The sequence below is a fragment of the Phocoena phocoena genome, chromosome X (assembly GCF_963924675.1).
Source record: "Phocoena phocoena chromosome X, mPhoPho1.1, whole genome shotgun sequence".
NCBI classification, from domain to species: Eukaryota; Metazoa; Chordata; class Mammalia; order Artiodactyla; family Phocoenidae; genus Phocoena; species Phocoena phocoena.
The window spans coordinates 113,415,012-113,487,100 of record NC_089240.1 but is presented as its reverse complement, the minus strand read 5'-3'; the positions used below and the strand labels follow the sequence as shown (position 1 = coordinate 113,487,100).

The window sequence follows — 72,089 nt, the reverse complement described above, 5'->3', positions numbered from 1 at the left end:
CCAGATCTCCAGCTCCATTTCCTGCCAGTGGATGGGGGTCACCCTGGTCATTAACTACTGCAGAATCCCACCTGATTTCAAACTCAAAAATTATTTTAAGAGACAGGAGGTAAAAGAAACGACATCTTCTACAAGCCCTAGAAACTCTACCTATTAAGTTTTCTTTTTTTTAAATGCAAACAGTTATGTTATGGAGACAAGAAGGAGAGCAGCAAGTGAGTTATGGATATTTTGGTATTAACAGCTTTAATGTTAACGCTTCAATTATACATATTGACTTTCCCTCCTTTCCTTTTTCAACAAAGCACTTCATGGCTTGGAAAACACATCTTGGTTTTAAACAAAGATAGCACCCCTTAGCAACCTTCAGTTTCCTGTTCCCTCCTCCTGTCTCTACCCAGCAAGATATTATTTGCCCCCAGGAGCGTTTTCCCTTTGCATAGCAAGATCCTAAAAGTGATGTCATTCGGAGCTGGCAGAGTTCTGTGCTTTTTACAGCACCTCCTTGGTGCTGGCCACTTTGGGGCTTTTTTTTTTAATTTTTTGATGTAAAAGGAGCGACCAACTGTCCAAATGCACTTCAGCCTCCCTGAATACAATTACATTTGATGTGTTGACATTATTCTATACTGGGTTTTTGTTTTTATTTCTTCTTTCTTTTGTATAATTAGGTAATAAGGCTCAAGGAAAGTGCTAGAAGTGTAAGGTTAGAAATTGATGATCATAATGGTTATGGTGAAAGCAAGTGACCAAATCTCATACACAGGAGATGGGCTTTCCGTCTCCATGCCCCTGTCATTACACTGTGCTCTCAGTTCGCACTGGTGCAAAGGACAGTCATGCTCACTTATAGGATGGGAACCGTGTAGGGCCAGCACGGTGTAGAGACTGAAGTCACCCTATGCCCCTTCACTGTGGCCTTCCTATGTGCAACGATCCAATCATTTCTGTCATCTGAGAGATTCTTTGATTTCATGGGCAAAAATCCAGGAACAATTAAGACAATAATAGTGCACACCCAACAAGAAAAACATGCCGTGTTTAAAGAAGAAATCCCAACAGCATTGAAGGCAGTGATTTTGTGTCTTTGAAAAGAGACTTGGAAATCAAAAGCAACAGCCATCAAGGACTTGCTAAGCTCCTCTTTGGCAGAAAGGAAAAATTTACTAATTCATTCTACTTTTTCCTGGTGAGATCATGGGGGTGGGAGAAGTTAAGATTTGACATTTTTTCCCAAAGTTCTAAGTTTTGCAAAGAACTATTTTTATCATAACTAATTTCATAAATTAAATAAAAATTACCAAAGGGCACTATCTTTTTTGTTTAATCGGACAGTAGGGCAAGTATTAGTCTATTATTACTGCTCACTACTAGCCTTTGCTTGAACCCTGAAAAAAAAAATCTTTTACAAATAACACAGCAGAAGCTGCATAACACAATTCCAGTTGTTTTCTTTCTGTTAAATCTGTAACTCTATCCTGATTTTATCTCTCTGAAGACCTCTGGATATTTACAACGTAAGGAAAGTCTTGTTTCCCTAACTCTAGGCCTTTGTGAAAAACATAATCATAAAAGACGTTTCTAGTTAAAATGAAAATGCTGAGTTCTAGAAATTTTGTTTACAATATAAAAAAGAATTTTCAATTCAACTCCTTTTCCTAGTATCTAGTTCCAAAGATTTATTCGAAATTGCTTTTCAGAAAACACTTTCCAAAAATTATTCCAAATACAGTACCTCGTTATGGGTAACTTCCTTGCGGAATATCTCCAGTCTAGGGCTAATGTATTTTTCTCAGCTGTGCCTTCAGAGCCTTCAAAGCTTTTGCTACACTCTCCTCCCACGGCTGACTATATTTCTTATCAAGGTAATTTCTGAATGTTCCATGGAGGAAAAAAATATGTGCTATTTTCCTGAAAATACACGCTTTGAAACAGAACTTCAGAAATGACAAAAACAGTGAATGGTGTCCACTTCATTTGGGGCTCCCCGGTTGCCCAGGGAGACGTTAGCTCCCTGGCACCAGGGCTGGTGGGCTGTGGCCCGGTTCTAATGCCAGGCTGAGTTTCTAAGCTCTTCTTAGGGCAATTGCTGTTTTGTCAGGTTGGGAAGGGCCTACTAAAAGGAGAAGCCATTTGCAGAATCAGGGTTTGCTTCAGAAGTCCTAAGAAAACCTAAGGAAATCCTTGAGACATCATATTTGAAAAATATTTGAAGACTGTTCACTTGAGTAAATACTTAGCCTGCCCGCCCTCACTTTCTGGGGCCTGTAGCCATATTACTCACCCTCAAAGCATTCATCAATATTCAACTGGCTCTCTAATTCGCTGATGTAGCAAAAAGAGTTTAATAAAGGAAGCTGTTGCATTTTTTTTCTTTAGAGGACGTGCCACAGACTCGACTTTTATCTTATAGTACTGGAATCTTCTGCCCTTCAGCTAATCCAGGGAGGGAAATGCACGCTTGCGCGCAGCTACATCAACCCAAGCAAATTTACCCACGAAGCCGAGCTTTAAAAGCCCAGAAAAGTCTTTCACCCCAAGGACACTGGAGCTTTATAAATGATCTATCTGAGGATTTAGAAGCTTGTTCAGTCACGTCTGACAGCCTGACAAACTTTCAGCCCTGTCCACGAAGCGTTTTGAAGACTTTCAGAGGGAAATTATCATTTAGAAGTAACTTTTTACCGCCCATGGAAGCCGTACAAGTCACTGCAGCCTTAAAACCTTTCCTGAAAATCAAATCTTGGTCTGTAAAATCTTTTTGGTTAATTTTTCAAAACAGTGTTGCAGCCCCTGGAAGACTCTACTCTCCCTCCCCCCACCTCTAAAAAAAAAAAAGAAAGAAGAAAAAAGAAAGGAAGAAAGAAAGAGGGAAGGAAAGAAAGAAAAGAAAGAAAGAAAGAGAAAACAGCCGCAGAGGCCAGCGACAGGCCGCGCAGCACTTGCAGTGCCTTGGGTCTGCGAGATCGCCCTTGCAAAGAAATTAAGTTTCCATCAGCGCTCCAGAAACATCACAGTGAAATGCATGCGAGAGTTAAGTAGCTCAAGAAACTCGAGCGCCGAGCACGGCGGAGTCCATGGTTTTCTTTATACTGATTTCGTGTGTGTGTTGCTATTTTCTTCCGGCACCTGATTTTTTTTTTCCAGTGCCGCGCGCGATTCCCCACCACCCCGCGCGCAGGGCGCAGGGGACAGGCCGCGACAGCCTCCCTCGGGGAGCGCGGGGAACCCGGGCGGCGGCGGCAACGCCAGGCGCGCGGCTCCGCTTCCCGCGGCCCGTTGGTTTCCTCACCCGTTAGCGGCGCGGGCGGCCCTGCAGCGCTGAGCGGAGCTAGTCGGAGTCGGACCCGGGGTGGCTGAGAGCCGCCCGCGGAGCCCCCTGGCCCGGCCGGCGCGCTCCGCAGCTCCTCCGCTTCGCTGTGCGCCTGGCAGCCCACCTGCCCCGAGACCCCCGGGGCCTCTTCGGGCCTGCGTCCCGTGCCCGGGGCGCTGGCCGCTGCCGGCCAGCGCTACCCATTGCCCTTCCCGTCCAGAACCCGCTCGGTCTGAGCCCTGCGTGCTCGCAGATTTGTCCCATCCGGGACAGGGAGAGAGAAGGAAGTCGCGCTCATTTTCTTAGACAGCTTTCAGGCGCTGTTTTTAAAAGGGGGGGGGTTCTCACAAAATTTTTATTATGAAATTTTGCAAATAGGAAAGTTGAAAGAACAGCACAACGAACGTCCGTTTACCCCCCACCTGGATGTAACAACACACTGCAACACTGCAACACTTGCTTCCTCTCTCTGGCACAATGTGTGCCTGTGTTAGCTGTATCGTTTGAAAACTGCAGCCTTGGTGACATTTCACCTCGCCACTCCAGCCTGCATCTTCTGAGAATAAGGGCATCCTCCTACTTACCTTCAATACCATTCTCACACCTAAGAAAACTGACTCTCCGTCCCTAACAGCCTGTAGCATTCCCAGTAAGGGCTCGTTTCCCTCCTGTTGCCCCGGTCAGTCTTACAATCAGTTTCCCTTCTTGGACTGGGACGTGTGCAGACAGTTGTTCCCTCCCTCCGGGCTCTGTCCCCCCAGCGGACGGCCTGCACGTACGGGGCCTGCCCCGGGGCCTCTCTCCCTGAGGTCTTGGCAGGGTGGAGAGGGCAGGGGAGTCCCGACGAGGCTGGCCTCAAACGCGTGGGAAGAGCGCTAAGCTCCTGCGGTCCGAGGCCCCGCTTTTCCTCCCCCAACCAAGTCAGGCACCCCCAGCAAGCACCGCGCCAGAGGCTTTGCGCAGCCACCTTGCTCCCTCCGGGCAGCTCAGAGGACACTGCGGGGGAACCGGTGGGCGCGGGGTGGCGTCCGTCCTACGCGTCTGGGTGCGCTCTGCGCTACCCTGTGCCCGTGGCTTTGCCATTTCCCATTTTCTCTTTTTTTCTCCCTGGACCCCCGCTCTTCAGCTCTGTACCGGCTATACTGGGCGCCCTGTGCCCTTTTCGGCCCTTCCCGCCTGCGGGCCAAGGTCGTGGCGTCGAGCGCCTGCACCCCCTCATCCCCCACCTCTCTCCCGTTCCCCCACTCCCCCGCTCCCCCACTCCCCCTTTCCCTCCCCCTTTCCGCCCCCGGGCCGGGAGCGGCGCGGGGAAGGAGGGGCGTGGGCACCACGTGGCCACGCCCCCAGAGCCGGCTTTTTCTAGAGCAGCTGCAGGAGGCTCTCCGCCGGCCGCCCAGCTCGCCTCCCCGGGTGCGCACGGCTCCGGCCCCGCGCTCCGCTCCGCTCCGCCTCCGCCACGCCGCTCCCCGAGCTTCGGCTGCAGCCAGCGCGGGAGCGCGCCCTCCGCGCCGCCACCCCGACCCCCGGCTCCCGGCTCCCGGCTCTCCGCGCCCGGCTTTCGGTCCCTGTGGCTCGGTGCCCGGCCCCTCACGCCCCGCGCCCTCGCCGTCCCCCAAGCCCCTGCTCTGCTCCCCGCCCGGGCCCCGCTCTCTCGCTGTCTGTTTCACCCCTCCGCACCCGCACATTCCTCCCTCTCTCTTTTGCTTGCTTGCTCGTTCGCTAGCTCTCAGACGCGGCGAAGCAGCTTCGCAGGGAAATCCCAGAAACCTTTGCAAAAAGCTGACAATGAAATTTAAGAAGTTCTTCGATTTCGGCGCCATTTTCGAGTGGATCGAGAGGTGACATGCGATTTTTTTAAAAAGGGACTTGTTGGCTGGCGTTTCTCCCTATAATAACGTTGGTTACGGCAGACTGAAAAAGAATCTGGTGACAATGCTGAAAAAGTTCTGTGTCGCTTTGGGGTTGTGAAGCACGTTTGGGGGTCGGGGTGTGGGCGAACAGACACATGAGTGCGGCCGGGAGAATTCTTAGGAAACGGGCTGAAAAAAGCTAACATGGAGGGGCGGGAAGAGAAAATCGAGTAAGGGGCAGTGACCGCCTGTCAGCCTCGCCAGGGTCGGGATCGACTGGTTTTGACAGACTGTAAATGGACTTTTTGTGGCTCTTAATTTGCAAGCAGTAAAATATGTCTTGGAAATAAATGTGTGATTAATTTTGCATTGTCTTTTCCCTATTAAAACTTTCAAGGTTATTTAGTTTTCCCTGTAGGAAACTTGACATTGGGAAAGTTGGCACGAATGCGCCGAGGGAAGGTACATCGTGTCTGTGGTGGGGGGGAGAAGGCATCTACAAAATTAAGACAAAACGTTGTAAAATATGAACAGAGGAAGAGGCGTATTCTTTGGCTCTTAAATGGTCTGGCCAAACAGTTCAGTTCGGAAGGAGGGGTGTGGGGCTATGGGCAACTCAAAAGTATCGATTCTTTGTCTATTGTATCAGCGACTGACTCTCTTCTGGAGTGACAAGACGCCTCTTTGTAATCTCTTTTCGTAAGTAAATTTCAATCTAAGGGGAAATCCATAAACTAGGAGAGCAAGGTGGCTTTTTAGGAATGTAAATCGTTGTACTGTCACTGGGAGAGAAAAAAAAGGGGTTAAGTGAAAAGTACAAGTGAATTCGATTCCAGTGAGTTTGCAGAGCAAGCTGGAAGGGACCTTCGCCTTTGACACCGTTGCTATTTCGAATGAACTTTTGTTTTTCTAAGTAGTCAATAAGGAAATGTTAAATTAGTGATGACTTTAACATCTGATGTGATGGTTCACATATTTGTGTGGAACATAAATATTTAGTTGGGAGAAGGTTGTGGAGTTTTAAAGTATAACTGTACGTTTGCTAAACATGTTTTTGTTTTTGTTTTTTTCTTTTTAAGGGCAACCAAGGACGTTTATCTCCATTAATACCAAAAGTCAAAGTTGTTTGTGAATAGCGTAGCCAAAACAAGATGAAATTTAGAGACACTTAAATGTATGTGCCAATTTAGGGAGCGGGGTTATTATTAATAAATTAGTTTACAGTGACACAAGTAGTGCATTTGGTAACACTGGATCTCAGTCTGGTGTTATGAATTTTGTACTTAGTCTCATTGAATACTCTGCACATTTTATTAACTAATAAACAGGACACAGCATCCATTATACTGGTTTTGAAAAACCGATGTAACTTTTAAATGAACCAAACACTTAGCAGACGTGGATACTTTGAGTGTCTAATACTTGTATTGAAACGTATTTTAACTTTCAAAACCATTAGAGTTTTGTACCGGTTTTGTTGTTTTAACTTTTAGGTTTGTGATTGAGGGTTACAGGGTAGTAGTTTCTTCTATGCTTAATTGACTGTTTCCTTTAAACAGTATGGGGGAGGATGCATGTAACTTATTACTAATGTGTGTCCATTTTAAAAAGGAAAAAGTGGTATCTAATGAGTTAATCATTAAGGAGTATGCACAGTGCCGGCCATTTCAGGACGTGAAAGAGTTTCTGTGGAACTGCTTGAGACAAGAAGGAGTGATTTGAGGTCAAGTATTGAAACTTTTTGATTTATGTTTTGATAGGTGACGTTGAAAGGTATAAAATATTTATAAATACGTTTGAGTAATCAGTTTCATGTGTAAACATCCAGATATTTCATCTCGGGACAGTTATCTCTCATTCTTTAATACCTTTAAAAAGAACTCAAAGCAGGGTGTTTGCTGTAATAATGAAACACTGGCGAGTTAAAGAGGACGTCTGATGCTTCTGTGGATGGATCTATATTTCCCAGCTATCATATATGTTAAAATTAGCTGAAGCTGCCAGAGACATTTTGGTGATCTTCTTTAAGTCAATAAATGAAAAGTTATTTTTTTTAGTGGGGACATTGAGTGAGACTTAGTCATAATATACATCAGGTAGAAGTTTCACTAAGACTTTGAAGCTGGTAAGAGTGATACAGATGTTGCCAAACTGCCTCAATTTATTTTCTTACTATTCTTACCTTCAGAGGTAAGATTCTTTCCCACCCTAATTCCTCTCTCTCAGCCCTTGACTTTTCACCGCTACACTTTTCCAAGATTCATCCTCTGGGGGGAAAAAAATTGAGAGTCACATTTTTCACTACACCTGCCGATCCTGGAAATCAAACGGCGAAGTTCTAAAAAGTACGTCGATTTGGACTGACATTTTGCTTTATTCCTCGCCATTGGACGGGGCGGGACCAGGCTTCCTTCCAGTCACCTTGTCTTTCTCCATCTGCAGGTACCCCAGAGCGATCCCCCTTCGTTGACTCCGAGGGGATGCAGCAGCAATTCATGTTTTGAAGTGCTTTAAACGGTTCAAAACGTGAGGCGCTGCTATACCCCCTCGCGAGGAAGTAGGAAGGTGGGGTTCTGCTGGACGTGCGCTCCCGCGGGGCGCCTGCTCCCCAGGCCAGCTCTGGAGCAGGTAGGTGGGCGGGGGCTTGCGTCTCTCTTCCTCTCCCCTCTGCCCCCTTTCCCCACCCACGAGGCCCCGCCAGAGTCCGGGGAGGGCGCAACTGCATGCCAGGGGCTGGGGGTGGTCGGGGCCGTGCTCAGGCTATGCGAGCCGAGGAGGGACGCGGCGCCCCGCACTCAGCCGTGCCCTAGCAGCGGGAACAGTACTGCAGTGGGCGATCGGTGCTCTGGAGTATTGTTTCTGCTGCCCGGGCAAGGCTGGGACTCCTGCACGGGCCCACCCACTAGGTAAGTCCTAGTCCAGCGCCCGCCGTGTCCGCCCCAGCAGCGAGACCCGGGAGAGGCGCGTTTTTCCTCCGTCCAACCTTTGCCCGCCTTTGAATGTGTAAATAGGTGTGAAAAAGATACTGCATTTCAGCACTCCTTTCCCTGCCCGGGTAAAATTTAAACGATAGGGAAAAAATTCCTAGTGATTAACTAGAATACCACCCACAGGACAAAAAACGAAGAAAGAATACCTTCAAGACCCAACAACTAAATGGCGGGGGGCGGTGGGGGGGGCGGTTATTGGAAAAGGAGTAGCGGGGACGCCGGAAGGTGACCCGCTGCAAGCAGTCCCCAGGCCGCTCTGCGGTTCCTGGTAAATGGCTCGCGTCCTGCATGTGGAAAGGACGTTGGAGTCCAGAAAAGGTGAACGTTTCTGGCCCCTTCTCGACACCCTCTCCACCCGTCTTCCTGTCTGTGTTGGGGGGAGCTTCTGTCGAGATCGGGCGAGGCCCGGGGCCTGGTCCGCCGGTGAATCCCAGGCGGCGTGGAGAGGCACTGACCTGCCCGATCTGAGGCCTGCAGGGAGCGCGAGGACCCGAGGGGGTGGCTGTGGAATGAGGCTCTGCGTTTCAAGCTGCTGCTTGCCCTATCTTGCCCTATCTCCCAAAATCTGGTCCCAGAATTCTACCCTGGAGGCGCCGCCCCAAGGCCACCTTGGTCGCCCGGGGGCCTCCCATAAGGGATTGCCCCGCTGGCAGGGCACTAGCTTGACAGCTCCTGAGAAAATGGCAGCACCTGAGCTGTCGACTCAGGGCCTCTTCCTGCCCCCCTGGACTCTGGACGCTATTGCTAATGACCTCGAAAGCCACCTCCATCTCTTCCTGGGGGCCCCGAGTCTACGCTAGGAGCTTCACAGCGAGCCTGGAAAAGAGAGGGCTCACTCTCTGGCTGACGTCGCACTTCACCTGTAAAAATCACTTTAGGATTTTGGTTTGATCCGGCGCACGGGCAGGTCAAGGACTATTGGCAAAGACAGAGGGAGGTGTGGAATCTTTCCCACGCTTTCCGTCATCCTGAAAGAAACCAAGCACACGAAAACCCCTCTTGTCTGGACGGGCTGCCCGGAACTGGGCTTCCCAGTGGGGCCCCCGGAGGAGGTCGGCTTTGGGGAGCCCGGGGTTCCAGGCAGCCCGGAGACGGGGCTCAGGCTCCCGCCGCCCCCACGCGCACTCTCCCAGACTCCCTTGCGCCACGGCGGACGCGGGCGGGTCGGGGCCCTTCCGGCCGCCGCGGACCCTCGGGCTCCCGGGGCGCCGCCACCCGGCTGCCTGGGGCCAGTCCGGCTCCGCGCGGCCGCCGCCGCCGCCGCCGCCCCGCCCCACCCCGGCCGCGATCCCCGGACCGGGAAGTCCGAGAGTTGGCTCCCGGCCGGCCCAGGGCCCCGCAGGCCAGCAATCCCGAGGCCTGAACGGCGAACAGGTTCCCGCACCCGCCTGGCTTAGTGCTTGGGGTCGGGGAGGCACCTCGAGGCTGACCCCCTGCCTCTCACCAGCTCCCTTTTCTCCCTTTCTCCCCCCTCGGGACGGGTCCCCTCGAGCCAGAAGGAAGCCCGGCAGCAGCCAGCGCCCACCCTCCGGGAGGACCACGCCCGCGCCCGCCGGCTGCCTCCAGCGGGACGCAGGTGAGAGACCGCGAGGGGCGGAGGGCGGGAGCCGCGACCCTGATTGGGGGCGTTGCCTTCCAGATGCGCTGTGGCGCTTTGCCCCGGGCCCCCAAGAGGTATCGAGATTGAGGGCGTCCACGGGGCCCTCAGACTGCGTGGTGCCCTTTTTCTGACTTAAAGCAGTCATCTTTCACCATTATTCACACGGTCGAAGTTGCAGTTTGCCTAGATTTTTCTCCAAGGAGAGAAATGTGAATAAAGCAATATTTTAGCCAAACATTTCCGTGTCAATTAAGAAGATGGCAATTCGTTCCAGACTATAAATTCTCTGTAACAACTCTCTAAGGTATTCGTTCAAATTGTTTTTCAGCATTGCTAAATGTGCATCATAATGTGTGGGAGACTTGTGTAAGATGAATCCATTTATAGTCGACGGATCAATTGATCCGATGTTACCACCTTCAAGGAGGCACCTTTCCATTGTCCTCATCTTTTCCCAGCACATGTTATTTGTTAGGAAGCTGTGTGCACACGGCATTGTATTAAGTTTATTAGACAGGCGTGGCCCATAAACTAGGAAAAGTTTAGTCAAGCTCTAAATTTAAAATTCCGCATTTCTGTAAGTTGTGGGACAAGATATATAGGTTCCTTTTATAAGCTAGAATTGATCATAATTTAAAAATATTTTAAGCACAGGGATATTTTTTGAAGGCATCCAGCATTTCCAGTTAGCAGTACTGACTTTTTTTTTTTTTCCCAGCAAAGGAACACTACTACATCAACACTCTTGGCCCGGATCTGGACACAGAAGACTCCTGTTTCAAGAAAATACAGTCATCTCTCAAATCCTGTAATTTATATGCATTCTAAACTCACTAGGTATTGAAAACCACCCAAGTGTCCCACACCATGGGGTAAAATATTATCAATCACTCAGTGTAATATTATACATCCTTTAAAAATGGTATTGGAAAATGGTTTATGATCAGTAAGTCAAAATAACTCTCTCCCACCGTTTCTTTCTCCCTGCTGCTCCCTGATACCCACGCTTCTTTGTTCCATTTGGCACGTAAACTTGTTTTTCCCGCCAAATGAGTCAGTCATGATGGGAACGTCAATTGATTTGAACAGATGTGTGTCAATGTTACTTGGGAAACTAGATGCCAATAACAGGGCCACAAAAAAAGGCAGTGGTTGCAACTCTGTAAAAATTTACACGTGCATACAGACAATGACTAAAGTGGAACCCCAAATAGGAAAACAGTTGGATACACTCCAGTGCTTGGAGATTGAATGATTGCATGCTGCTTTTGATTTTCACTAATACAAGTAACTGTCCAATTAAAAAAGACCTACTAAGGACTCTGCAGTGCAAATTATTTTGCTGATTGTTTTAAAAACACCATACCTATCAAATCATCAAGGCAGATGGGGCAGCAGGGGACTGGGTTTGTTCCCCCAATCCTGGACCATTATTAGGCTCAGGGCAACACTTGGAGAAAAGGTCATCCTACACAGGTGGGAGTTAACTTCTAGGCAGCTTTCCTGAGAGACGACACAAGATGAAAATAGAAAGAGGTCCAAAAAGCATTTTTTGGAAGATCAATGAAAGTTTATTAATAGGAATTAAAGACTAGAGTCGGGGCTCTATCCAAGTTGGCATAAATTTTTAGAGATCTATTTTCCCATCAGCCTACAGTGTAACTTATCCTCATTACCCTAAAACTTGATACATGCCTTTGTATTTAGAATAATTACATTACTCTTAAAGGAAAAACGATCTATGTACCAATTATAGCAAATGTGTATCTCCCTGCCACCCTACACCCCAGTCATTCTACCCGTTAGTTACTGCTCAATAAATGAACAAAGATCTGTTAGCTCTTTCATAATATCTTACCTGTCTGCAGCCTTTACCTCCCTCCCCCCCGCTCCAGGAGTGATCTCTTTGGCAAGTTCAAAAAGACGTAGACCCCTGTGGGGATTGTAAATTGAGCCATTAGGGAGGAGCCCTGAGCAGACTTCCATTTCTGGCATTGCTTGGCTTTGGAGCACTCTCCTTACACCAGTGAGCTCTAGAATCTGAGCAGCCATGGGAGTTTGGGCGGTGGCCCTGGCTTGGCCGATGCTATTAGTCTGGGAGCTGAGAACAGAGCAGTGTCCTGTAGTCTTGAAGACTTAGAAGCGTGATTCTCCCAAAGCAGCTCCCTCACCTGTCCCCTAACCCCACCCTGACCTGCTCGCCAGACTCGACTGTTGCCCCAAGACCAGACGTTTTAAAGTCCCGGCCACAAAACCGCAATAGTCAGAAACATAATAATCCCAAAATCTTGCCTTTCTTTTAGGGTGCGTTTACATGCTTTGCCAAATGCTTTCATATTTTCTTTTTGCAACAACCCTGAGAGATAAATAGGATAAGACGTCAAAAAAGCAATTGCCAACAAGAAAACGGGCTTCTGGAGGTTGAGGATTTGTCCTAGGCTAGTCTGGGGCCTCTTCCTCCAGACCTCGTGCTGTGCCGCTTCTGTCATTATCTGTTAATCAGAACCGAACACACAGTAGTGACTAGAGCAGGAAATGGAGTTGAATTTGTTTGGTTAGAAAAATTAGAGGTGAAACTCAGTCGTATTATGAGCTTTTGCCTACACCCTGGACACTTCCTGGGTGAGGCCCAAGGCTGGCCCCAGGATGACTGAATAGTGACAGTAAATAACGCAGCTGTATACACGTAGGTGTGCACAAACCAAGGAAAGTGTTAATTAAAATCATTTAAAATCTCTGACCGTATTTGATACTTTCTAAAGATTCAACCAAATTAGTCTTAAGGAAACAGACGGAATGTCCAACCATAGGGGTTAACTTAATTTAGTCATCACTCAATGGAACCTTTTTCATCAGCCATTACAAATAATAATTTTAAAGACTACGTCGAAACCTGGAAAACGCTTATGATACCATGTTTTACAAATCAGGGACATAAAATCATGTGGACACCACAGTTGACAAGCGGGTCTATATAGGAGCAGAAACTGGAAAGAACATCAAAGCAAACATACTTGTTGCTTAAGGTGGTGGGATTCGAGCTGAAGTTCTTTCTCTGCTTTTACAATGTGTCTTTCGTTATGCCATATTTTTTGTTACGTTGTCAAACATAATTCTCTGAAAAGTCTTTAGGGGTCACGGGCGATGCAGCAATTTTGGGTCAAGGATGCACAGACCTCAGACGTCTCGGGGATCATCATGTCACGAGATACCACTGTGCACTTGTGACAGATTGATAACTGAAAGGTCTGGGAGCCGCTCGTCTTCACAGCAATACAACTGGTAAGTATTACAAGACCCATGGATGAAAAGATCGAAAAGTGGGCCCTAAGCAAGGAAGAAAGAGGTTGCTGTCGCGGAAGGAGGGGGATGAGTTGTACTTTAATAGTTTAATGGGAGGGGGTCAGACTTTGTGTCTTTAACTGTCATTTAAGTTCTTTGTAATGAATTGAAATTCATTTAAGGCATAAGATTTTATACGCGTGCTAGAATGTTAAAGAATTTATGCTCAAGCACACAACTGGCAAAACATGAACCATAAACACTACAGACACAGGGTCATCCTTAATATGTTGAGTCGATATCATGGTCAAGAAAAGGCCTAAAAACTCCATGAACAAAAAGTCACAAAAAAATAATACATTAAAGATGCTCATTTCAGTATTTTTGGGTTTTTTTGGCCACGCCACACGGCTTGTGGGAATCTTAGTTCCCTGACCAGGGATCGAACCCGCGCCCCCTGCATTGGAAGTGTGGAGTCTTAACCACTCAACCACCAGAAAGTCACTCATTTAACTATTTTTAAGGGTAGAAATTAGAAACATCCTGATGACCAATAACAAAGATTGGGTAAATAAAATATGGTGTCTCTAACATGTGACAAGAGAATATGCTCTGGCTGACGCATTTAGTGATAAAAGAAATGAGCAGATGTTTTTGCACTCTTCCCATCCATGCAATCTGAGTATACAGGGAGCATTCTGCATGCAGTTTTGTTTCAACATACAGATAAAAGGCTGCGAGGAAATACGTCAAAACTTTAACAGTGGTTATCTCTGAGTTGTGGTATAAAAAGTGATCAAAGAAAGATGCTGAACTATTTTTGCGATGTGTTCCTAATATGTAATCTAAATGTATTGGGAACATTTTGCATTCATAGTTTTGTATCAATAATGTGGAAAGAAGCTAGGAGGACGGATACCAAAAGTCTATTAAAGAAAGATGCTAAACTATTTTTGCGATGTGTTCCTAATATGCAGTATACATATATTGGGAGCATTTTGCATGCATGGTTTTGTATCAATATACAGATAAAAAAGGCTGGTGGGAATAAACCAGAACTTGTATAATGGTTATGTGTGGGTTATGACATCATAAAGTGATAAAAGTAAGATACAAAATTATTTTTGCAATATGTTCCTGAATATGTAATATAAGTGTATTGGGAACATTTTGCATCCATAGTTTTGTATCAATATTTAGAGAAAAGCCTAGGAAGAAATATAGCAAAATTTAATAGTAGTTATGTTGGGGTTCTAGTATTATAGATGATATCTGTCTTTCTCTCTATACTTTTATGTATTTTCCAAGTAATACTTGTATAAACAACAAGATGCATTACTTTTATAGCGATAATAAAACTTATTTTATGTTTTTAAAGAGTTTGTACTTATTAAAAAAGAGAAAAAGCATGGTCCCCTGACCCAGGGATGGGGAAAGTCTTCCTATTTGGGTAGCAATGGGCCTAGAATACATTTTCCAACCTGTCTGGGCAAAACCTACACAGCTTTGGTCGGCTCCGTGGTGCAAATGTATGTTATCGTTTACTCTTGGCAAAGGAAAGAGAAAGTATAATTTAAAAATATAACCATGACAGAGGAATAATAGTACTATTGCTAAACAAACTGCTATCTCCTGTCTAATCAAAGTAACACTTTAAGAAGTGTAGAAAGCTGAAACAGGCTGCTTTTCCTCCAGGAGCAATTGAGGTCGCGGGACTTGGATTGCCGCCCAGGGCCTCAAGACACGTTGGCCAGTTTGGGACATGCCTGAGTCAGGAAAACACCTTACAGAAAGTCTAATTCCACTTAGCTAACTTTTTGCAGATGCAGATAAACCCCCTGCATTTCCCACAACTCGGCCGCACTCCATAGCAACCCTGGTGGTGGAAAACACATGTGCCGCTCGAATTCCAGCTTGCCCTGTTCCCTTAAGAGAGACAGGCATTTGGAGACACACCAAGCAGTTGCACTGATTAGAACAGAGACACTACCTCAGAAGAGGACTAGGGTCCCCCCCACCCCGATCCTTTTAGAAGCGCTCTGGGGAAGCTGTTTCCCCCCCCAAAGAATCATTCACACCCTGTAGCAAGTCCATATTATTAAACATAACTTTTGAAATATGTCCATCATATTCCTTAAAGCAGAAGCTGCAGTTGTGAGGCAAAAATAGACTTTGAGAACGTTCCTCCAGTTTCCTGGTGCCATGACCCTTTTCTGCTTAAGGACAAATAATCATACAACCAAACATGTCCTTTTGCAAAAATAGGCGTGCTCCTCTTTAATCTTTCATACGCATTTTTCTCTGCCGCATTCTAGCAGTCTGAGCACATTTTCGGGGTGCCTAGCTCTGGGCTACTTACTTGTGGGGAGAGGAGAAGACGGGAGAGAAGCAGGTGAAGATGATGCTGATCCAAAGCACCCTTGAACACACGAATCCTGTCCTCTGTCTGCTACTGGGTACAGAGCTGGGGCTTTGACCTTCTTCTGAGCCAGGGCAGACCATACAGAAAATCTGCTTTGCTTAGCTGAATTAACCAGCATCTTCCTTTCGCCTAGGCTAGACCAAGAGCACGGAATAGGGGAAGGGTGTGGGAGGGCCCCCTTCCTCAATGGAAGCCTTCCTGTCCAGCTGAGGGGGCGGGGAGGCGGAGAAGGCGAGAGACAGAGAGAGAACCCTTAACGTAAGCACTGACCATAAACTCATTTCATTTACCGGAGAAAAAAAGCTCCAGCCCAAAAGGGGCTGGGGGGCAGGGCAGGGGCCGGCGCAGAAGGAGCTGGGAGCTTCCCTTTGCTAACAGGGTCAGTGCAATCCCTCATTTTACAGAAGAGGAAACCGAGTTGCTGAGGGAGAGGAAATAACTTGTAGAGAGGTCGCGCAGAGAATTGGTGGCGACGTTAGAACTTGAACCTTCATCTTCAGGGCTCTTTCCACTGTAATACACCGCGTCTAAAGGACAGAGAGAGCGACCCAGGAAGCCGCTAGAAAGGATGTGGGGCTTGACGAGCACCTGCGAAGGTGGACGGGGCCAGAAGAGGCAGGCAAGGACATTCTAGGTAGGGGACAATGGCCGGCACAGGCAGGGATGGATGAGCTGTGCCAATACAGGGGTCAGGAGGTAGGTCTGGAGGAAATTGCTAAGGTCAAGTATAGCTTCTCAGTGTGGGCTATGCAGACCCTAGAGGAGATAAAACAGTGTCCCACAGAATACATATGGCACAACTTCCTAGAGGACAAATTTGATTCAGTAGTGGGTCATTTAAAGCACTGTTTTTCTAAGACAAGCACAGAGTCAAAGAGATAAAACTGAGATCTCAGAGTCATTTCAAGTTTGTTGCAGGCCCCTGTGGGCTGCCCCATGACTCCCACCCCAGTCTCATTAGGAGGATTTATGCACTTGTCTCTAGACCTTTGGCTGTTTGCTTTTCCTGCCAGTACGAGGGTCCTTGACTTCTGATAACAGCTGCCCTGCTCTCCCCAGCCAGTCACATGATTCTGGAAGAGCTGCCCATCACAGGAAACTGCTAGAGCCTCATGTCAGGCACATGGCCCAGGTCAGGCCAATCCCATAGTATCCCATGCCCTTTTCCACATGGATTACGCTCGCAAAAGCTCATGTGACCCCAGCCTAACCAATGAGAATACTTCTCTGATTCGGGGGCTGGGGGTTAATCCTGAAATAGTCTCTCTTGCAGTTTCTATGCTTGGGGCTGTATGGGGCTATGCCCTCACCCACCCTGGTCTTGCATGTCCATCACTGGGAGGAAGTCCATCTTCAGGAGGAGAGAATGCGAACAGCATGCACACAGAAACACTTAGAAACACAGGAGGAAGGGGGGGTCAGTGGGAGGGGAGGGAGGCAAATGACCTAACTTAAGTCCCTGATTCAAAGTCCAGAGCACGTATGGTCTGTTGCTTTTTTGTTAAGCAGGTTTCATTTGATTCATTCAACAAATACTTACTGAGAACCTTCTAGGTGCCAGGCACCATCCTAGGGTCTGGACATAGAGTGTTAAACAATGCTCTCGTGGAGTTTACATTCTAGATTGAGTTGTGCTTCTGTCGCTTGCAGCTGAAACAGTGCTGCCTGCCAGATCGTGGAAGAATGTACACGCTAAGGATAAGGACCAGAGAGAGAGAGAATCTACACTATAAACAAGGGAGTCTGAAACTTCTTGAGCGGAGAACTCACGTGATCTTTCACAGAAGTCTAAATCTGAGGCAGGCCAGGTTGGAAGTGGTGACCATGAAAAGGCTAGAATGGCTGGGACTTCAATCTGCTCCATTTCTGAAATACTCTCATGAAGAGGACGTCATGGTTCCTGGGATGAAACACTACTTAGAAGGAAAATAAAGTGCTTCTGGGAAGTGCTCCAGGCCCAGCTCTTCTGGCACTCCCACCGCTCCCCGCCCCCATTGCTTGTGTGCTTCAGCCTTCCCTGGGCCGCTCCATTTTCCATTTACGTGGGGTACAGATGCCACTGACCGGGACATGGTAGCTGAAGGGAAGGCCCATAGGAGCTCCCGTCTAGGCTGCCCTCTCCCTGCCCCAATGCACCCACCTAAGACCCATCCCAAGTGCTTCCTTCTCCAGAAGACTCCCTTGACCGCACCCACCCACGTAGAACCTCCTTTGACCTCCAGCCACTCTCATGTCCAGGCACTTTGCTCATAGTAGAGGTGGCTTTTTTTCGGGTGAGACTCCTGCAATTCAGTAGGAAGCTGCATGAGGACTCGCCTTCACCACCTCCCCTATGGAGACTAAACCTGTACCTGACACTGCAGAGGGGGTGCTCCACCCCAGCTGGTTGACGGGGCTGACTGTAGAGACAGCTCAGGGGTACGATGAGCAGAAGTCCTTTTCCTGGGACAGTCCTGTTTTGGCCTATTTTATTGCCATAATTATCAGCAGCGTCCTCTCACTTTCAAAAGTATCTCGTGATAAAACACATTGTCACCTACTCATCTGGAGAGTACTGAAGGGGATACTGTCACGGCCAAGTTGAAAGAGCTCCTGATATAAGATGAAAATATTTATAAAATCAAAACCACATTATATTGCAAATTATATTGCAAATCTGTGCTCTGTCACTTGGAACGGCACATGCTCCTTGCAGAGCTCTGGAGAGTCTTGCCTGCTTGGCTGCCATCTGGTTCCCACACTCGCTTGAACACATGAAGCATTAAAGCCATAGTTCAGCCTGTCACAAGATTCAGGTATTGCCTCCATTTACTTCATGCCATGGGTATGTAAAATAGCATTGTTACGCCTCACAAACACTGGAAAGGCTCCCGAGCTCAGTCCAGAACCACAAAGAGTTCAAAGGCAATCATGAACGCACGGGAAGTCCAGCAGATGGGGCAAACTGCTGCTTGATGATTTTTTTCAGCTCTTAGCTTGTGAAAGTCTGCCTCCCAGGGGCAGCCAGAAGAGAAGAAAACAGCCTCATCCCATCACCCTCGCATCTTTCTCTCTACCTCTGTCTCCCCAGAGTTATGGCATCATCCTGCCACTGCTCCAGTTGGGAAGTTCCATCTGCTTACCATACTCACGGTCTTCGGAGTGGAGTGCCTACGAGACAAGCATTTCTCCCTTTGGTGGATAAAAGAGGGCTACAAATTCTTTTTTTTTTTTTTGAAACGTTTTATTTTATATTGGAATATATTTGATTAACAGTGTTGTGTTAGTTTCCAACAAGGGCCACAAATTCTTTGACATTGCTCCCACTGGGATATGGGGTCTGTGTCCTCTCCCCTCAAATCTGGGCTGGCCTCAGTGCCTTGCTGCCCAGTGTGACAGAAGTGGCCTTGCAGCTTCCGCCTGGGTCTCTTGGAGTCTTGTACTTCCACATACAAGTCCAGCTGCTCTGAGGATGTGGTGCTGGAGAAACCATGTGAAGAGATGCCGTGGACTCCAGTAAGGAGAGAAAGAGATGCCCAGGCAGCCCCTAACTGTTCCAGCCCCCAGCAGTTTGGATCATTCCAGCTGAGTCCCTGGATATCACAAGTCATCCCTGCCAAATTGCAGGTTCCTGAGCAAAATCAATGATTGTTGTTGTCTTAAGACACTACGTTTTGGGGTGGTTTGTTATGTAGCAGTCCATCAGCAGGGTACTCCCTCTTGCCAGTATTGATTTATCACTTCTTGGAGCATAAGTCTGATGCGCTATTAAGCTCTAGAACCAAAAGTGAGGAAGGGGAAGGACCAAGGGGTGAAGGGGACCCTGTACCTCTGCACTCCTAGTTCCATAATGTGAGAGCAATACTGGGGGTAGGTGAGAGAATCGTTAGACAGTAAAGGGGATTTTTTAAAATTTAGTATTATGTGATTATTTTTAGTTTCCTTTTGTTATGGCAAGTGGAAACGGTTTTGTGTTTATCATAGTGAAATCAAATTATACTTAAAAAATAAATGTATGTCACACGCATTAGGATGACTACTATGGAAAAAAAAACAGAAAATAACAAGTGTTGGCAAGGACATGGAGAAATTGGAACACTTGTGCATTTCTTGTAAAATGGTATAGCAGCTGTAGAAAACCACATGGCAGTTCCTCAAAAAATTATACATAAAATTACCATGTGATCCGGCAATCCCATTCCTGCATATATACACGAAAGAATTGAAAGCAGAGATTCAAATAGATATGTATACACCAGTCAGTGTTCATAGCAGCATTATTCACAGTAGCCAAAAGGTGGAAATAACCCAAATATCCATCTACAGATGCATGGATAAAGAAAATGTGATATATCCATACAATGGAATATTATTCAGCCTTAAAAAGGAAGGAATTTCTGATACATGCTACAACATGGATGAACCTTGAAGACATTATGCTAAGTGAAATACGCCAGACACAAAAGGGCAAATATCGTATGATTCCATTTATGAGTTATATGCTTTTATGAGTAGTCAGACTCACAGAGACATTAATTCTGGTAGCTAGCTGCATTCTTCAAGGACCCGGCAGCAGAATGATCCACCGCTGAGTCATCCCAGTTTTATTGCCAGGGGCCCAGCAGCGGGGGAGCCCCTCTGGCTCAGCACCTCCCCAGAGGGTGCTTCCAGACCTCCAGTAAGAGACCAGACTCTTACAGGTCAGAAGAGTTAACCGCAGAGCGTAGGTACTGCTGGGACATCCTGCAGACATGCAGGGCTTCCCACCTTCCCCAAGGACGGGGGGCGCAGGCACACTCTCGGGCAACGACTCCGGAGGACCACCCCTCCCTGCGGCCTCGTGGGTGGACCCATGCGCGTTACCCGGACCTGGGTTGGGGCCGGAGTCTGGGGGAGAAAGGTCAGGCCTCCCGGCTCCCCCCAGGGCCAACCACCTCGACCCAAGGCTGACCAGCTACCGCCCAAGGGTCTTTAAATCTCCGCTCCGGATGCGCTTAGGTACTTGGACGGGGGATGCGCGACAGGGGAGCCGGGGAGCCGAGAGGTCTGTACGCGACCACCCTCGGGACACAAACCTCGGCATGGCACTGCCAACCTGTGAGCACGCATCCATGTGGAGGGGCAGCCTGGCACATGCGGGGCGTCTTGGTCCAAGTGGGTTGAGGAAGGCACCAATATGGGGGTGGGGGTGAATTCTAGAAGATCTGCTGTTGCTAACACGTGACACAGCTGAGGATGCGAGCTATTCGCCAAACCAAAATGGAAAGGATTAACCGAAAGTCTAAATGAATGAGAACTCCACCACCTTCGCCCCAACCTCCCTTCCCCACTGAGCGTCCAGAATCTGGCAACCTGGCTTATGACCCCAGGTAGGAGGTGGGATTTTACTCTACGTAGTAGACACCTCTGGTGCCTCTTGTCCCTTCTACCTAGGCCACCTTTGATTTCATCTGCACAAGTGCACCATTTTGTACAAGATCAGACTGACCTCATGCTGGCAGCGGCTGACCTTCAGGGAGCATTAGGTCTCTTTTTGCTTTCAGTTTCAAGGCCTTCTCTGATGCTGTATGTGCTATGGTCTGAATGTTTGTGTCTCCACCCCAGAAAATTTATATGTTGAAACCTAACCCTTAAGGTGATGGTATTAGGAGGCGGGGCCTGATTAGGTCAGGGTGGGAGGTGATTAGGTCCTGAGGGTGGAGCCGTCCTCAGGAATGGGAGTACTGCCCTCATGAAAGAGGCTAGCGAAAGATCCCTTGCCCCCTCTGCCAGCAGAGGACATAGTGAAAAGAGGCCAATGTATGACTCGGGAGGCAGGCGCCATGATCCTGCACTTCCCAGCCCCCAGACTGTGAGCGATGCATGTCCCTTGTTGATAAGCCCCTCAGTCTGTGGTATTTTGCTATAGCAGCCCCAGTGGACTAGGACACCGTAGGAGCCTACCAGGCTCACTTGTAAGAGCATCTTGTAATTGTGGTCAATTAACACCCCAGGGTTAATAAGACCCCAGGCTTAACCCTCACCTGACAGGGAGATGGGAGCTTGTGTTTAAAGGCTGTAACTTCCTGCTCCTCAGTGGTCAATTCTGGGAGGCCTCAAAGCTTCTAGGGAGGCCCTGGGTGGAATAAAACCCATGTTTCCCACAGGGGTGACCTCAATAACGCACGATTATATTGGCTTTTCCTCTTTCCCCGTGTCACTCTCTTAGCTCCCTCATTCCAACTTCCCAAGATCAACCCCCAAATAAATTACCTGCTCTCAAATCCTTTTCTCAGCCTCTACTTTTGAGGAAACGCAAATTAAGATACTCTCCATTTGGAGATGTCAGAATGAAATGTCTGTGTGCTGGTCCAATTTTCTTGAGTGAAGCCGGTGGACAGGCCCGACCTAGGCCACAGAGCTTCCAGTCAGCGTGTCAGCATCTCATCCCTAAATCTGGATCAGGGCCCAGCATCAGGGTCCAGAGCTGGGACGAGAGTGAGGCAAGGGAAGTGCCCACCCTCTCCAGCTGACCCTGCACTTGCATGGGCCTGAGACGTGAGCACCTCCCTAAATGTTGCCCCCTGGGTGTCCTATTTGCCTCCATGTAGTCCTGGCACTGGCCAAGACAGTAGTAAAAAGCCTTTAAGATTAAAACCAACAAATGGAAAAAAGAAACTCAAATAAAGGAAATAATGCATACAGCAGAAAAAAACTTTAAAAAATCCACAATATCCTCAGAGACATAATTTATGCATTCTTCAAGTAGAAAAAAAAGAGCAGTTAAAAAACAAGAAGAAGCTCTTGGAAATGAAAAGTTTAGGGCATCTCTCAGCGAGTAGAACAAAAAGGCAGAGTAGGAAAATAGGAAAGGAAAGAAAAAAAGAATATTAGAGGATTGTTCCAGGAGACAAATCATAGATGTTCTAGAAAGAGAGCCAGAAAAAAAAAAAGTGGAGAGGATATTATCAAAGAAATAATACATGGAAATGCCCAGAACTGAAGGACATGAATTTCCCGTTTAGCAGAATACACTGTGTGCCCAGCATAGTGAATGGAAAAAGCCCACATCAAGGCATGTCATCATGAAAATCTCAAACACAAAGATAAGAGAAGCTTCTAGGAACTTCCAGGAGAAAAAAATAGATTACATGCAAAGGATCAGGAAACAGAATGGCTTTAGATGTTTCAAGAGAAATACAGGCAGCTAGAATACAGGAAGCAATTCCTTCAGTATTCTGAAGGAAAATTAAGATCCAACCTAGAATTCTCTATCCAGCCAAAGCAATAGTTAAGCATCAGGATAGAATATAAACATTTTCAAACATGATGGGTCTCAACAAATTCCTTCCTTTCTCAGGAAGCTGCTGGAGGCTATAAGCCACCAAAATGGGGAAGAGAGACTTCAGCTTCTGCAAATGGCAGGCTAGGTCATTTGGGCCAACACTCCTGCTGAAGACATCAAAGAAGGTGGACAACATAATTTTAAAATATCCTTAAGCATGAAACACTTAACAAGACAGAAAGTAGAGAGCCAAGATCCAGGAGAAATGAGACCAGCTCTTTGGGTCATTTTGGCTCAAAGAGACTTTTTCAATCGGGAAGAAGAAGCCAAGAGACCGAGTGCTTCCAGTGGCCTCCCAGGGACAGGGAACAAAAGTCAGAGTCCAGCGTCAGCCCAAGACGAAGACTCTGGTAAATCATCGCCTGCCTTGGGCTGGTATCCTGAAAAGCTGTAGCCTAGGAGTAAGGATGACTTGGAAATAAACCAGCTGTCACATGCATTGCAGTCTGCCTTCCATTCATCCGAGTAACCCATCCCCACAAACCACACACCTTGAAATTGGATTAAGTGTATTCCAGATAGCTAGCAGTCCCAGGCTCCTAGGGAAAACAAATCTTCTTTAAAGGAATATAATAATATCCTAGGCTTCAAATTATGTCTTTAATTTAAAATCTAATGCCCAACACATAATCAAACACATAAAGATTCAAGACACTATGAGCAAGAACCAGTAGAAATGACAGCCAATAGAAAGCAGAAGAACTCCCAATACCAGAATTTTCAAGCTTGATTGTAAAACAGTGATGCACATTTTGTTCAAAGGGAAAACACCAAGCTTCACAATTGTGGCAGGAAACTGAAAACCATAAAACAAGGCACAGCAGATTTTTAAAAAAAAAAAGGAGGAGAAGGAGAAGGAGAAGAAGAAGAAGAAGAGGAAGGAGAAGAAGGAGAAGGAGAAGAGGAAGAAGAAGGAGGAGGGGGAGGAGGGGGAGGAGCAGGAGGAGGAGGGGGAGAAGGAGGAGGAGGAGGAAGCAGAGGAGGAGAAGGAGGAGGGGGAGGAGAAGCAGGAGGAAAAGGAGGAGCAGGAGGAGAAGGAGAAGAAGAAGAAGGAGGAGGAGGAGGAGGAGGAGGTGGAGGAGCAGGAGAAGGAGGAGGAGGAGGAGGAGGAGGAAGAGGAGGAGGAGGAGGAGGAGAAGGAGAAGGAGAAGGAGAAGGAGAAGAAGAAGAAGAAGAAGAAGAAGAAGAAGAAGAAGAAGATGATGATGATAAAGGGTCCATCAAATAGGGAATGTAACACAGAAGAGATACAAAGGAAATTCCCACAGCGATAGGAAAGGAGGATGCCAGGATGAAACCTGTACACTAGACCTTGAGAGCTACCTGTTTAGGTTGGAACAGGGGATGGAAGGCCTCAAGAGGGTTGTTTTCCAGGAGGAAAAATGTGGAGCCAGAAAACAACAACAAAAAAAGTGGAGCTGATAAGATTCTCTAATGTATTTCCCATATGAAAAATTGGGTTGAAAGTTGTACAGAGTTATTGGACATTGGGAATTCCCTGGAGGTTTGGTGGTTAGGACTCGGCGCTTTCACTGCTGAGGGCACGGGTTCGATTCCTGGTCGGGGAACTAAGACCCCACCATACGGGCGGTGCGGCCAAAGATAAAAAAGTTATTGAAGAGTATGAAAACAGCCAAGGATTTGAAGAAAGTCAAGGAGAGAGGGAGAGGGTGAGGAAGAGGGAGAGAGGAAGAGAGAGAGGGAGGAGGCAGAGGCAGTCGATAGAAAATACTTAAAATGTTAAAATCAGGAAAGAGCAGTGTAACCACAGGATTTAATTTGTAAGTCTAATCTCACATAACTTCTTCTTTGATCTATGGGTTATTTAGAAGTGCGGGAATTTTTCTAATATTTGGGAACTTCCTGCCTTCTCTTGGGTTAGTATTTCTTTGTGCTGATGTTACTTCCTCTATTTTCTTCTTAGCTTTACCTCTTTCTGTTAATTTTTAGCAGTTGCTCTAGGGTTAACAATATGCATCCTTAACTTAAAAGGTCTATTGAGAGTCATTATTGTCTCTCATCCTTCATGCCAAAAACATCAAACTTCCAACTTTCCCCTTCTCACCTTACGTGCCACACTTCACAAGTCTAATAACCTTACAACGCAATAATTCCATATACCTGCCCTCGTGTTCTTTGTGCAATGGTCATATCTTTCACTTCTACAACTCTTATAAACCCCAGCTCAGAGTTTCTACTATTTGTTTCTTTATAGAGTCATCTGTCTTTTAAGTAAATAAGAAGAAAGAATAGTCTTTATGCTTTACTCACTTACTTGCCATTTCCAGTGCTCTTCATACCTTCTTGTATATCCAGAAAACAATGATGCTATTTTGATTAATAAATTAATAACTGATTAATTTTTAAAATCCCACCACTGGGTATACAGTTCAAACAAAGACCATACTTTGGAAGTTTTAATCCATCTCAGTAGAACTGTGAAAGGACCTGCCTTAAGTCAGGGCCATCCAGAAACCACAGAGAAGGGAAAAAAAGCGATTTTGATTTGGAAACAGTTACTGTTTTAAAAATAAATAGCTGTTAAGATTACTAATAAAAGTCTGTGTAACAATTGTAATAAGAATTGCCATTTATTGACTACCTACCCCGTGTTGTTGGAAGTGGACCCTCAGTGGCAACTGAAGTTCAGAGAGGTTAAGAACCTTGCTCGGACTCCATGGGTACAGAGGAAGTGGAGGTGAGCACAATAGCCTGGAAATGTGTATGACACACAAAGCTAAGGAAAAAAATGTCATGGTCATTAGGATAAAATAATACTATGCACTTACGACTGTGTTTGGATATGTCCTAGTTTTCCCTAATTTCCACATTTTTTAAAATGAATTTTTATTGGTGTATAGTTGCTTTACAATGTTATTAGTTTCTGCTGTACAGCAAAGTGAATCAGTTATACGTATACATATATCCCCTCTTTTTGGATTTCCTTCCCATTTACATCACACAGCACATTAAGTAGAGTTAAGTAGAGCTCCCTGTGCTATACAGCAGGGGTCCCTAACTCTGGGGCCCCCGAGGACTGGCAGGAACGTGTCCTGTTAGAAACCGGGCCGCACAGCAGGAGGTGAGCGGCCCAGCAGGAGGTGGGCAGCGGGGGTGGGGGGGAGCGAGCGAAGCTTCATCTGTATTTGCAGCTGCTTCCCATCGCTCACATTACCGCCTGAGCTCCACCTCCCTTCAGCATTATGGCGAGTTGTATAATTATTTCATTATATATTGCAATGTAATAATAATAGAAATAAAGTGCGCAATAAATGTAATGTGCTTGCAGGGAGATCAGCTCGGTGCTTTGTGACCACCTAGAGGGGTGGGATTGGGAGGGTGGGAGGGAGACGCAAGAGGGAGGAGATGTGGGGATACATGTATATGTATAGCTGATTCACTTTGTTATAAAGCAGAAAGTAACACACCATTGTAAAGCAACTGTACTCCAATAAAGATGTTTAAAAAAATGTAATGTTCTTGAATCAGCCTGAAACCATTCCCCCCGCCCCCATCCCCGCCACCACCACCACCCCCGCCCTGTTCCATGGAAAAATTGTCTTCCACGAAACCGGTCCCTGGTGCCAAAAAGGTTGGGGACCACTGCTATACGGTATGTTCTCATTAGTTATCTATTTTATACATAGTATCAATAGTGTATATGTGTCAATCCCAATCTCCCAATTCCTCCCACCCCATCTCCCCTAATTTCCACATTTTAAAAAATCAGCATTAAAAACCAAAGGAGCACAGATTGAGGTTTTCTTCTTGATGTAATCAGAATGATTGAAAAATAACTGAAAAGAGGAAAAAAGTCACAGAGCATTAGCTTCGTTTAAAAATTATTTTCTTCTTCCTCTATTTTAGCTACAATAAAAATAGTTTCATTTTTCCTGATTATATACATTTAGATATATACATAAAAGTTCAAAAACCAAACAAACAACCTGATTTAAAAATGGGCAAAGGACTTGAATAGACATTTCTCCAAAGAAGATATACAAATAGCTAATAAGCAGATGAAAAGATGCTCAACATCACTAATCATTAGGGAAATGCAAATCAAAACCACAATGTGATGCTACTTCATACCCATGAGGATGGCCATTATCAAGAAAACAGACAATAGTAAGTGTTGGCAAGGATGTGGAAAGATTGGAACCCTTGTGCATTGTTGGTGGGAATGTAAAATGGTGGAGTCACTGTGTAAAGCAGTATGGCAGTTCTTCAAAAAAGTTAACAGAATATCCAGTAAACAGCAATTCCACTTCTGAATATATACCCAAAAGAACTGAAAGCAGACACAAACAGATATTTGTATACCCATGTTCATAGAATCCTTATTCACAATAGCCAAAATGTAAAAGCAAACCCAAGCGTACTAATTTGCTAGGGCTGCCATAACAAAATACTACAGACTGGGTAACTTAAATAACAGAAATTAATTTTCTCAGTTTTGGAGGCTGGAAGTCTAAGATCAAGCTGCCAACAGGGTTGGTTTCTCCTGAGACCTCTCTCCTTGGCTTATAGATGGCCGCCTTCTTGCTGTGTCCTCACATAGCCTTTTTGCATTCTTGGTAACTTGGACTAGGGCCCCATCCTTATGACTTTATTAACTTCATTACCACTTCCAAGCCCTATCTCAAATACAGTCACATTAGGGGTTATGGATTTTGGGGGGACACAATTCAGTCCATGGCACCAAATGTCCATCAATGGATAAACAAAAGGTTATATATACATGCAATGGAATATTATTCAGCCTTAAAAAGGAAATACCGACACATGCTACATGGATGAACCTTGCAGACATTATGCTAACAGAAATAAGCGAATCACAAAAGGACAAATACTGTACGATTCCACTTATATGAACTATCTAGAGGAGTCAAATTCATAGAGACAGAAAGTAAAATGCTGGCTGCCAGGGGCTGGGGGGAGGAGAGACTGGGGAATTATTGTTTAAGGGGTACAGAGTTTCAGTTTTGGAAGATGAAAAAGTTCTGGAGATGGATGTTGATGGTTGCACGACAATGTGATTGTGCTTCATGCCACTGAATTCTACACTTAAAAATGGTTATCATGGTACATTTTAGGTTGTGTATATATTACCACAATAAAAAAAAAGTGCAAGAACTTCCCTGAGGTAATAATCATTAAAACTTGGGGAACTCATCTTTTCATGCATCTTTCTCTACACTTATGTATATACATATTATGTGTTTTTTGTCCTTGTAGAAATCCTATTAAGTTCAAAATATTATCGTAAGAGATTTCAGATGTAAAGTATGGAGAATCATAATGCAGCTGCCCATGTACCCACCACTCAGTTTTAATAAATTTTAGTATTTTCCCATTCTTGCTTGAGACCTTTTATAAAATTCTTTTATCACGTAATATTCGGTACCTACAATACCCAATCTCAGAACTAGGTCCTGTGGGTACCTTTGAATCCACCTGTGTCCATCCCCATGTCATCCACCCATCCCCCTGCCTCTTCCTACCTGCATCTCCCCCCCACCACCCACCCCCAAGAAACACTTTCCTGACTTTTGTATTTGTTATTCCCTGCTTAAACAGCTTGTCACATATGTATACAGCTCTATTCTGGCCACCTCTTACTGCCTGAAAAACTATCTCAGAATTCAGTGACTTAAAGCAGCAAGCATTTAATTGTATCTCATGATTCTATGGGTCAGGAATTCAGGCAGGGTTCATCTAGGAGATTCTTTATTCCACAGAGCGGATGGGCTGGGCTGGAAGGTCCACATGGGCTCCGCGTAAGTTTGGAGCCTTGGTGGGGATGGATGGGTAGAAGGCTGGGTTCAGCTGGGACTGTTTACTGGAGTCTAGCCTCCTGAATGACTGACTCTGGGTAGTCAGACTTCTCCTAGGGTAGCTCAGGACTTTCAGTGTTCCAAGCAAGCCAAACAAAGCTATAAGACTTCTTATGACTTTGTGTAGAAGTCTGGAATGTCACTTCTGCTGTAGTCTACTGCTCAAGCAAGTCTCCAAGGCCAGCCCAGATTCAGGGGGAGGGGAATTTTCTCTGCCTCTTAATAGAAGGATTAGAAAAGAATTTTTGGCCATCTTTATTATATCACAACAGCCCCTAAACAGTACGTTTTTAGTATTTTTAATGCCAGATGGTGGCGGGGGCCCTGTACACGTGGAGCATTCCACAGCAAATGTCACCTTCTCAATTAGGCTTATCCTGATACCTTGTTTTACCTCCTTTCTTTTTTTTTGCCTTGATTTATTTTATTTATTTTTTATACAGCAGGTTCTTATTAGTTATCTATTTTGTACATATTAGTGTATATATGTCAATCCCAATCTCCCTTTTATTATGGAAATTTTCAAACGTATAAAAAGGTACAGTAGGATCATGAACTCCACACAGACCCATCATCCAGCTTCAGTGATTATGCGCTCATGGCCAATCTTGCTGCCACACCCCACCTATTTCCCCCGACTCCAATCAAGCCATTTCCATCCATGAATAACTGAGTATGTATTTCTAAAAGACAGGACTCTTTTTTAAACACATAACCACAATATATTATTCCATATTTTAAAAACCACAATTCCTTGATATCAATGTATATTCAAGTCTGTTCAAATTTCCAATTGTCTCATAAGTGTCATAAAATGTGTGTGTATTTTAAAGTTTGTTTACTTGAATTGGGATCCAAATAAGGTCCATACGTCACTATTGATTGATATATATATTTTTTTAACAGTCTTTTTTCTTTTTTCTTGGCCGCACTGCACAGCTTGTGGGATCTTAGTTCTCCTGAACCCAAGCCCTTGGCAGTGAAAGCACCGAGTCCTAACCACTTGACCACCAGGGAATCCCTGGTTGATATTTCTTTTTTTTTAAATAAATTTATTTATTTTGTTTATTTATTTTTGGCTGAATTGGGTCTTCGTTGCTGCGCGTGGGCTTTCTCTAGTTGTGGCGAGTGGGGGATACTCTTCGCTGCGGTGTGTGGGCTTCTCACTGCAGTGGCTTCTCTTGTTGCAGAGCACGGGCTCTAGACTCTCTAGTTGTGGTGTGCGGGCTCCGTAGTTGTGGCACACGGGCTTAGTTGCTCCGCGGCATGTGGGATCTCCCCGGACCAAGGATCGAACCCGTGTCCCCTGCGTTGGCAGGCAGATTCTTAACCACTGCGCCACCAGGGAAGTCTCCCTGATTAATATTTCTTTAAGTCTCTTTATCTATAGATTTCTCCTTCATGCCTTTTTTCCTTGCAACGTATTTGTTAAAGAAACCAGGTTGTTTATCCTGTAGACAAACAACTGATAGCATCTTAGACTGAATGAAACACAGGAATATTTTTGGCTTGTCAAACCTAGAAACTTTTCCACGTTCTCCAATTTTTCACTTAACAAGCACAATACTCCACTTTCTTGGCACTTGAGACCACAGAGGCTTTGGTTGCCTCCCCAGCACCAATTTCAGACTTCTTCCTGTTTTATTGAATCTTGACCTTGTTCAACATATTCCAAGGGAAATGAACTGTAATCTTAGCTCTAAAAGTGGGCTTGATTGGGCAAAAGGCAATCCCACCCCCAATTTCCAGTTACCGGTTAAGAAATGGGACATTTGAGCCCATTCTGGCTAGTGAGACTTGAGAGATTTTTCACAGCTTTTAAGAGAGTTGCACAGAAAGACTTTCTTGAGGAAGCCTGCACTCAGATGACTGTTGGCAGCCCCTCTCCTGACCACAAGAAGGCCCGGACTTAGGGTGAAGCTGGCACTACGGACAGCAGAGTAGACCAGTGGAAACCCCATGGGTTCTTGGCATCCTAGTGGAGCAGTGGATCAAACTGGTCAGGCCTGAGCTACCTCTGGACTTCCCAGTTATGTAGCCAATAAACCTTATTGTTTAAGCCAGTTTGATCTAGGCAATACGACTGGAAGCCTAGAACATGCTAACTGATACAAAAGCCATTAAGATGATTCCAGTCTGGCTTCCTCTCTGCTGCAACCAAAATAGACTACTCACCATTTCCCACACTCCCCTGCAATTTTTTTCCCTATGCCTCTACCCAAGTAGACCTTTTGTCTGAAACCTTTTCCCCCAGCCTTCTTTCCTCTGTATCTACCTGTCCAAACCTTTCTCATTCTCCCAAGTCCCATTTCAAATATTGCTTCTCCCTGAAGCTTCCCCCAGAATGCCCTCCTGCCTCCCCCTCCCCGTTCTGAGTTTCCTCTTTGAATTTCCTCGCATCAGGTGTGCCCCCTCCTCTAGCACTGAGTGAAGACTTGCCTTGCATTAGAATTGCTTGTATACTTGATCCCTCTCCCCTACTAGACTTTAAGCCCCTCAAGGGGGGGGGGGGGACAATTTGCATTCACCTCTATCCCCAAAGCACCTAGCACAGAGCCTGAGACACAGGAAGGCCCCATAATAATCTACACTAAGTCCCCTACATACGAACCTTCAAGTTGCAAACTTTCAAAGATGCGAACATGCATTCGCATGTCCAATCACGTAAGTTATTTCACATGTCTGGCGTACACTGTCACGCGCATGCATCCTCTACGAGTGGTTGTGATTTTGTGCACTTTACTGTACAGTACTGGATAGAGTACAGTGGTACAGTTTCAAGCCCAGGATGTCCGGAAGCAAGGATAAAAGCAGCGGTGGTGTAGCTGGTACTGCTAAGAGGCGCCAGCTGTTGTACTGAACTACTGTACTTTTCAAGGTACTGTAAGATTTAAAATGTTTTTTAAATTTTGTGTTTGTTTTTTATGTATTATTTGCATGAAAAGCATTATAAACCTATTACAGTACAGTACCATATAGCCGATTGTGATAGTTGGGTACCTAGGCTAACTGTGTTGGACTTGGGAACAAATTGGACTTACGAACGCGCTCTCGGAACAGAACTTATTCGTATGTAGGGGACTTACTGTACTGAGTTGAACAGCAACAATGCCGGATGTGGTTGCTCCTTTAACCTATGTGACCCCAGACAGTTGTTCTCTATGAAGGCTTAGTGACCTTTTAAAGAAATTGTTGTGTCTCCAAATTTATAAGTAACTTATGTAAACACGTTTTGAAAAGGGGGAGGGCAGATTCAACTGAAGGCAGCATCTTCCCCTAAGTTCCAACCAAAGGCCAGGTGGCCCCTTGTGGACCTTGTTTAACCACACCTGACCAACTAGAGCAAGGGTTGCAATCATTAACGGAATGTCTTCAGAAAGGCGACTTCGGAAGTGATGAGCTTCAGGAAGACCCACACTGAGGAGGGACCAGACAATTTTAAGAAAGAGGTGGTTTGGAGACCTCCCTGGTGGTCCAGTGATTAAGACTCCACGCTTCCAATGCAGGGGGTGAAGGTTCGATCCATGGTCAGGAAGGTAAGATCCCACAAGCTGTGTGGCAGGGAGGGAGGAGGGGAGGGAGGGAGGGAGAGGAGGGAGGGAGGGAGAGGAGGGAGGGAGGGAGGAAGGGAGGAGAGGGAGGGAGGGAGGAGAGGGAGGGAGGGAGGGAGGGAGGGAGGGAGGAAGGAAGGAAGGAAGGAAGGAAGGAAGGAAGGAAGGGGTGGTCTGGACACCAGCCCTGGTGTCAGACAGATCCCTGTTTCATACTGGTTATGTTCCAGATAAGTCGCCTTGGACAAGTTCCTTCCACTCTCTGGGGGCTCAGCTCCCTCATCTAAGAAAATGGGGGGAATAAGAGTACCTACTACCTCAGGGGGTTGTTGTGAACAGGAATGAAGCAATGCGTGAAAAGTGCCTACACGCAGTAAGCGCTCGGTAAACATGCAACTGCCATTAACAACAAGGAGGATGACCCTCACAGGGTGGGAGGGAAAAGCAGTGGAAAGTAGGGGTAGCGGGGACAGGACAGCAGGAATGAGGAGGGAACAATCTCTCTCTGAGCAGACTTTTTTGTATAGCTCTGACTCTCATTATGTTTCGCCATAATAAGTAATTACAACTAGGATGTGGGAGCCAGGGGCCTACATGAAATATAAACACTAACAAATGAATCAAATTGCTTTACAGGTGAATAACACCAAGTAATTTTGGAAAACGGCATTTTGATTGGCTACTGTAAGGCTTACGACAAAGATCTGTCCACAAATACTGGACCCCAGTTAATAAGTCTGTTACAGACATATGTAACTACTTTATGATACTAGTGAGGCAAGCCACACTCTCACCGCCAAAGAAAAAAAGTTTAAGAATAAGGAAAAGGGGAAGGCTAGGGGATTCCTGTGGTGGGGACGAGAATGGAGACAACAGAAACATACGGACGTCTCCACTCTCATCCATACCACAGGATTCATTCTAGCCCAGATACAGAAGTAGATATAGATGTGTGTGTACATGGGTTAGTATGCATGCTTATATTTCCTAGCTCTGTCCACTGGGAGGACCTAGAAGCAAAGATACCCCAACAGTCATAAGCACACCTAGCACTCAGATCTTTGTTTCTAACACCATCGTCCAATAAAGGGACCCTTGAAGTAATGGCTGATTCCAGAGCGGGGCAGGGAAAACCCAAGGTGAACCCGTAATGTCCTCTGGTGCCAGGAAATAGGAAAGTGCTTGAAAAGGGGTGGGGCTAATGGGAAGATGCATGGCAAATGTTCTGGGGGAAACGTGCAATATAAATGAACCTGAGATTTATGTTCAAAGCTCTCAAATACTGTCATAATGAAAGAAAAAAAAATGTTAGGAAAAGAAGTTCTACTGAAAAGCTACCAAGTTTGAAAGTCACTTCAGTCATGAATCATAACGGGGAAGCTCATTATGAAGTACACTCACGCTGTATGAAGAGAAAACTTGAAACTTAATTTGGCAGTTTTTATCGGTAATGCTTGAAGTTACAAATAATAATGAAAAAACAATTAAAAAATCATTACTCTTTCAAGTGAAGTATCTATAAAATTCACATTTAAAAATGGCAAAGAGCACACACAACCCTTCACGCCAGGAAGTTATTTTGTCTGAAGCTGCCCACAGGATCATAAAATAAGCCGGCAGAAAAACTTGAAGATCACATTAGAGGAACTCTGTAATCATCTTTGAAAATGCTTCCCAGTGCCAGAGGAAGTCAGTTTACATTCTTAAAGATCAGTTATGACCTCGAAAAAGCTCTTTAATGTACAAGTCATTTGGAATTATTACCTTCAATTAGCTTAATATTTTCCTCTATGCTACCGGTGTCTTAGTTTCCACATAAGAGGTGGGCGCCAAGGTTAAGTGCCAAAGAACTAAGAGCCAGGTTCTGGAATAAGATTGCCTGGGTTCGAATTCCTCATCTGCCACTTCTAGCTGTGTGATCCTGGGCAAATTATGCAACCTCTCCAGGCTTGCATTTCTTCATATGTAAAATTGGGATGATTAAAAAAATCCACTTCGCCTCATAGGGGTTATCATAAGGATTCAGAAGTGCTCAGTATGGTTCCATTGCATATGGTGATAATTCAATTAATGATTAATAATAAATAGGGTTTGGGGGCTTTTCGTTTGTTTTGTTCAACCTGAAAATAGGTCTTGCTTCTCATTCTAGGTAATTCAGATACAATTTTTAAATATTTTATTCGCTTTTTAACGTTCTGTCATTTATTCAACAAATACTTATCGAGCACTGTAATTTGCCAGGCATTCTTGTAGGTGTCTGGGATATAGCAGTGAACGAGACTGTCCCAGTCCTGCCCTCATGGAGCTGATGGTCTACTGGGGGGAGGCAGCTGATAAGTAGAGAAATAAAGGAAAAGCTCCATTTGGCAGGTGCTTGTCAGGGAACAGCTCTGCCATGGACGTCCCCACATAGGCCATGAGGACAAGGTCAACTGCAGTCTGCCCCAAGTCTCAGACGAACGCCCTGTGACCCTCCCAGGAACATGGTAAGCAGCCACGTGAGGAGCTGTCGGGAGGCCACTGGTCATCCACCTCCCGATCTTGCGGCGGCTGCCATGAGGCAGTTTCTGGTCCGCCTCCTTGGTTTTCAAAAGGCGTGGGACTTCCAACCTTGCCGCCCCACTGAGGGTACAGCTGCAGGCTATACAGTCACTTAGTTGGAGTATGGAGCCGACTCCTCCACGACAGGGCAATCCACCACTCGTGTCATCTGTCCTCCCTGTTTTGGTATCATCCTGCGGGACTGGGGATGCAACAAGTGGACGTAATGCTGATCTTGCCTACGCTGCTAAGTAATAAACTCTGCATCAGCCTTGGGCTTTGTTTCCTCTGCACCTGAATTGATGGCAGAGTTGCAAGTCCAACCTAGCAGCTGTGGCAGTAGTTGCCATTTAGGGACTGCCTGACCACCTGACAGAGCTAAGGACCACAAGGAAACTAAAACAGAGGTAATGTAATGGAGAGTGACTTTGAGGCTGTTAGGGAGAGCAGGGAAGTGTTCACCAAGGTGACACGTGAGCCAGACAGGCTGATCTGGGGGAACCGAGTGATAGGCGGAAGGAACACCACGTGTGAAGTGAACTGAGACAGGAGGCAGAGGATAAATGAAGTTAGACCAGCGGGCAGAGGCTAGTTTACACATGGGCTTGCAGGCCTGAGGACAGCTTGAGTTTTCAAGTGTTAAGGAGGCAAGTGATATACAGTTGACCCTTTAACAACACAGGGGTCAGGGGAGTAGTCCAAAATCTGTGTAGAACTTGTTAGTTCCAAGTGCGCAGATTCAACCCACGGCAGAGCATGTAGCGCTGTGGGTATTTATTGTAATATTCAATACATCTGTGTATAAGTGGCCCGCGCAGGTCAACATCACGTTATTCAAGGGTCAACTGTAATCCGATTCATATTTTTTTAAAGATCATCGTGCAAAGAAAGAAAGTAAAAACAACACACACACACACACACAAGAATGAAAAAAAGATGACCCAAACTGCAGCGCAGGGGCTGACCAAGAGGGGCGAGCGCGGAAGTAGGGGGCAGCGGCGTCCGAGCACTCTGGTGAAGGATGCTTGTGGTGCAGCCAGGGTGCTTGGAGCAGCGAGGTGGGGAAGAGTAGATTATCCACCCCTGTAGGAGTTTGGCTTTTACTCGGAAACTGGGAGCCACAAGAAGGATTTGAGCCCAAGAGTGACTCAACCTAATATTTTAATTAGGATCACTTAGGCTGCTGCGTTGAGAGACTGTGTGTGTGTCGGTCAGGGGGAAGGGGGACAAGAATGGAAGCTGCTATTGCCATAATCCAAGGAAGAAATGATGACCAATTTGTCCACGGCAGCCTTCCCTCCACGAATTCGGCAACTGAACCTCTGAGATTGTCTCTTCTGTGAAATGTGCTTACAATAGATAAAAATAATGTATACAAAGCACTGTAGCACAGCATCGGACACATGTTAAACCTATTAAATAGTAGGTATTATACTGGCTTTGCCAGTTTTATTCCTGAATCCTCTGCACCCACTTTCAGAACAGCTCCTAGCGGTTCTTGTACCTTTAAAAATGCAAATAAAACCTTATCACTCTCTACTTAAAAACCCTGAAGTTCCTTCCGTCTGTGGAATGCAGAAAATCCACCCTCCTGGTCACCGCCTACCAGGTAGGTGGTCCAGGGTCTGGCCCTGGCCTTCCTCTCCGGTCTCAGGGCCTGCCCCTTTCCTTGCTGGCCTTCCTTCTCTCCCTCCAACATCTCAGATGGCTTGTCACCATCTCAGTGCCTTTTGCATCTGCTGTTCCTACCATGAGAACTTTCTACTCCAATGCTTCATGCGGCTGGTTTCTCTCCCATTCAATCGCAGCTCAACCATGAGCTTCCCTGGCCTCCTTATCTAACATATGGCACCTACCCCTCATCCTCCAGTCCCCAGCACATTGCTGGTTTAGGTCCTTTACAACCTGCCACTATTGGAAATTATTTGGCTTACTGTCCCTTTCCCCAACTAGAATGAAATCTTCACGAAGTCAGGAACCTTGCCCATCTTCCCCAGCACCTAGCACAGAGCGGATGCTCAGTGTATTTCTAGGATCTCAAATGCAGGGAAGGACATTAATTGATTAACTTTCCAAGCTAAAGAATTAAGGCAGTAGCCCAGGTTATCTATAAATCTTTTATACATGGAATTAAAATGGGGACCTAACTATATTTACAGGTATAATACATACAATATTCTAAGCATTCACAAAATGGGAACATGTGAAGGGTTTGACACATGAATTTTCCAGGTTGCTAAGGTGTGCTTCTTCTTTAAGCATCAACATTCCCCTGGGTGGTAATACTCCTAAAACAGGGTCCACGTTGTCCTAGCTCCTAAAATCAAGCAAATGAAATTTCATTTTCCTTTCTTATGAACATCCCTATTGTAAGGGGTTGTAATGAAAGAGCAGCCCTGAGGGATTACTGGAGTGTGACATTTATGACCATTTGCGCCAATCCTCAATGACTACACGGCCCCAGAAGGCTACAGCTTTTTTCTTTTGAATACTTTTCCTCCACCTTGACAGACTGCTATCCTACAAATTACTGCTATTCCTGTCAGTATCTCCCCTCCCCTACCTTATAAACAGACTATATCTGATCTGTTGAAAATTGGTTAAAGAAATAAAATTGTTAGAACTGTATGCCCCAAAAGCAGGTTAAGTCAAGTCTGTCTGCACAATATTCTTAAAAGTGTGTGAGCTTCAGCAGGCCTTTCCTTCCTGGCTGTTACCTGGGTTTCTTGCTGGGTTTGTCAACCAGCTAAAACAGAACCACAAACTAAAGAGTCTGCACAAGTCAGAAGGGGAAATAGTTCAGCTTCTTCATGATATTGTACCAACAATCAGACCGATCTTGGTTTAATCCCTGACACTTACTAGCCATGCACCTATCTTCTCGAAACATTCATTTTTCTCAGCGGCGACTTAACGTTTATGGAGCACTTGCTAAGCCCCAGGCCGCTGTCGTGTTGCACCTGTACTCTCCCATATAATGAATCCTTACAGTAAGCCTGTGAAGGAGACAGCATTATCCCCATGAATCAGTTGAGAAAACAGGTTCCAAAGTTAAGTAACTCAATGTCACATAGCTAATAAGGAATGGTCAGGACAGTCTAACTCAGAACTCTTAGCTATTCGTTCATTCAACAACCATCATCTGAGCCGCTACCACCTTTGAGGCACTAGGTATACACCTCAGTGAACAAGACAGATAAAAATTCTTGCCCTCCTTTATTTTATACACAGTAGCTTGAACCTCTTCATCTCCTCCCCTTATCATGCCCCTCCTCCCCTCCCTCTATACTACAATGAAATGAAGCAAGTCTTGCCCTCCTTATATGGAGCGTACATTCTAGAGGACATGAAAAGAAGAGACAAACAGTGAGCAACAAATACAAATGTAAATTATACTGCATGTTATTAGATTATACCACTCAAAATTGCCAACTGCCAACTATTTTGACCTACAAAAATGGTAGTTTCATACGGTTCGACCTAAGAGAAGGCGGTAAGTGCAACTGAGAAGAGGGTGAGGAGGGTCCGCAGTCGGAGGCGGGGTGCAGTGGTGAGTAGGGTGGCCCGGGAGAGCCCAGTGAGGTGGCGTGCTGAAGAGAGGAAGCGGAGTTACCCTGGATGCTACACTCACACGGGGTAACGCCCACCTCAGCCTCAGAGGGCACCAAGATCAAATGAGATAACAAAAGGGAAAACTTTTTGTAAACTAGGAAGTTCTAGGACTACAGCAAATTATTATTTAGTATCATTTAAAGTTCCCTGTTTTGCTGCTGGGAATTACAGCAGACTCTGTAAGGCATAAATATAGCTGGATGGCCTGCAAGGTTACTAGTTCATACCTTACCTGGAGCAGAGAAGCAATGAAGAGTTTTGGCTTAAAACTTTTCTGCCTGCTCCCAGAAAACAAAAGGTTTTGTTGTTGTTCTTTAGTCGATAGAGTATTCTCTACCCAAAGAAGGTAACAGTGTATGTCTGAAAAACTGCTGAACTGCAGGTGAGGTTGCGATGGAAGCAATTTAACAGAATTCCAAGAGAGAGCCATGTTATTTTAGCATCAGAAAATGTAATAAACTATATACCATGTGTCTAAAATCTGAGGTCTCTGAAGTAGGTAAGAATCTCACTAGCTCCACCAACCCATTCTACCAGATAATCATTATTTGCTCTGCTGGGTAAAGATTACAATTAAACTAGCTACTGAAATTTAACAGACAAGGAAAAGGTAACCAATAGAAAACTACACTAGGTTAATTTGTAGAGAAATAACAGGTATGCATAGTTTCTTTTAAAGAGACAGCCTTTATTTTAAGAATTTTTACATTGAAGACTTCAAAAAGTGGTAGGTTTTTAGAACGTATTGACCTGTATTTAAAAGGAACTGTTGACAAAGATTCTCCAGAAATAATCTGAACAAGCGGGAAAATACAGTTAATACTACTGAAACCTACTAAAATAACTCCAGGACATATGGTTTATCCGACATAACAATACCTCTAAATGCTGTCACTGACATGAAACTGACTGCTTCTTTCCTAAACACACAGCGGTATAATTAATATTCAATCACTTCTGTTCTTTCCTGAATATATAAAAATTAAAATACCAATTAAAAAACTAATATATTCTCCTCTTTCAATGTTTCTTACAGATACAATTTCAATATTTTCATTCATTAGTGGTGTGGTTTAAGAGACTTTTCATTCACAAATCAAACAACAATCCATCCAAAGGGAACTGATACTCTATAGGCTCATAGTGCAAATAAAGAGTTTGGGAATGCAGCGACTGACCTTTCTAAAATACAGAACGGATAAAATTCTTAGAAGATACATGCAATAAGCTCTACTAAGCAGCTGGCCACAGAACTAGAACATCTGATAATTTTCCTGGTGACTTCAAGGGGACTCCAGATGCTTCCAAACTCAACTTGAACTCTCATCTTAGGCTTTGTATTTTGCTTTTCCAGTTTCGCTAATGACACAAACATGCTATAAAATAAAAATCCAGAGATTCACATTAGAAAAGTATACTGTGAAGTGAAAGGCGAGAACAGTACTTGGCATGTCTTCTATGAACAGTATTCTGCTGCAGGGGTTTTTACAAAACAAACGGCCTTCCTCATCTTCCTCACCCGCGTTCACAAACGCGTTCTCGGCACTCCTGCTTCCAGAGGAGGTGGTGGGTATTTGAAGGAGAGTGAATTATAAGACTTAAACTAGTTCATTTCTCGCTTACTCATGACCACATCTATCATGTGAAATAATAATGGGACAGTTACTGTATATTAAACCTGTTCAACTGTTTAGCCAGCAAGAAGTGTTACCCTAGCCTGGCCAAGTTACAGCTTTAAGGACGTCTGTACTTGACTACAGCTTCATGTGACTAATGGGAGCCATCAGTCTGTTCAGATTATGAGGTGCTGGAAAGAGAAAACAATTCTTCCCTTTTATAAATTTTTATATGGGTTCTGAAAAATGAGAATGAGGAAAAGAAGCATTACTTACATTCAAATCCCTGAAGTATTCATTATAGTCAAGGGCATATCCTACAACAAACTTGTCTGGAATTTCAAATCCAACAACTAAAAAGAATCACATCATTTAGATACAGAAAACATCACTTTCAAATCTAATACGTGCAAACATTCTCTAAAGTGACTCTAAACCATTTCATATAAAACTTGTTGGGTTAAAGCTGGTTAACTGATTGACAAAGTATTTCACTTACAGTCTGGTCTATATCCAACACTTCGCGGGGTCCTTTTCACCAGCAAGCTGTTAATTAGAAAATGTGACATGTGACACACGGAGACACTGCAGGGCATTACAAAAGAGAATATTCATGGTTTGCAACACGGTTTCATCCGCAGTTTAGAATACTATGGTCAGTTTTAACAAACCCAAGAAACACTCTGAAATGGAGAGAGCTAAATCACAGGGCTCCCTGGGCAGGGGCAGCAATGAGTTCACACTATAGATGAGGCCCTCGATTGATCTTCACCTGGAACACGATGGACTGTTCTGAGAGCTGCCCCCTGACTACCCACATGCCCATCAAAGGGCAGCTACTTGGGGAGGATGAACGGGTGGGGAATGCCAACGAGCAAAGATGACAAGTAAAGGCTTTCAGTCCAAAATCCCTGGAAAACAATCCCTAAGCCACAAATGGTGCGGGAGAGGTGAGCATCACCTTTCAAGACTTCTAGTAAATAGCTTACAAAGAGGAATGTTAGCTTAAAAAAGAAGTAGCATGCTAAAGGAGCTACTATTTGTTTTTGAGAGCAGAAACTGCAGGTAGGATGTGTCAACTCTAACGAAAGCTAATTTCATAATCCAAGTGCTGCCTGCTGAAAATTTTCAGCCATTAAAACACCTGTAATGGTGCTCTGAAAGCCTTTACATATGATAAGGGCAGTCCCAATAAAACAAGATTTCATAAGTTCCTAGATAAGTATATTAAAAGGGCTGGAAAGGACCTAAAGTGATTCTCAACCTTCGCTGCACATTGGAATCGTGTGGGAACCTTAAAACATATATAAAACTCAGGTACCCAGGCCATACCCCTCACCAATTACATCAGAGTCGCTGGGGACGGGACACAGATGTAGGTTATGTTTTGTTTTGTAAACTCTCAGATGGTACAATGTGCAGCCAAAGTTGAGAAGCACTGGCCTAAGCCTTAGCCTCCAAGGGATCGTAGTCCAGGCAAGTCCCTTGAGATTCTCCTTCCAGTAATTAGAGGACACACTTAGACTCGGGATCCATTTAGAAGGAAAATAACAAACCAATCGCAGCAAAACCCCTTCCATCTACCTGAACTCATTCAGGAACAATCCAAAAAAGGTATCATTAAACTCAGTGCAAGCTGTACTAAGAGTTCAGGGGAACTCGGCACCTCATATTCCTATAGATCTCAATGAATTATTTTGAAATAATTGCAGATTCATAGGAAGTAGCCAAGAAAAAAGCACAGAGCGCCCGTGTGCCTCTCTCTCCGGTTTCCTCCAGTGAACACGTCACATAACTGTAGTAGATTACCACAACCAGGACATGGACATTGGTGGACTGACCTTATCCAAATTTCATCAGCTTTCTGTGCTCATACTTATATGTGTGTAATTCTACGCAATCGTATCACACATGTGGATTCGTGTAACCACCACCACAATCAGGATACAGAACTTTCCATCACACACGGCTTTCTCTTGCTACCTCTTTATTTATAGTCACAGCCACCCACCACCCCCTAACCCCTGGCAACCACTAATCTGTTCTCCATTTCTATCATTCTGTCACTTTAAGAAGGTTGTATAGGGGCTTCCCTGGTGGCGCAGTGGTTGAGAGTCCGCCTGCCGACGCAGGGGACACAGGTTCGTGCCCTGGTCTGGGAAGATCCCACATGCCGCAGAGCGGCTGGGCCCGTGAGCCATAGCTGCTGAGCCTGCGCATCCGGAGCCTGTGCTCCACAACGGGAGAGGCCACAACAGTGAGAGGCCCGTGCACCGCAAAAAAAAAAAAAAAAAAAAAAGAAGGTTGTATAAATGGGATCATACAGTATTTACCCTTTTGAGATTGGCTTTTATTGGCACAGCTCCGTTGAGTTCCTCCAGGTCGTGTGCATCAGCAGTTTGTTCCTTTTTAGTGCTGAGTAGGATTCCATGGTAGGGTGGACCACAGTTTGTTTAACCAGTCACCTACCAAAAGACATTTTGGCTCTTTCCAGTCTGGGGCTATTGCAAATGAAGCTGCCATGAACGTTCACACACGGGTTTTTGCGCGGATGTAAGTTCTCATTTCTCTGGGAGAAATGCCCAGAGTGCAGCTGCTGGAGTTGTATGGCAGTTACAGGTTTAGTTTCTTAAGAAACTGCCAAACTGTTTTCCAAAGTGGCTGCAGCACTTGACATGCCTGTCAGTTAATGGTTTTTTAATTTAACTTTTAAGTTAAAAAGCTTTCTAGTCATTCTTAACCCTGCTTTGTACTTAATCTTTTTAGGTATAAAGCACAGATACACATACACTACATAAATATCTGTGATATTAAATTTAATGGCAAGGAAGAGATTAGGAAAAGGTTGAGAAACAACCCACTTGGGCCACAGCCCCATCACTAATGACCCTCACACCTCCAGCTATAGGAAGTATCTCTCTCATGAGGCAGTCTATCTCAGTTTCACAGCATACCCCAGGAAAGAGGCACACAAGAATATCTGGAGGAGTATATGCCACAGTAGGTTGACATTTAAAACCCTGAAAGCATGTAGAGAAATGAGCAAATGCACTGATTGGTCTGCAGGAAACTGCTTAGTGCCCTAGAATGCATCATTTCTACACTCTCATCATGCCTGTCCTAAATCCATTTAAAGTAAAAACTCACTGATGATACATTGGCACCAGCTATCAGAAAAGCCCCAAAGGACAAACTGCTGACACACGACTCAGTAGAAGGCTTACTCTGATTCAAAGATGTTCAACAAATACTTTGATCCTTTAAAAGGGGTTTATAAAAACCAGTTAATCGTTTAGGAAATAAAAGTTAGATCATTATCTGACCCCTACATAAAAATTGCAGATTGGTCAAAAATTAAAAAAAAAAAGAAAAAAAAAACCCAAAACATCCAGGGACGTCACCTGACAAAAAAAACAGTAAGGCATGAACTCTCAGCCAGGTTGCCTGGGTTCAAATTTTACCTCTATAGTGATCCAGCTCTGTGCCTCTGGATAATTCCCTATGCCTTGGTATCCCCATCTGTGAAGTGGGAATAATAGTCTACCTCTGAGTTGTTGGGGAGTGAAACTATAATTAGGGATAAACACAGGTAGAACTAATAAGCCAAACAGCATAGGTAGGACCAGGAAGTGAGGCTGGCTTAGAAGAAAGGAAGCAGGCATTGTACATTTTCAACGTGGCTACAAAACAAGATGCATCACACAGGACCACTACATCACTCAATTCCAGGAGCTCAGGATCTCCAGGGCCCACTCCTTCCTACCACCTCCTAACCCGTCTTTGGGATCCTCGGTCTCAGTTTTGCAAAGAGGCCCCAAATCCTCTGCCATGCTACCCAGGACAACTTTTATATCATTATTAGATTGGTGAAAAACCAAAGAGTAATAACATTGGGCAATAAGGTGACTGCACTGAAAGGCTTTAACACACGACAAATTATTTACAAAGGACACTTACTGAGTCTTACTTGAGATTATATTACTTTTTGGAGATAAGAAAATTTACCCTTACAAAGAAGCAATTAATCTTTTTTCAAATGAAGAAAGTATCCTATGTCAAAATGTTATTTACATACCTTGCAACCTTGACCATCTTTGGATTATGCTGCCTGACCAAGGAAAGCAAGGTCTGCATTGTTTTGCCAGTGTCAATTATATCCTTTAGAAAAGAAAAGACATTTAAATGGTAAATAAAACTATCGTACCTTTAAATTCAGTCATCATATAAACACACAAAAAAACCAAAATCCCATGTATAACTGGAATAATGCCAGTTTTTTTCGGTGCAGTGATTCTCACCACAATTCATACTGAGATATTCTGGAATCTGTAAGTCATCTGGCTCTCAGCAAGCAGTAGGAATGCCAGTCCTCAGGGCTGGATTTTATAGGCACCAAGAGATCAATGACAGCTAATTTAAGTATATATATGCAAGTATGTACACACATATTTTATGAGAGAGTTGTGGTGCTGCCCTTCATTATAAAAGATATTAGATTTTTTTTTATAAACTCAAGATCAGGATGCTCTAACTCTCGGATGCAGGTGGTTAAGAGACCACACCAAGAAACACTGCTTTATACCATCTTAAAAGTATCCAAAGTATTAAAGTTTTACCATATAGAATTACTTTACATGAAAGTGAATCTTAGCTATTTAGTCAAAAGTAGGACATTATTCAAAACAAACCTATCTCTAATTGGGAAAACATTTCTTAAACCATAACCCTAATGCTCTTCAATGAAAATATTCTCTACAGATGGTATAAAGCAGCGTTCACAAAGTGGGGCTGTAAGTCATCAGAAACATCAGGGCTGGGGATTTGTGAAAAATGCAGATTTCTGGGCTGTGGTAGACAGAATTCTGATGGCCCCCAGGACTCCTGCCTCCTGGTGTACACACTCAGAATAATCCCCCACTCCCTGAGTGTGAGTGGGACTTGCGAAATGATGGGGTTGTCAGTAGGTTGTGTTACACGAGACAGCTGTAGCAGCCTGGAGAGAGATTCTGCTGGTTTTGAAGAAGTCAGCTGTCATATGAGAGGGCCATGTGCTAGGACATGAGGACAGCCTAGCAAGAAAATGGGGCCCTCAGTCCTGCAACCACAGGAACTCAGTTCTGCCAACAACCTGAATGAATTTGGAAGAGTACCATGAGTCACAGGTGACATAGGAACCCCAGCCTTGATTCAGCCTGATGAGACCTGGGGCAGAGGACCCAGCGGCTACCCTGTATTCGAGTCCTGACACCTGAAAACTGAGATAATCAGTGTGTGTTGTTTTAAGCGGCTTAGTCTGTGGTAATTTGTTAGGCGGGGGTTTTGCTGCGATTGGTTTGTTATTTTCTTTCTGGAAGGGGTTTTGCTGCGATTGGTTTGTTATTTTCTTTCTAAATGGATCCCGAGTCTAAGTGTGTCCTCTAATTACTGGAAGGAGAATCTGCAGACAAAATGAAGCAATCTGAAGTGGAATTAGTGAATCTGCATTTTTAAAAAAGCAACCAGTTCCCAGGGATACTCATGTACACAAACCCTGTGAAAAGAGTGTTATTTGTTTATTTTTTAATCTATGAGCTAAAGTTTCTAAAAACCTTGGTAACAACAAAAAGTGAATCGGGGGTTACTGTTGCTCTTAAGCCTTACACCATTTTACATAAAAGAGTAAGAACTCATTCTATTGGTGGGAATATAAAGTACTTTGATGAGTAATTTGGCAACAATAGTAAAATTGAAAACGTACAAATTCGAAAATCCAGTCATTCCACTTCTAAGTGCCTGTATCCAGAGGGAACTCACACACATGCACACAGGACAACGCAAAAGGATGCTCTTAGCAGCCCTGTTGTAGTAAGAAAAATTGGAAGCAAACTCCCTATTTGTAGGGCAATAAATAGGTTGATTTGTACACTGAAATGCTATGAAGGATTTTAAGGTCAACTAACTCTATATGTTTCAACATGAATAACCTCAAAACCAATTTTAAGTGAGAATAACAAGCTGCAAGAGAGAATATATACAGTGTAGCACTATATAAATTATCAAAAAATATATTTTGTATATGGTTATATACATGCAATAGAAGCATAAAAAGCATGGATGGGAATGATATGTGCAACTTTAAAAGGAACAAAAAAATTTCAAGCCAAAAAGAGAGGGGTAAGAAATATGCCAAAATGTTTCCACTATCCGGTAAAAGTAAATTACTAAATATTTCTTAGAAAAAAAACAATCTCACTCCCTTATATATTAAAACTGATGAAAAGGAATTTCTTTCCCTGGGTTACCTCTAGGACTGTGCATACCAAGTTAGAAAATCATAAACACTATATTAAAAGTATGTAAAACTTACTTCAACAATCAAGACATTCTGGAAGAAAAAGAGAAATGGAAATCAGTACAATGAATCAGACAGTGTTTCCAATTATAATTCAAGTCACATCATAACAAACTCTAAGGATTTATCCAAATTCTTGCTTTAAGCTACTTTACTATATCGAACTCTGATTTAAACAAATGGGCCATCTGTTGGGATTTGGAACTCTTTAATATAAAATTTTCACTGCAATGGAATTTTTAAAAATAAAATTTGACCCATATGTTCATTTTTTAAGAGTTTTCATTACTTAAACGGAGGTCTAATCTTGGGCAAGTCACGAAATTTCTCTGGGCCTCAGTTTCCCATGTGGAAAATGAGGGACTTCAACTAATATGTGTATTCCAACTCTAACATTCAAAACTATAATTTGTACAATAACTCCAAAATCATGCATTTAACTTACCATATGGAATCCAATTCAAAATGCATTTTCTCAGTAGGCTGAAATTGATCTGCATTTTCTGGATGTGTTCATATTCTTGGACTAAACTAAAAGATACCAATGCTTCCTCCCACCATAAACCCTTACCCCAATTTCTACCTCTCAGAATTTTATAGCTGTTAGAACGCTTAGAGAAAATACCATCTAACAATTACCTCCGAGGTAGAGAAGAGTCCTATATCTATTCCTGGGAATGAGGCAGCATTTCACATACCGGTTATAATCATTGTCACAAGAAGATTCATGTTATATTGCTTATTTGTAGTTCTCATTTCTCTACCACATACCTACAAGCATCAGAATTTTAATGTTCTATATACTCTTCTAAGTCAGTGGTTATCAAGGTAGGGCACACAAGATCCACTGGGTTGAAAGAAAGAAAGATTAGAACTTTTTTTAAACCTCACCTTATGTAATCTATAATTTTACAACTGCATGCATTTTATAATGTACATTATATTACTACCATAGTTCATATGCAATTTACTCCTTTCCTCATATCACAACTAATTTCTCTCTTTTCAAAAGATATTGTAACCTAAATCTTTAGGAAAATTGAATATACAGTTGATGCTTGAACAACAAGGGGACTAGGGACACTGACCCTCCACACAGTTGAAAATCCACATATAACTTTACAGTCAGCCCTCCATATCCACAGTTCCTCCGTATTCACAGATTCAACCAGCCACAGATCGTGTAGTAAGGATTTATTGAAAAAGATTTGCATATAAGTGGACCCACATAGGTCAAACCCATGTTGTTCAAGGGCCAACTGTAATCAATTAATGGACCAAATAATTGTTTCACCACCTACCATGTGGTTCTTAGCATTTTCTCTAACCCAGCTAGCACATCTGAAGGACATTTTCCCATCAGTGACTTTGGCTCACTGATGCAGCAATTTGCACCATGGGATGGAATTATAGTCTGAAAAGAGCACTGAATTATGAGACAAAGAAACTGGATTCTAGTCTTGCCTATAATACTAAGTAGCTGCAAAACCTTGTCTAAATCATAATCAAAGACTTTTACTACTATGAGGCTGAGAGATTAAATATTTGCCACACAAAATTATAGTATCCAGAGTATGATGTCATTAATGTTTAAAAAATAAAAGAATGAGAATTGCTACCGTTACCGAGAGCTTAGTTTACATCAAATAGCTACATCCTTACTTAATAAATGAAAAAAATGAGGTTCAGAGGTCAAATGACTTGCCTGAAGTCATAAAAATAGTCAAGTGGTAGAGGATAGATTTGAAGAGGGGTTTTCAGGGTCCAAAGCCCATATTCTCAACCATAACTGGAAAAGAGGGGAAAACTATTCATATATATATGTATCTGCACACACACAGTATCCGCCAGAGATAAACTGAAATAGAACGTCTAAATCATCCATAATCTCACCACCAAGAAACAACTTCACCCAACTTCTGCGTCTTGTTTTTTTTCCACAATAAATGTGCTTACTGTGACTATCATGAAAAGAAAGTTATTTTAGAAGCAGAGACCTTTTAAGATCACAGAGCTATGTAGTGGGACAGAGCCATTAGGTGGCAAAGGCAAGGTCAAATGGAATCACAGAGAGCTTTGAAGGCTAGGTCCCTTCCAGCACTAAAAACTGATTATAGGAGTAAGGGCTTCAAATGACTTCTAAATATGGGCAAAGCACGCTGAAAGGGAAGGAGGATAGGTCTGGCAGGAAGGGAAAAGAGTCAACAGATTATAATTTCTCCTTTGAAGTTTTCAAAAGATGTTGAGGAAGACAACATTAGTTTGGCACGATCCTGATATGGGACCATAGAATTTGACACAAGTGTTGCATGTTAAAGTCGCCTTACAGATACTCAGTGAAGTAAGCTATAAACATTAAAATCTAAAAACCAGAGGAAGAAAAGAGCTTTGGAGCCAGATAGACCTGCATTTAAATTCAAGCTCTACTACTTAACTGGCAGTGTGACTTTGGACAAGTCTTTCAACCTTGCTGAGTCTTAGTCTCCTGACCTGTAAAATGGGAATGATAATATCTACCTCAAGAGGATTCTTGTGAAGCTTTTATGAGATTATGCCTTTATATCTGGCACTGTGTCTATAAGCAAAAAAGTAACTGGCAGCTGCAAAAAAAAAAAAAAGCATTCCATCATTTATCATTGGTTACTCAAAAATCATTTCAGTGTATCTGAAGAATAATATTGTAAATATTCAAGTATTTTAATAGCTCTATTATCTCAGCGAAATGTCTATGCTGGAGGAATTTTGATGTATTTTAAACTCTTTTTGGGGATTCCTTAAAATAACAGTATCTTATAACATACTAAGTGTTCTAACTACCAGAAACTGTTTTAAGAGCTCTACATGCATTATATCACTCAATCCTCTTAACTCACTGAGATGACTGCCGGTAGCATCACATGGGAGACGAGAGGTTAAATAACCTGTCCAAGATCATATAGCTACGAGGTACTGAGCCAGGCTTTGAATCAAAGCTCTCCAGCTCTAGAACCCACACTTGCAGTCACTACATTATACTGTTTCTCTATCTTTTAAGAAACTATGTGCTGTCTATTTTTAAAAAGAAGACTGTCTTTCCCCCCATATATTCTTTTGAAGGATCCCAAATTAGATCCCCACAGAAGCATACCAGCAGTACTTGGCAACACAGACTTGACGTTTAATGTTGGATTTTGCTGCCTCTTTGCTATATGACCTAGAGAAAGATATCTAACTTAGGCTGTTTCCAAGGGTTAAATAACCCTTGTTTGAGTGCATAAATAACTATCTAAACTGCCTCTTGGTGATGGATTGAAAGCACAGTGTTACTAATTGACTTGGTATGGAATGTTTTTTTCTTCCCCTTCAAGATACATACCTTTCCAGTTAAAGTTGAGAGATCATCTCCACCAATTACTTTTATGTCACCTGTTGACTGGTCATTCTAGTTAAAAAAAAAAAGATAAATATATATGTATATCTTTCCATGTATACACACACATTTCAAATGATCAAACGCGAACTAGAAGATTTAAGAAGTTAGCTATCTAATGTCATAGCATTATGATAGTCTAAATGATACAAACTGTAAGAATTATGTCTCTAGAAATGAATGACTAGGTAACTTTCAACTAGAGATTAGTAAAATTAAGAAGTTCTAATTGGTCATTACTGATTTGATGCTCCAAAGAGTCCTAAAAATGGGGTACACCCATTTTTGAGTGGGCAGTATTACAGAGGCCACCCATCTTCAGTCTCAGTAATTTCTGAACCACAAAAGAAGTTATTAGCATGACAGGTGTCTGGTTCTGGCCCTGGACCATTCCCATGAGTCAATCAAGTTGTAGGGTCTTGTCTATATCACACTTGACTCCAAAGATATTTCCCTCAAAAGTCTAGCTCAGGCCCAGGTCATCTTCAGCACAGTCTGGGAAATCGGGTCTGATCAGTAGTCCTTTAAAGCATACCTCTTAGGCTCCCAGTTTTATGCTATCACAGAATCTAGTAAGAAACCCTTAAAAGAGTTTCAAAAGGGAATGCTCCACACCCACTGTAGTTGGTGGTGATAATGATCATAATTTGCTGTGCTGGATTCAAGACAGAAAACTGGAGTGAAAGAGCAGGTGAATGAAACAGCTTAGACTTGCCCTACCAGAGAACAAACCATACCAAAGCTGTGGCAATTACAATGGTGCTGTACCAGCACAGTAACAGACAAAGAGATCAAGGAACAGAGTAGAGCCCAGAAACAGACCCAGAAATATATGCGGATTTAGTATATGATAAAGATGGTATTTCAAGTCAGTAGGAAAAAGATGAATTATTCAATAAATGGTGTTTCATCAACTAGTAATCCATTTGGGAAAAAAATAAAGTATGATCCCTACCTCACAGCATACACAAAAATAAATTCCAGATGGATTAAAATCTAAACGTAAAAAATAAAGCCATAAGCAAACCAGAAGAAAACGTAGAATATTTTCACATTCTCAGAAAGGTAAAAACTTAGGCATGACATGAACCTAAACTGAAAGAAAAGATCTGTAACGAGTATTTCTATTACACATTGGGCTCCAACAATAAGAATCCAATAGAGAAATGGAGAATGAACACGAGTAGGTAATTCACAGAAAAGAATGTCATAACATATAAAATGATATCTGAGAAACAAATAGACAACATGATTCTACTGTTCACTCATTCACACTGGCAAAACTTAAGTCTGATGATATATAATTTTGGCAAGAGTGACAGGAAACAAGCACCCTTGTTGGTGGTGAGACTATAAATCAGTACACTGTCCTTCGAAAAATATATAGCCATACCTATTAAAATTGTAAACACGCATGCCATTTGCCCCAGCAATCTCACTTCCAGGAATCAAAGCTACAAAAACACAAGTGTGCAAAGGTACATACAAGGATGTTCACTGTATCAACTGCTATAACAAACAAAAATTGGAGACAACCAGCATGTTTATTAACAGGGAACTATTTAAATTAAGTTCATCTACACAATGTAATACTGTGGAGCTATTAAAAAAAATCTGATAGGGCTTCCCTGATGGCGCAGTGGTTGGGAGTCCACCTGCCGATGCAGGGGACGCGGGTTCGTGCCCCACTCTGGGAGGATCCCGCGTGCGGTGGAGCGGCTGGGCCCGTGAGCCGTGGCCGCTGAGCCTGCGTGTCCGGAGCCTGTGCTCCGTGGCGGGAGGGGTCACGGCAATGAGAGGCTCGCGTACCGCAAAAAAAAAAAAACAAAAAAAACCAACAAAGAATCTGATAATCTATACACACTGACATGAACAATGGTAACTAAAAACACCAAGTTATAGAGCAATGTGTTGCCTACGGAACCCTTTCTGTTCAGCATTTTTAAAAAGCTTCTAACTGCAATTACCTCTGAGTAGTGAGAAGGGATAAGAAGACTTTCTACTTTTATATACAGGCATACCTCAGATATTTCGGGTTTGGTTGCAGATCATCACGATAAAGTGAGTGTCACAATACAGCAAGTCACAGGAATTTTTTGGTTTCCCAGTGGACATAAAAGTTATGTTGGGCTTCCCTGGTGGCGCAGTGGTTGAGAGTCCGCCTGCCAATGCGGGGGACACAGGTTCGTGTCCCGGCCCGGGAAGATCCCACATGCTGCGGAGCGGCTGGGCCCGTGAGCCATGGCCGCTGAGCCTGAGCGTCCGGAGCCTGTGCTCTGCAAGGGGTGAGGCCACAGCAGTGAGAGGCTCGCGTACCGCAAAAAAAAAAAAAAAAGTTATGTTTGCACTGTACTGTAGTCTATTAAGTGTGCAACAGCATTATGTCTAAAAAAACAATGTACAATACCTTAATTTAAAAATACTTTATTGCTAAAAAATGCTATTGTTTATATGTGTAATCTAAAAAAATGGTACAAACGAACCTACTTACAAAACAGAAATAGAGTTACAGATGTAGAAAACAAACATGGTTACCAGGGGGAAAGGGGCGGGGATAAATTGGGAGATTGGGATTGACATACACATACTACTATATATAAAACAGATAACTAATAAGGACCTACTGTATGGCACAAAGAACTCTACTCAATATTCTGTAATGGCCTATATGGGAAAAGAATCTAAAAAAGAGTGGATATATGTATATGTATGACTGATTCTCTTTGTTGTACAGCAAAAACCAACGCAACACTGTAAATCAACTATACTCCAATAAAAATTAATTTAAAAATAAAATAAAATAGTGACGTCAAATACTGTGGAGGATGCAGAGAAACTGGATCACTTATACTTTGTTTATGTGAATGTAGAATGGTACAGCCACTCTGGAAAACATTTCAGCAGTTTCTTTAAAAATAAAACATGAAACTATGGTAAAACCCCACCCCACCCCAAATAAATAAATAAATAGATAAAAAATAAAAATGCTAACCATCATGTGAGCCTTCAGTGAGTCTTAATCTTTTTGTAATGGTAACATCAAAGATCACTAATCACAGATCACCATAACAAATATAATAATAATGACAAAGTTTGACCTATTGCGAGAATTACCAAAATGTGACACAGAGACATAAAGAGAGCAAGTGCTGCTGGAAAAATGGCATCAATAGACTTGCTTGACCCAAAACTGCCACAAACCTTCAATTTATAAAAAATGCAGTATCTGCAAAGCACAATAAAGTGAAGTGCAATAGGGACTCCCCTGGTGGTCCAGTGGTTAAGAATCCATCTTGCAATGCAGAGGACACCAGTTAGATCCCTGGTTGGGGAGCTAAGATCCCACATGCCGCAGGGCAACTAAGCCCGTGTGTGCCACAACTACAGAGCCCATGCAGTGTGGAAGATCCTGCATGCCACAACTAAGACCTGACACAGCCAATAAATAAATATTTTTAAAAATTACTTTAAAAAAAGTGAAGCGCAATAAAACGTGGTGCGCCTGTACTTCTAATTTTGTCATACACTTCTATATATGTGTCCGTATTTTATGGAGTGTTATTTTTGAAAATCACAAATGGGCCAACAGTATACAGTGTTGCAAACTAAACGTAAGATACATAAGTATGACTACCAGTATCAAAAAACTCTTGCATATTACTTCTCATCTTAAGGAAATTTCGGACACCTCTCATTCTAACTAACTTAAAACCTAGAGTTTCAAAGACAGAGAATTAATAGCAAAAAAAAAAAAAAACCAAAAAACTGTATGAAACCTGAAGCTTTCAATGAGAGCGAATCACAGTAGTAAACGATTTACACAGTAAATCAAGTTAAATAGCGACATCTTCTGTATAAATTTGGTATTACAGTCGACTTCAATTGACCCTTTTTTTACAGAGAAAAGGAGTAAAGATCTGAGAACTGAAAAGTATGGAAAAAACCCTGTGATCCAAAGGCGATGGTGATAGGGTAAGAGACAAGAGAACTACAAGCACGCAAGACACTGCTGCTGCACTAGATCTAAATCTCCATATTTCCGTTCGCCCCAAGGGTTTTAGCTTTGAGGTTCCCTTTTTCTGGAAACACAGCCACCTTTTAAATGAAGGGTAATACAGAAGATTCATTTAAGAAAAATGTTACAGTCCACTGTGCTAGAATACAGGTATAAGTGCCCAAATTGCATACAAATGGCACCCATGAATCAATCACCCCACCAGAGGATTTTCCCTTGCTCCCTCCCTTCCTGTCTATGACAAGCTTCCCACTGTATCCCTGCTGCATTTCATTACTGAGCGACTCTTACGTGCTTCATCTTTAAGGAGATGATGGGACTGGCATGGGAGAGCCCAATCTGTCCTTAACTCAGAATGTCACTGTCAACTACATAAAATCCCCAGAGAAGCTCTTTGGGTCTACCAAATACATACCCTCCGTGTCTGTGTTTCCATTTTATCTACCTTTTCTCGAGTCTACGTGAAAAAAAGAGAAGGGAAATAGGAAGGAACTTTCTTATTTGTGTACCCCTAAAAATTGTGCAAACCTCCAGGTAGCAACAAGAACTGAAGCTTGGTATAGGAAAAGAGGAGAGAAAGCTGTGTGAAAACACGTTAATGAGTGGGCTGCAAAAGAACGGCTTGGAACAAACAGGTTGAGACCATAAGAAGAGAATGCAGAGAGGTTAATCACCAAAACTGGGCTCCCAAGAGGGTGAGACTAGGAGTATCACTGAGGTAGGAAGTCCAGCCTTAGCACTTAGTGGCTTAGCAATATGTGCCTTCCTTTTTGCAGTGAACTTCAGATCATTCTTTAGGACCCTAGAATGGAGTTATGGGGAAACAACTGTTCCTTCTACATCCAGCTAGGTCCCAAGTCCACCACACTCAATCATATTTTCTCTTCACGTCATAATTTCAACCATCCTCTGTGTCCTTTAACTGTTCTCCTGTACCCTGATCAAATATCAACAAAAGTGAGAATATCAGAATCATGAACTTTTAGAGGTAGACTGCACCTCAGATGAAAAACGGCAGATATCCAATTTTCTAAAAATATATGCAGAAAATAATAAGTCTGGAAGGATATATGCCCAGGTAATAAGTCAATTTATTTACCTGTTATTTTAAACTTAAAATGTTGCTTTAAAGGAAAAAGAAGCTATTATCAGTTTTAAAAATGATGCTGATGAAGCAGGGCCCTTATAGATCATCTAATCCTGCACTATCCAATATAATAACCACTAACCACATTATTTAAAATTAAATAAAACTAAAAATTCAGGGACTTCCCTGGGGGTCCAGTGGTTACGAATCCGCTTCCACTGCAGAGGGCACGGGTTCAATCCCTGGTCGGGAAACTAAGATTCAACATGCCGCGCAGTGTGGCCCCGAAAAAAAAACCAGATCCTCTGTTGCACGAGATATATTTCACAGCCTCACAGTCACATGTGGCTAGTGGCTCCGTACTAGACAACACAGACACAGAACACTTCCATCATCACAGAAAGTTCTGTTGGTCAGCATTGCTCTACACACATCAAAGATATCATTTAGTACAACAGGGTACCAGAAAAGATTGAAGTGTTAGTGCTGATATTTAATATCTGGTATTTTCAAGTACACTGCTTTCAAACCTTCAGAAGTTATTGCAACCTGTCTTCTTGTTTTTCATTCCATGTCTGGTTTGGGACTAGGATCTGATAAACATGTTCAATAGAACCACTCTTCATGGCCTAAAAGACAGTACCTTGCATACAACAGGTGGTAATATGTTTGCTGAGTGAATTAATCGATTTCCTTAATTTTAAAAAATGTGTTTATTTATTTATTTATGGCTGTGTTGGGTCTTCGTTGCTGTGTGCAGGCTTTCTCTAGTTGTAGTGAGCGGGGGCTACTCTTCGTTGTGGTGCACGGGCCCCTCATTGCGTAGCTTCTCTTGTTGCAGAGCACGGGCTCTAGGCACATGGGCTTCAGTAGTTGTGGCACGCAGGCTTAGTAGTTGTGGCTCGCGGGCTCTAGAGCGCAGGCTCGGTAGTTGTGGCCCATGGGCTTAGTTGCTCCACGGCATGTGGGATCTTTCCAGACCAGGGCTCGAACCCATGTCTCCTGCATTGGCAGGCGGATCCTTAACCACTGAACCACCAGGAAAGTCCCTCCTTAATTTTTTTTAAAAATAGAAGTTGTGGTTTCATGGGGCCAAACCTGACCAGTACCTTCATGTTCTACTAATCAGGGTGCTTACATAAAACCTAAGTTGTCCGACGAGGACTACATCACAGTGAAAATCCACAGGCAAGAGTTAGAAAGTATACTTTTGACTCTAGTTCTGTTAGTGTTTCCTTATACCATGGACAGTACACATCTCCATTCCTGCCAATTTAAACTGAACAAATTCTTTTCTCCATCCACGTCTATGGTCTTAGTTCAATAAGCAGGAGAAAGGTATAAATCACTTCACTTCCTTTATATAAATAGATAGATTTACAGAAGATAAGCTTTAGACTATCTAGTGTCAACATCAAAGTGGTACGTTTACATTTAACTTCAACTGTTCTGGAGAAAAAAGCATACCTTAAAGCAATTGACTAAATACGTACAGAGAAAAGTGTCAGACCAAAAGCTACTGACCTCTTCTTAGAAGAGACACTTTAAGAAACTACTCCAATATTTTCTGCATTTTTCTTCAACAAGCTCACTCAAAAAGTCAGCTTCTTACAAATAACAAATTGCTATAAAGTAATTTGTACCTTTGACATACTAAACAGAGAGCCTAATCAAGCTACTAATCAAGTGACTTCCAAGATTAAGACTGAAACTTATAGCTTTCTGAACCCTGACCCTAACTGAGGAAAAATCCCATAGCTGGCAAAATGAATTGTTTGCATGCAAAACTTCTGAAGAAATAATAGGAAGCCCATATTAGAGGATCCAAGTCAGTTAAAAGTTTTCCCAAATAAGACTCTCAGTTCTGCACAGAATTAAAGGCCTGTGTTCAAATTGAAGACCTGTATGATCCTGGGCAAGTCACTTAATCCCTCTGCCCCTCATTGTTCTCAAATGTACATGGAGATAATAATTCATAACTCAAAAGTTTTCTGCAAGATTTAAAATCCTAAATAGAGGGACTTGCCTGGTGGTGCAGTGGTTAAGACTCTACACTCCCAATGCAGGGGACCTGGGTTCGATCCCTGGACTGGGAACTAGATCCCACATGCATGCTGCAACTAAGGAGCCCGCCTGCTGCAACTAAAACCCGACACAACCAAATAAATAAACAAATAAATATTTTAAAAATAATAATAATGAAAAATAAATAAAATAAAATTCTAAGAAGAATTTCATTTTAACGTAAGCCATTTAGTCTGGACACACCATAAATCAGGTTAATTTCTCCTTTGCTTAGGGCCCACAAAAAATATTCCCACAAAAAATTTACTTGTTGGACAACTTTCCCTCTCGAGACTTCCTCATTTTTTTTTTAAATTAAACTATTTTAGTAAAAAAAAAAATTCACTGCAAAACTGAACTCACAACAGAGAAAATACATTTGCACACTTATCAACTGTGTCTTTTTTTAATATCACAGGGCCTTAGGGATAGAAAAGTCATTGAATATATAGTACTACATTTTATTGTTCTAAGATGTACATTCACATTTTAACACCCCTGAAACTGACATATTACAATCGACAGCAACTTACAACAATAACTGACAGTGTCTTCTTTCTTAGCAGTACAAAAAATAGTGGTAAATCTTAAAATCAGTGCTATCTAAGATTTAATGAAACATGGTATTTGGAATCCCCAGGCAATCTGTCAAGTAGGCACTAAGCAAATAAAATTCTGCCTAGCTACTCTAAGAGTATGTAAACTATAATGTGAGTGTGTATACACAGAGAGAAAATTCTTCAAAATATTAGAAATAAAAGTGGTAGTGGAATTTAGGGTGACTTAATTCCTTTATAACTTCCCATGGTTGTATGTTCTTTATAATAAACATGTATTTTTTAATCGGAAAAATACAATTTTCGTTCTGAAGAAAAACTAGATGGGGTGTGTTAATATTATTATGGCTCTTTATAGATTCTGGGAACATTTAATAGTTCGTGGAGCATTTCTTTAGGATAAGTACAGAACAGTTAATGTTTAATTCACTGTTTCAAAGTGGTCAAGATCAACATGTAAAACTGCATTAACATCAATGTTACTGATGCTGCAATTTTAAATTCCCATTTTATGATTATATCAAATTAAATTGCTTGTTTTTTTATAGGCACATGTGAACATCTTCCACAACAAGCTGATGAATTATTAAATAGGGTAGAAATGTTGCTTCAAATCAACAGAAAGTATATGGTTTTCCTAATTTCTATTGTTTAGTAGTAAATCTACACAGAATTTCACATAAAACAGAACAGATATTTTTTTCTCTATGTGAAAATTTACCTAAATGTTTGCTTTAATCATGTTGAATGTTCCAACGCTTTTTATCAGTTGAGGAGTTCAGCTTAACAATCCTCTAAGATCTGAAACTAATAGGAAAAAAACTAGGACTTCCCTGGTGGTCCAGTGGTTAAGACTCCACGCTTCCACTGCAGGGAGCACAGGTTCGATCCCCGGTTGGGGAACTAAGATCCTGCATGCCACGTAGCGTGGCCAAAAACAAACAAACAAAAAAATAAAAATAAAAAACAACTAACAGGAAGAAAACTAAAAGTAGAAAATGGAATTAAAATGTCAAAGTGTTTCTACCGCTTCAAAATTGCTCTATAACTATAAAATACTCTTAAAAATATTAAACTCCTCTCAGTTTTTTAATGAGCCTTCTTTTCAAAGAAAGGACATTCTGCACAAGTCCCCAGAGCAATGAAGTATAAGTCATAAAGTAACAAAATTGATTTTTATGTGCACATGTGGGGGGCGGGGGGGAGGGCGGTGCTTAAGAAGACCAAACAGAGAAATCAAGCCCTGGACTGTAAGCCCATGTTTTGCCTCTAAGCAACAACATATTAAAGCCTGGGCAGCTATACTGCCGAGAATTAAATCTTAGTGTAAACCAGCAAAATAAATAACTTCTGTTGAGTAAAAATCCAAATTTTGTATTTAAGCAAGTCTTTAATTCAAGTGAGACTCAGACAAGTTAAAAGGAGCTTATGAGTATGAAGTAATGTCATGATATATGAGCACAAAGGGTTTTAACAGGATAGGGAAAATGTCTATGATAATGCTTAAATGGCTGTCCAATCACCCACAGGACTGATGAAAATGGGGAAAAGGTCAAAGACTTGGGTCAAACAGATGATTAACGAAGAGAATGGAGGCTGAAAGTTAAATGTAGATAAGTGGTCTTATGCTCAATGAAAATGTAAACATAAGCCAAGTTTCTACAAAGATGCACTACAATACTGATTCATGAAAGAGCAAAGATCAGACATTTATTCTAATCCTTGAAGAAGCTAGGAAAAATCCTATTTTTAAGGAAAAGAGTAACTCTCGGGAACTACAATGACAACACGCAACCAGAAAAAAAGCAACAGTATGAAGTAATAAAAATCAAACATTCACACGATCAAAGAAATTGTGGATGATGAAATTCACGAGTAAAGATGACTTGGATTTTGGTTCACCACACAAGTGTCAATATTCTGAAGCATTTGAGATTGTGTGACACAGACAAAGCGACTGTGACTCAAAAGTGGTCTTTTCAATGTGCTAATGCTCTCGCTCCATACGCGCTTTCTAAGAGACAACTGTTGACCCACCTTATTACTCACACCTAATTCCAAATACGACTCCCCCTCAAGTCAATCTAGCTCCAGAGAGGACATCTGCCACCAGTAAGTACAGTCAAAAGAGTATATCCCCCAAGTCCCAAGAGCAATTCCGAAAACGGGTTTTTCAAAATCCAAAACAAAACAAAACTAAAGTAAACCAAAGAACCTTTAAAATAAGTATAGGCGACTAGTTTGAAAAAGACAATATTCACTTGGATATACAGTACTAGGGAATATATTAGAAACTCTCACTCTAACCAAGTAAAATGAACATGTAAGTATAGTTTGCAGAGCTTCAAAAACATACAGGAAAACCTACAGCTGCCATGGGTTTTTTTATTTTGTTTTGTTTTTATTTCAGCAAAACATAGTCCTTCACGTCAAATTAATGTTAATTTGAATTCATATGGCTTTGTTTTTATCTATTATGTAGATCAATTTTGGTTCTTTAGTTGTATAAGTTATAAGCTAATGGAATTTATATATAAGCAGTTAAAGCTCATACATATAGGACATATAATAAAAATGCCACGTTTATTTTAAACATGCATTAAATATACTTACACAGTAGCTCTTCAGTCTGATAAAATCTACAGTCATAGGTATAGATCTATCACTATTTCTGTTCAGTGCTTTGATGTAATCCAGCAGGTCAGCAAAGAATTTATAGCCCCCCTTGAGCACACAGAGGGCCACGATGTGATGGCCTCCCATCTCCTTCATCACATCTCGAGCCAGCCGTTCAGTCCTCCAGAAATAAAATCAAGAATTTAATAGAAATTAAATTATATTATAAAAGGAACATTTAAACTTTACAACAAACATCCCTTAAGGATTAAACTTCGAATTCCCCGGCAGTCCAGTCGTTAGGACTCAGCACTTTCACTGCCGTGGCCCTAGGTTCGATCCCTGGTCTGGGAAACTCAGATCCCGAAAGCTGCGAGGCTCAGCCAAGCATTAAAAAAAAAAAGATTAAACTTCAACAAAACACATCCTTTGCCCCCATGAAGTATATTGTCCTTGCTCATAAAGTGAAGATAAAAATTTCAAAAACCTTCCAAATCCAAGTGTACTGTTACATCTATCATAAATTTTAAAAACGCAAATTAAAATAAGATACAATATTCACCTATCAAACCAGCAAATTCCAATAATACAATATTAGAAGAGATTGTGAGGAAAGAGCACTCTCATATACCACTGGGAGTATAAATTAATATAAACTTTTTGGAGGATAATTTGGCAGTATCAAAACATTCAATAAACACCTTCCCCTTGTCACAAAATTTCCCCGTGGATAAATTTGAGCAACTGCCCAAACATCTATAAAACGATGTTCCCTTCTAGTATGATCTGCAAAAGCAAAATAATGGAGACATCTTGCACCTAATCAATAAGGAACTGGTTAAATCAATTACGGTACAGCCAGAAAATGGAATGCCATGCAACCTTTAAAATATATGAGATAGTTCTGGATGTATTAATATGAAAAAATGCCCAATAAATTTTAGACCTATATGATAGTAATACCCATGTGTTAAAATATATAGTATATGTACATGGCCAATGTATAGGGAGGAAATGTGTACAGCAGGCTGAGAGAACTTCACTCTTCTTGTTTAAGCCTCTATAGTTAGAATATTTTAGAATTCTAGAATATAGCTATATTAGAATAGAGTTATAATATTGATATTATAATTTTAAAATAAAAAACAACAGCCAGACACACAAGGCAAGCATTTAAATAACAAGTAAAGTTTTTCACTGCAATTCATTTAACAGGAAATTTTCAAGCTAGACGTGCATAATCATCAAAATCTGACCTTGTCTTCCCGTGATTCAGCCCCAGTCCATTACCCTGTTCAGGGTTGAGAAATCAAAGACTTTGTGCCTAGAGTTCATTCTTCCAATCTCCCTTCAATATTTACTTTATTCTACTCCCTACAGATTCCCAGTATACCATGACTTATACTGGGTAATTAGTAAGCTCTCCCTTCCTCCCGTTTTTGTCAAGAGGGCTTTTAAAACAGAAAGCATCTATTATGTGACAAGCTGGTCTAGTTCATGTTCAAACATCAACTACTTAAAACAGTTGCTGACACTTGAAATTAATATAAGAAAAAAACAAAATTTCAATTTAAGATCGTACTAACCTGTCCATAATTAGTCCATGAGGAATAAACACCTTTTCCAAATCCTCAGCATAATGATTAGGTATACAAAATAAATCTAGGTCATAACCTGGTTCATCATCACTAATCTGAAAAAGAAATATGGCTGTTTTCAGTGAGAGCATTTCATGATACAAACACTTGATTGGATTTAGACGTTTAGAACCCTTAGCCTATCACAGAAATTTAGGTATGATATCAAGAACTTTCTGTAATTTCGTAGGCATGATAATGAATTAGTTATATAAGAAATCAGCCACATGTTTTAGAGATGAATAGTTAAGATTACAGAAGTAAAATGACATGAAATTTTCTTTAGTTCAGCAGAGTAAAAGAAAAACTTTAAAGAGCTAAGACAAATGTGGCAAAATCTTGACAATATTATAAACGCGTGATGAGTATATGGGGAGCCATTATATTATTCTCCCGACTTTTGCAAATGTTTGAAAATTTAGTAAAAAATGCTTAATACAGTGTAGTCTATCAAGTTAAATATCACAGTGAGCAAGAAAAACTGCTGTTCCCCACCTCAAACCCAAAGAGTCTCTCTCATCTCACAGTAGGAAAAAAAAATCACCAAAAAAGCTAAGTGATTCCTTAAAAATCCAAACTTCTAGAAGTCTGAGATTGTTATAATCAACTCATGAGGTGCCTTCATAGTAGATACTCTAAGATTGTTTGAGTAGGACCACATATTGGTCGTCTTGATATGTCCAGTCCTTGTAATGCAAAATGTTTAATAACACTGATGGTGTGGTACCTGTGGTGGTAAAATGTACTATGATTACAGTTTTATAATTATATAATGGGCCTATAAACACAGAAAAAATATAACAAAATCATAAAAAACTTTTGTCTTGGGGAGGGGAGTTACAGCGATTTTATTTAGCTCTTTGTACTATATATCCCAAATTTTCTTCAGTGAGTACATATTGCTTTTTAAAAATATCAAGTCTTTCTTATAAATTATTTGTGGTAGTATGTGTTTTTATACATATATGTGAAAAGTATGGGGAAATTTTATGATATATTAAAACCAAATCTACAAACAAAAAAATTTTAATACAAAAAGTTAAAAAAAGAGGAGGGGGAGAGAGGAAGAAAGAAAGGGTGGGTATGGAAGAATATACCAAACAATAGTCAACTGTAAGAAGTGGGGACCTGCCACTTTCTACACTTTGACTTCTTTTTTTTTTTCCCACTGCCAATTTCACTTTTTAAAAAAATTATAGTTGATTTATAATTCCCACTCAGCATTATATTTAAAGCTTATTCAAAGACACAAACCACAATTCTAATACTGTCTCACATGACATTCAAGACTAAGTATCTTCCAAATCACATTCAAGAAGCTGATGACATGAACTCTGGCAGTTTGCAAGAAATACTGGTCAAACCATAATTACATCTCACTGCATCAGTTAATATCTATTGAGTACCTCCTCCTTCAGTCAGCACTGTGTTAGGTGCTTAAGGACAAGTAGCTTGGTTTTCAATAAATTTTTAAAATATATACTTAAGATACATTTATTATTCACAGAATTGATAATTATATTCTAAGAAATTTGAGGTTCACGTCATCTCTCTTTCAGTCCCAAGAGCTCTGAGTTTTCCAGACTTCGGTGGAATTTCAAGTACCGTCATGTCAGACTGGTAGTAGCTGTGCACCGCTTCCGCTTGGAGCACGTGGCCAGGAGCCTGGCAGTGACTCAGGCAGGTGGACTGGGACATGCCCACAGGTAAGCTCCAGCAGCACATAGTGCACAGGCACTCGCTCGGCACGATGTGTGAAGTCAATACTGATTTGTTTTTTAAAAAACATGTATTACTTTCATGTGCAGGAAAAAAAATCCTATTTTGAGGGGCAGAAGATTATGCCAGGTCCTCTAAGGTGAAGTACTAATCTATCTGCTAAACATTGTCATCAGGCTTATTTCAGAAGACATTTACTATAAAAAGAATGGGAGTATGGAGGTTCCTTAGAAGACTAAAATAGAGCTATCATACGACCCAGCAATCCTACTACTGGGCATATACCCTGAGAAAACCATAATTCAAAAAAAGTCATGTACCACGATGTTCATTGCAGCTCTATTTACAATAGCCAGGACATGAAAGCAACTTAAGTGTGCATCGACAGATGAATGGATAAAGAAGATGTGGCACATATATATACAATGGAATATTACTCAGCCATAAAAGAAATGAAATTGAGTTATTTGTAGTGAGGTGGATGGACCTAGAGACTGTCATACAGAGTGAAGTAAGTCAGAAAGAGAAAGACAAATACTGTATACTAACACATATATATGGAAGCTAAAAAAAAATGGTTCTGAACCTAAGGGCAGGACAGGAATAAAGACACAAATGTAGAGAATGGACTTGAGGACACGGGTGGGGGAAGGGTAAGCTGGGACGAAGTGAGAGAGTGGCATGGACATATCTACACTACCAAATGTAAAATAGGCAGCTAGTGGGAAGCAGCCGCATAGCACAGGGAGATCAGCTCGGTACTTTGCGACCACCTAGAGGGGTGGGATGGGGGGGGTGGGAGGGAGGCGCAAGAGGGAGGAGATATGGGGATATATGTATACGTATAGCTGATTCACTTTGTTATAAAGCAGAAACTAACACACCACTGTAAAGCAATTATACTCCAATAAAGATGTTAAAAAAAAGAAAAAAAAGAATGGGACTAGGACATTTGTGTCACCTACAAGAGTATTTCAAGTAAGCATTACTTTTATAATGCTTCATAACAAGCAAGCATTACTTTTCTAAATTTTATAAACTGAAATTTAGTTAAAAGTTCTGGGAAAAGAAGAGCTAGACCTTGCTAGATGCTACGAGAGGACAAACATTGATATCAGGCTCATCAGAACAGATCTGCTATTACCTGACAAGAATGAAAACGTACCATTTCATAGTGCTTTTAAAGTCAAGATCCGGAGCACCAAAATGGCTTCCCTGAGACTTACTCACCCCTTCCTCCCAGTTACTCACTGCTTCTGCCATAAGCATAAACCAGGACCCACCCAGGACTCTTTGAAACATGCAACACTTATAAAGCCTACTGGTTCTGTGAAAATGGCTCAGTGCCTGGCTATGGGTTTTGCAGGCAGCCTAAGAACTTCAAGAGTCTTGTCTGTCTCAATCAAAGCCAATGTGAATTCTGCCCAGAGTTCATCCCAAACATGCAGTTTAACACAGAGAGACCAGCACAGATGTACCCCCCCCCCCAAATAGGAATTCTCTCTCTGTCAACACGCCAAATTAATTTCCAATTCAGGGACTTCGCTGGTGGTCCAGTGGTTAGGACTCTGCGCTTTCACTGCTGAGGGCCCCGGTTGGGGAACTAAGATTCCACAAGCCGTGTGACGTGGCAAAAAAATGTTTTTTAATTTAAAAAACTCTTTTTTCCAATTCAAAAGGTTTTATTTTCAATCAATACTATTAGATTTATACATCACATTCAGTGTAAAAGGGTTGATATGTTATTTCAAGATGAAAAAAAACATGTCAATATAACTCTTCCCAAAAGGCAAAAATAAGAATTCATAAAACCTGTATCACTTGAGGTACTTTAGGCATAAATTCACAACTTTGTTATAATTCACTATAAATACATGGGGTGCATTTATGGGGTTCCTAATTTAAGAAACATATGATTTGGCCATGCACAGATAATTGTCAGAACTGGGCAAGGACTACATGAGGGTTCATTATACTAATATGTGTACCTGTGTATGTTTCAAATAAAGTTAAACAGGAAGCAATTTATTTAAATGATAACAAGGCACCAACATCACTTTTTCTCAGTTTTACATTAATGAAAAATCCAAGTTTTAAAAATTCATATTTAATGTTCAAATATGTATTAGAATAGTAATTTTTAAATGGTGAGGACCTTATTCAGAACCTGTAATTCTTATCACTAACACACAAATATTTATTGAGTACCTACTATGTTGTACATACTAGAGAGGATTAGATAAATTTGACACAACTACCCTCAAAGAGCTTACAGTGCAGTAGAAGATGTGACATATACATGAAAAACCATAAGACAGTGTGAAACTATTTTAAAAATACAGAAAAAGTATTATGGGAGTTTAGGAGGGTACTCAAACTCTCACTCAGAAGCCTTGTTTGCACCTAGACCACTGACAATAAGAAATAACAGAAGATATAATTCAATAGACAGGAATTTGTTTTAATCATCCCAAGCACCAAAGCTTCATATTAAACAGGGCTAATAATCTCAATCTCTAGAAGAGCTAGAGAGAAATATACTTGGTGGCCTTTAATCTTATCAGCCCTTATTTGTTCCATCTGATATTGGTTAATATCTGGTATTAATTAACCCCATCTAACATGGATTAGTTAACAATCCAGTGGGTACTCTTGACAGGAAGGGATTGCAATATGTTTAATTATATAAAAATGCATTCAGCACCCACCTTGATTAAGGTACTATGCAATAGATTTTGTAGGGGGATACAAAGATGATTATAAATTTAGAGCCTTCAAAGAGCGTATAATCTAATGGAAAAGACATATACACATACAACTAACTATACAGCACATTAAAGCTTATAATCTGTACCAAATCTAACTTCACAAGCCCACAAACGTGTGATTATCAAAAGCGGTTATACACACTAAAGATAAACATGGAACCCAAGGTCAGCCAGCACCAATGACTCCCTCCTAAAGCAATATCAAGCTTAAAGTAGTCATTATATTCTGTTGCCTAGGATATAAACTGAGTAAATTAGACTGGTATGTCTCTGATACTGAATTAGCACAGCCTTCTAAATCAACTAGGCAATAGCAATGCCCAACTTTGTATATGAGTATAAATCACATCTGTTTTATTATTTGTGACTTGGTGTTGCATGTCTAAGCACGTGGTTATTGCCAACACCTTCTAAAAGAACTGCATTAGTCTGCCACAACAAAATACTGTAGACCGGGTGGCTTAAACAACAGTAATTTATTCCCCACAGTTCTTTAGGCTGGGAAGTCCAAGATCAAGGGGCCAGCAAAGTAGGTTTCATTCTGACATCTCTTCTCTTGGCTTGTAGGCAGCCATCTTCTCCTAGCTATCTGTGTGCTGAGCGCTGGGGCTGGAAACTCTGCCGGTGTCTTTCTTAAAAGACCAGGGCCCCACCCTCATGACCGTACCTAATCCTAATTACCTTCCAAAGGCCCCATCTCCAAATACCATCACATTGGGGGTTAGAGCTTCAACATATGAACTTAACATAAAATGGCTGAAGATCGCAAAGAAGGTCCTGGATGGCTTTGGGGAGGGCCCAACCCCAAAATATTCGGGGGAGAGCCCTGGAGGGGCTGGAAGTGGTAAACAAATGAAATGTGGTTTCTCTGCAGATCCACCTTTCCTACTCTGATTTCCAGTTCAGCCAGAAATGGCCAAAGGATAGGTTATTAATAGCTCTCAGTTACTTACCATTTACCCAGACAGTTCAGAAATCTGACTGCATCTCCTCAGAGCTTTAAAACACAGCTCTCAAATTCTAACCTATCTGTAATATACTTGTTAATGGTAAAATCTACAAGGCACTTTTATTAATATGAAAGATTATTGAAAATGCAACATTACTATATATCTTTTGTCTATTTGCTATCATAAATTACCAAAATAATTTTATTTTCCAGTAAAACTGAAGCCACAAATTCTTAATAACCATGTGTCACATCGATAATAATGGTTTCCATACATGAAAAATTTTGTGGTTTACACATGTCTAATTACAGAGATATACTACCTAAAATTACAGTAAGCATGGAAATTAACTCGAGCTAAGACAACACATGCAACATCAATTCATCATCTGTGAGCAGGATTGCTTAAGCCTGTTTGTGGTCAAAAAATGACAATGTTCCTGGGTCCAAACAAGACTAAATGGAAGTGAGGAAGCGAGTCTTTAAAAATATGAATTAAAAGACGTACAGTAATAGATAAAATACATTTTATTTTATTCCTAGTAACCAACAATAATTCCAAGCTTCTAGAATAGGCAGAAATGGCTAGGTGGCATATTTTTACCTTTTATATTCAGACACTTTAAAATTCTCAGGAAAACCCAAAGCAGATGTGTCATCCCCTTGGGATAATTTGTGACAACTCAGGATATCATAAGACCAAAATTATGAACTACCGATGCATTTATCCCTAAATGTGAGAAGAATTAAAAGGTTTACAAGAATCTAAGGGTTACAAGAATTAAAATCAGCATTCTATCCAACTCAGGGATAAATTATTACCTGCTTCTACGTAAGCGGGCCCATAACTACTATCTAATACTATCATCTTTCCTTTCCAGTGTGCACAGTGGAACAACAGGCATGTTAATTCTGGGCAAAACATAAATGCCCATCAATTATCAGAAGCACAGTGCTGAAGATAGTAGTTTCATAGCAATCTGAAGTGTTTGTTTGAATTCTTATTAGTAGCAAGTTATTCTAAATGTTTGTTAGTAATTTGGTAGCCACTGGCAGGAAAATAACAATCCAGTCTCAATATTAACGATGGTGGTTGACACTTTTATAGCATATAAATCTTACCAATGCACACAATATACAATTACAGATAGGAAGAAGAGCACACTAGCACGTCTTTATCATCTCTTCACAGGGGAAAAGAATGACACGGCCCAGTTACTGCCTAGTGAACTACAGAAATCTAAAAGAGAACTTCAAGACCCCTCTTCTCTGCTGATCTGGTTGGTCCTTTTGTCTTTTTCCTACCTCCTGCCTATGGACTTTCTGTGACACCTAGATACAAAAAATGGACAGAAAACAATTAAGATGAATCTACAGTATGCATGTCACGTTAATCAATTTGTGGAATGAAACCCCCAAACTCAACTGCTCCATTTTTTGGTGGTCACCAAGAATAATTTTGGTCTACATTGTCAGTCTAAACCCTGATGATAACAATGATAGGGCTGTGGACCAAAAAAATGCACTATTTTAGGGCTTCCCTGGTGGCGCAGTGGTTGAGAGTCCGCCTGCCAATGCAGGGGACACGGGTTCGTGCCCCGGTCCGGGAAGATCCCACATGCCGCGGAGCGGCTGGGCCCGTGAGCCATGGCCGCTGAGCCTGAGCGTCCGGAGCCTGTGCTCCGCAACGGGAGAGGCCACAACAGTGAGAGGCTCACGTACCACAAAAAAAAAAAAATGCACTATTTTATCAATTCTGTGAAAATTATTAGCAGGGTAAGATTTAAGTCCAGTTAATAAGGGTTACATTTCTAGCACTACCATCCTGAAATTTAGAAGATATTTTATCCACATAATGTATATCTGATGTTTCACAATAACTTGCAAAAATTCAGAAGCTTGTTCTTTGTTCAAGTGTGTCCAAGTTTACCCTGGAAGTTTAGAGAGATAGTTACAAGTAGCATGGGTCATATCAGGCAGATCTGCAGGTCAATTTCATCTAAGTGATACTGGGCAAGTTATCAGTAGTTCACCAATCTGTGCCTCCAAGGTCACACTAGTGTTTATCTCTCTCCCTCCTATTATGCATCTTTAGGGCAGTTATATTAGATAATGTTGCAAAATATTTACTTCAATGCCTAAAGCATAGTAAGTACTAAATAAATATCTACTACTGTCACTATGAACCTAAAAGTGGAGAGGTTAAGAGCAGACTCTGGGGCCAGATAGCTTAGATTCAAATCCTAGTATTGCTGGGTAATCTTGGGAAAGTTACTTAACCTCTCTGAGCCACATAAATTTTTTAAATAAATATCAAACCAGTTAATATGTGTAAAGGGCTTAGTAACCAGCACACAGTAAGCACTATTTAAGTGTCCGTCACTGCTAACATGAAGACAATTTCTGGGATGGAAATAAAAAAAGGAACAGGAATTTGCAAACCGAAAACACAATGAACATCTTGATGCTCAAACAAAACTAACAGCCAGTTCTAGCAAAAATAATTCACTATATGCTGGTGCAGCCATTGGACCCCAAAGCTTAAAAGCATCTAACTTCCTCAGCAACTGAATAAAAACAGTTGAGTACCTACTATTAGCATAACATTTAAGTGTATGGGCCCTCCTTGAGAGAGACCTAGGTTTGAGTCTGAGCTCCTCTTAATAACTGTGTGACACTGGGTATGTTACGTTAAGAGGTTAAGTTACTTAACCTCTCACTGAGGCTTCAAGGATTCCTCATCTGTAAAACGATAATCATACTTTTGTTACAGGGTTGTTTTGAGGACTAAACAGGACTATGTAGGTAAACACATCGATAGATATTATTACTATTCCCAGTCAGGAACCACGCAAAGGTTGTTCGTTCACAAAGACCGGCTATCCTTTCAATAACCCCATGAGGTAGTTAGCACCTCAGTTATACATAAGACACTTAAATCCAGAAAGGTAGTTACCCAAGGCTACACAGCTAGTAAATAACCCACGCAAGCAGGATCCCAGGCCAGACTCCATTAAGAGCACTACTCTTTACCTTAAGTCACAATGCCTAATATGAACTAGAACCCTTCCCTTTTTAGGGCTCAAGTGGTTGATTATTTAATGTATTCATCCAACAGACCATCACTGAGAATTTCTTGCATGCCAGGCACTGTACTACGCGCTGGGGTTACAGCGGTGATTCCTGCCCTTATAAAGTTTATGTTTTTGTGGGAGAGACAATCAACAGGTAATAAGGTAACTGCTAAAATAATAATAATAATAGCAATAATGCAGGCTAAGGCATTTAACTATTGAGAGAGGGTTGGCTATTTTAGCAAGCGTGATCAAAAAGGGAGGGTAAGGGGAGGGAGCAGCTTGGCTTGTTCGAGAAACAAGGAAAAGAACCAATGAGGCTGGAGACAGGATACCAAAGACGGATTATGGTGCCAATGCCCTTGAAGGTAAGGACCAGATTCGCATTTTTTGTCCCCTGCAGCATCAAAGTGCATAGGATCCGGATTCAAGCAGATCTGATTACGAGGCCTGGCTACCTCTGGGCCGTGGGAAAGCTACCTAATATCGGCTAACTACTTTCTACGTGTGTAAAAAGGTAGGCATGGTTACCGCTGCCAAGGCTGCCGTGAGGATGCAATGAGGCAATGCGCATTCCCACAAATAATCATTACAATGTCTGCAAAACTAGATTAAAATACCAGTCCCCGCATGCCTCCCATGTGGTCGTTTCCGTGCTCCTGGTCCCTCTCACGGAGCTGCCCCGAGGACCTCACCCACACACCGCAAATCGACAGGGAAGAGCCCCTCCTAAGAAAGCTCCCACCCTCACCCCGCCAGATCATTCCCGAACTGGCCCACGGCCCCTCCCCATAGCACGCTCGCAAGCGGCACATGTCAACCAAAACGCCATTTCCACCCTCTCCTCCCACACGCAGCCCTCCTTCCCGGGGCTCTCCAGAGGCGGCCACCCCGACCTCACCGTTCCATCCCCCCAACCGCCCGGGTGTGACGCGCGGCCGAACCCAGGAGGCTGCGGCCACCCCCGCCCCCCGACCCTGGGCCACGCCGACCCGAGCCCGCACTGCGGCCCCGCGTCTCGGGGAACGGCCGCCGCCGCCACGGGCCTGGCGGGCCAGGCTGCTCACCACGACGCTGGGGCTGCGGGTCGCCATAACGGAGCCGCTGGTGCGCGGGCTGAGGGCAGTCTGAGGAGGAGGAAGCCGGTGGCGGGGCCGAGAAGAAGGCGGAGGCGCGGCAGGAGGCGGCGCCGCGCGGGAAAGCAGAGTAGTCCGCCCGAGCGCTCCTCGCCGCCGCCGCCGCCGCCGCCGCCGCCGCCGCTAAGAGCTCAGGCGCAGCAGGCCCCGCCCCCGCTCCGCCCCGAGGCCCCGCCCATAACGGCCGCGCGCGCTCCCCGCGCCCCTCCGTGGGAGCTTGCGGGTTTCCACGCTCCCGAGGTGGCCGTGGGAATTTTCTTCCCAAAGAAGCGGAGACTCCCGCGCAGCCTCTCTTCCTCTTTCCCTCAGTCTCCCATCCAGAAGGCTCCCAAATTCCCAGACCTGCCACCGCCCTCCTTTCTTCCCAGTGGCCCTAAACTGGGCGCCGGCTCTTCAGGTTCCTTGGACTGCATTGCGGCTTCCATTTTCCTGACTCGTGGCCGGATTCTAACAAAAATCTTTAACTGGATATAAGAGTTGAGACCTAGAGCCCTAGAGTCAGCTCGATAAGGGTACAAATGTGAGGGGAGCCCTTAACTGTTCTGTGACCTTGTGCGAATCAGGCTCACTGAGCCTCTCTTTTTCGTCTCAGTAAAATGGGGATATTATTAACAAGGATCGTTGAGGATTAAAGAAGATGATGTGTACGTATATGGTGTGTGCATATGTATATATATATATATATATATATATATATATATATATGGTGCAGCACTTAGGACAGTGCACCATCAGTAAATGGGAACTATCACCTTTGCTGATCTATATTCTTTGCCACCACAATTCCCGATACGGAAATGGGTGAAAAAA

At 42.6% G+C, this 72,089-nt stretch overlaps 1 protein-coding gene across 1 annotated transcript; it reads right to left on the bottom strand.

Moving 5' to 3' along the window:
- Nucleotides 1-38,968: 38,968 nt before the first annotated feature.
- On the bottom strand, nucleotides 38,969-71,382 carry HPRT1 (hypoxanthine phosphoribosyltransferase 1). Its single transcript, XM_065901204.1, has 9 exons — nucleotides 71,211-71,382; nucleotides 61,583-61,689; nucleotides 59,994-60,177; nucleotides 49,604-49,669; nucleotides 46,264-46,281; nucleotides 43,993-44,075; nucleotides 40,417-40,463; nucleotides 40,194-40,270; nucleotides 38,969-39,677 (listed from the first exon to the last, which is right to left on the bottom strand). Exons 1-9 carry the CDS (start codon nucleotides 71,235-71,237, stop codon nucleotides 39,630-39,632), a joined length of 657 nt encoding a protein of 218 aa, XP_065757276.1. The 5' UTR covers nucleotides 71,238-71,382; the 3' UTR covers nucleotides 38,969-39,629.
- Nucleotides 71,383-72,089: the final 707 nt, after the last annotated feature.

What these genes read in the sequence shown, in the direction of transcription:
- HPRT1 (XM_065901204.1), bottom strand. Translation starts at nt 71,237, where the DNA reads ATGGCGACCCGCAGCCCCAGCGTCGTG. An exon ending in CATGGACTAATTATGGACAG is followed by an intron (nt 60,178 to 61,582) that starts GTTAGTACGATC and finishes TTATTTCTGGAG; the next exon opens with GACTGAACGGCTGGCTCGAG. An exon ending in AAGATGGTCAAGGTTGCAAG is followed by an intron (nt 40,464 to 43,992) that starts GTATGTAAATAA and finishes TCTAATTAACAG; the next exon opens with CTTGCTGGTGAAAAGGACCC.